Source organism: Rhipicephalus microplus, chromosome 5, assembly GCF_043290135.1.
Source record: "Rhipicephalus microplus isolate Deutch F79 chromosome 5, USDA_Rmic, whole genome shotgun sequence".
Taxonomy (NCBI): domain Eukaryota; kingdom Metazoa; phylum Arthropoda; class Arachnida; order Ixodida; family Ixodidae; genus Rhipicephalus; species Rhipicephalus microplus.
In genome coordinates this window covers 122,017,128-122,089,216 of record NC_134704.1, presented here as the reverse complement: position 1 = coordinate 122,089,216, position 72,089 = coordinate 122,017,128, and the positions used below count along the sequence as shown (strand labels likewise).

Genomic DNA, 72,089 nt, shown 5'->3' with positions numbered 1-72,089 from the left:
TACCGCCGCGCACGGCGTCAGGACACCATGCCTTGAATGTGCTGGAAGAACAAGTCACGATTCCGCCTCGCTCAAGCGTCATTATTTCAGTCGGCGCTCCTAAATCACCTGACTTGGAAGGCGTCGTTGACGGCAGTCAGCATCTGTTGGTCACTCGAAATATTTGCGTCGCAAGAGGAATAGCAGAGCTGCGGGGAGGCAAAGCAATGGTTATGCTCACGCATTTCAGCAATGAGTACAAACATGTGAACAAAGGAACAACGGTCGCATACATCGAAGAAATTGTCGATGCCACCAGTGCTTTCACCCTCGCCGATTCTGCGGAACCTGCTCAGAGGAACCAAGCCCCTCCCATAGCTTTCGACGTCAATCCCAGACTTCCGAACGATAAGCAAGAACAGCTCAAGGCCCTGCTCCTGCAATACGAAGATTGCTTTTCGTCGTCATCGAAAATTCGGCAGACCCCAATCACGAAACATCGAATCATAACCGAAGAAAATGCCAGACCACTCCGTCAGAGTCCGTACAGGGTTTCGACGCGAGAACATGAAGCAATGAAGAGACAAGTTGATGAAATGCTGCGAGATGACATTATCCAGCCGTCCAAGAGTCCGTGGGCATCCCCCGTGGTGTTAGTGAAGAAAAAGGATGGGACCCTACGTTTCTGCGTCGATTATCGCCGCCTGAACAAAATCACAAGAAAGGACGTGTATCCTCTCCCACGAATAGACGACGCACTTGATCGGCTCCATAATGCCAAGTACTTCTCGTCAATGGACCTCAAGACTGGCTATTGGCAAATCGAAGTCGACGAAAGAGACCGAGAGAAGACGGCGTTTATTACACCAGACGGCCTCTTCGAGTTTAAGGTGATGCCCTTCGGCCATTGCTCAGCTCCTGCAACTTTTCAACGCGTTATGGATACAGTACTGGCAGGATTGAAGTGGCAGACTTGCCTTGTGTACTTGGACGACGTCGTCGTGTTTTCCTCGAGTTTCGACGAGCATCTTCGGCGCCTTGAAGCTGTACTTCAAGCCATCAAGACTTCCGGACTCACACTGAAGCCAGAAAAGTGCAGATTTGCGTATGAGGAGCTCTTGTTTCTGGGGCACGTTATCAGCAAGTCTGGAGTTCGTCCCGATCCACGGAAAACAGCCGCCATCGCCGACTTCCCGCCGTCCTCTGACAAAAAGGCCGTGCGCCGATTTCTGGGCCTGTGCGCCTATTATAGGTGGTTCGTGAAAAACTTCGCCCGCATCGCCGATCCTCTCACTAACCTTACCAAGGCCGACGTGGAGTTCAAGTGGGAAACGCCACAGGAACACGCTTTCCAGGAGCTTAAACATCGCCTCCAGACGCCTCCGTTACTTGCCCATTTCGACGAATTCGCCGAGACAGAAATACATACTGACGCAAGCAGCGTAGGTCTTGGCGCCGTTCTTGTGCAGAGGGCTGACGGACTTGAAAGGGTTATTAGTTACGCCAGCCGATCGCTATCCAAAGCAGAAGCAAATTATTCCACAACAGAAAAGGAGTGCCTCGCCATCATCTGGGCTACGTCGAAATTTCGCCCCTACCTCTACGGCAGGCCCTTCAAAGTTGTGAGCGATCACCACGCCTTGTGTTGGCTAGCCACCTTGAAGGACCCTTCAGGTCGCCTCGCACGATGGAGCCTGAGACTTCAAGAATATGACATTACTGTCATTTACAAGTCCGGCAAAAAACACTCCGACGCTGACTGTCTCTCTCGTGCGCCTGTCGACCAACCGCTACCCGACGACTCGGATGACGACTACTTCTTGGGAACGATAACTACCGACGACTTCGCTGAACGACAGCGGGCCGACCCGGAACTTAAAGCCCTAATAGAATACCTCGAAGGCAGGACCGCCGAAGTCCCGAAGGTATTCAAGCGCGCACTTGCGTCGTTCTTTCTACGAAACGGTCTTCTACAAAAGAAAAACTTTTCACCGCTTCGAGCTAAGTACCTCCTTGTGGTGCCTTCAGCTCTGCGACCAGAACTCCTGCAGGCCCTGCACGACGATCCGACGGCAGGGCACCTCGATGTTTCCCGCACGCTCGCGAGGATACAAGAAAGGTACTACTGGTCACGTCTTACCACCGACGTCACTCGTTATGTTAGGACATGCCGGGACTGTCAGCGACGCAAGACACCGCCGACAAGGCCAGCGGGACTTCTGCAGCCAATTGATCCACCTTGCCGACCTTTCCAGCAGATTGGTATGGACCTACTGGGGCCGTTCCCGACGTCGGCTTTCGGAAACAAGTGGATCGTGGTAGCTACCGACTACCTCACCCGCTACGCCGAGACAAAAGCCCTGCCAAAAGGCAGTGCATCCGAGGTAGCTAAGTTCTTCGTCGAAAATATCGTCCTAAGTCACGGCGCCCCGGAGGTCCTTATCACCGATAGAGGAACGGCATTCACTGCCGACTTAACTCAAGCGATCTTGGCATACAGCCAAACAAACCACCGCCGGACGACAGCGTACCACCCACAGACCAACGGCCTCACCGAGCGGCTTAACAAGACGATCGCCGACATGCTGTCAATGTACCTCGATGTCGAACACAAGACGTGGGACGCCATTCTTCCGTATGTGACCTTCGCATACAACACGGCGGTGCAGGAGACGACGCAGATATCTCCATACAAATTGGTCTACGGAAGGAGCCCGGCAACGACGCTCGATGCCATGTTACCCAACGTCACCGACGAAGAAAACCTCGATGTGAGCGAGTACCTTCAACGCGCCGAAGAAGCCCGACAGCTTGCGCGTCTCCGTATCAAGAATCAACAGACGACCGACAGCCACCGTTACAACCTTCGACGACGCTTCGTGGAATACCAGCCCGGTGAACGTGTTTGGGTGTGGACGCCGATACGCCGACGTGGACTAAGTGAAAAGCTTCTGCGACGGTACTTCGGACCGTACAAGGTGGTTCGACGTCTCGGCCCACTTGATTACGAGGTTGTCCCCGACGGCATCACGAACTCTCAACGACGCCGATCGCGACCTGAAGTGGTCCATGTCGCGCGCCTCAAGCCGTTTCATGCAAGTTAACAAACTGAAACAGTGTTTTTTGTATTATTGTTGTATTGTAATTTATTCATTGTACTTTCTTGCATTATTATTTTACCCTCATCTTTAGTTAAAGCATCGGGACGATGCCTTTTTTCAGAGGGGGGCAATGCCACGTTCCATTTCACAAGTTTTTGTTATCGTTCCGAAACACCACACGATTCTCGGCGCAAACCGCGCCTGCAGGTTTCGAGAAGGTTCCGGACTGTAGTAGATCATTTCTATAAGATCACGCCCACTGTGCGAACGGTACAGATTTTTCTGGAACCTACGCCACCGCCAGCGATAACGCTAGAACATTCGACGGCAAGGGTATAAATGCCGACGCGCTTCGCCGCTTGTCAGTTGTTGATCGAAGGCCGACGCTGCGTTCGCCGCTATCAGTCCGAGACTGCTATCTGTGCAAGACTGCTGCTGTAATTAGACTTTCCGTTTACCGGGCACAGGTTCGCCCAAATAAACAGTTAAATCCCAACACGAAGTCTCCTGTCTTCGGCCACGTCACGACCCCGTGACAATATACTCGCAGGCGCGCGCCGTGCTGCGTTGCTTCGGCGTCCCTTCGTCACGAAAAGAGGGAGACGCAGTGTTGCCTGGGTAACGCGTCGGCGCGAAATGCAGCATGTCACATTTCGAGCCGGTTGCCGTCGGGCCGCGCTGACGGATGCTGGTAGCACCTTTCGCACCTGGCGTTAGACTATAAGCACCCAACAGTGGACCAGAGGGTGTGACGAAGGTCTTTGGGCCGCCTCAGCATTGTTGATACCGACTGCCAGGGCTACTAAGAAAATGAAACGCTCGCTGAACAGAGTGACACGCTGAAGTGTCAGTGCCCTTTTTCACACGTTTTCAAAGAACGCTTCCTGGGCGCTTACATAATCAGCCGTGACCACCTTGCTCACAACAAAAAAAGAAAATGATATGCACACGCAAGTTCGGTTTTGCTGCGTCTACTCGCTAGACTACGCATTGAAACACTCGGTTTTGCTCAGCCTGCTCGCTAGGCTGTGTGATCTGGCGCTACCATCAGATCTCGTAAACTGCATTGCCGGGTGCCTATGGAGTGCTCGCGTTTTGCTAACGTATACTGTAGCGTCGCTGTGCCCAGCGTTCACGCGCGGCAGCGCTACATTGGAGTATATTGGATTCTTCATGATGTGCTCGCGGCCGTTTGGCTGGCTCCACATCTACCGAATTTAGTGTTACGTGATGTCAATGGGTGACGAAATATATGACTGGTGCAGGCGTTATGATCCTGAGAGGCGTGTCATGTAAAACATGGTACGATACCACGCTAATAGTGTGTTCGCGGCCGTTTCGCTAGCTTCACATATGCTGAATTTGGTATCACGTGACGTGAACAGATGACGAAAGTAAATGACACATCGAAACATGATAATCATGACACGGAAGTCATGTACAGCATCATTGTAACGTTGTGCTGATTTCAAAGTGATATATTGAACTTTCGTATTCGTGCTTCACATACCATTGATTCCCACTGCACGTGGGATCTGCCAATTTTTCGGCTCGCCATCGAAACACAAGAACAACTCAATGGCACTGCACACTTGCGATGCTAACGAAGTAATGCAAAATAATCTACAAATATTACCAACGAATGAGTTTTGGAGCTCTGAAATGGACTATCCGCCGTGGCTGCTTACAATACCAAACATTCAAATGTCAATCATCAAAAAAGGAAACATGTTCATTCAAGCTCCTCAAGAACTACCGCTTTATCAGTATACAAATGTGATAGCCGGGATATATACATGTTTACACAAATGGCTCAAGTATTTCAACCTCTTCAACATTGGCGTGTATTATACCACAGCTCAATATTCACAAATAATTTGAAATACGTCGCACACTGCCACCTACAACAGCTCAGCTATTCGCTATTTTGTATGCTATGACGTTTACAAACTCGGACAGACGCGACAAAATGGGTACTCTTAAGCGACACACAGGCCTCATTGACATCACTCTCCAGTACAAACACAACAGTAACTAGTGATAGTATAACATACAAGACACTCACAGAGCCCGTAAAACCAAGGCAAGCGCAACGTGAGATCAACTTCTAGAAGATACCTGGACATTGTACACCTCTGGGTACACAGCTGCCGATTAAGCTTCACGACAAGCACATCGTAAATATAAATATTTCACTGCTTCTTTAGTAGTTGTCACAAGCGACTGCAATTTTCGTCTTGCCCAGGCGCCCCGTCGTCCAAGGAAGGGCGCTTTTGTGTTGGGAAGACGACATCTGGCGACTAAAGACGCAGCAGTGGCGCTGCCGCGTCTTTCCTACATCTGTACCGAAAGGAGAGACGTGTTTTCGACGAAAAAGAAAGGACCTGGAGAGGAGACAGGACGTCCCGAAAAACTTTGGACTCCTTTGAAATAGGAAATCAGCAGTTGACGTGCAACCAGCAAGAAGCGTGGTCTGCGGTGTCGCGAGGCTTGCCTAGGCGACGAGCATGGAGTGACCCGCGCAACGTATTGAGACGGCTGCAATAACGGGCTCCCTCGTCGTCTACAAAGCTAACGAGATCTTCAACGGCACCCGTCAACTCCCCTACTTGTACCAAAATCTGGCCTGGTCTTTTATTGTGACTTGTTTTTTAAACTGTTATTTTATTATAACCAGGTTTTAAATAATTATAGTTGTGGGCGTAGCGTCGCACTTAGAAATTCAGAAGCGCGACCATGATCTTTTGCTCCGTAATTATTTGCTTGTATCCGTCGTAGTGTTCTTTTAGAGAATAGTTTGCTTTGTTGTTCTTTTCATCGCGTACTAGTGTTTTCCCTCTGATATTTTATTTTCGTAATCTCCTTGCCATTGCCCTTGTTTTCATTAAATGCTTGTGTTTAAGCAAATGACCGTGTCTGCTTTATGAGTACGTCGGTCAGGCTCATACATCACCACACGTGCATCCCCGCACGGGTCGACCAACCTGCAAATAAATTTGAGATGTGCCACTTCGAGGCCTTTCAGGCGTCGCAGGCCGAAACGTAAAATTGAAGCCTGCGAGTCTGCCGCACGTCGGTGTTAGATCGGCGGGGCGTCGCTCAAAGTGTGTGACAGTAATCTCAAAAAATTACTTGCGTAGTATTATAAAGGCATCAACTTTCCGAATCAGGAACAATGCTTTGTTCGACCAATGTTCAAGGAGCTGTGACTTACATCATATCGAACCATTCATTGAATTCATTGTTACGCCAAATTTAGATAAAAATATGAAAACACTTATTCCCAAGTTCGCACACACAAAACAATTCTTACATAGAACTGGCAGAGCTGAAACTCCTTACTGCGAATGTGGACTTGTAAATGAAGACATATATCACCTTTTCATGCACTGTCCACAGCATGGCACGCTGACACGCTGTCTTGAATTGGAACTGTGGGCATTAAACGGCCGATTATTCAGCATCAAGTAACTTCGTGGCCCGTGACCAACCGGGTTTACGAACGTACGCTATAAAAGCGTTGAAACGAAATATTGCCCTTTACATCATGAAGGACGTGACAAACACTATTTGTCAAGTCCTGCATGATGTAAAGGGCGATATTCGCGAATGGTTCTTGGTTTAGTGATGAAACGCTCCAGCGCATTGCCCTACTCATCATAATTCACTCCGTGGATATGCTGTGATTTTTTTTATCTTCAAATTCGTCATATACTTGTTTCCGATGTCAATTTATCTTCATGCTCTCACATTTGGGTTACATATGCCTGTTTTGTTTTATTATATATATATATATATATATATATATTGTAGGCATCTATTATGTGCTTCATCCTCATCTGAACAGCAGTCAATCATCATCATATGTTCTGGCTGACAATCATCATCTTCTTGGCAAGAGCGCTTTTTTGTCGAGTCCGTTGCGCTTGTTCGTTCCCGAGTTCACGACGAATAAACCTCGTTACAACCGAGTCGTCATACGTGGTGGAGGTGGATTGACGTTCCCAGTACCTCTCCTTACAACGCCTACTCGCTGGAGCTCTGTTCAGGCCGCCGCTCTGACCCTCAGTCCGCCAACATGTCTCAGAGTGAGTGGGTGGATGCCCTTTCTGCTCCCGTCTCAGCGCCGCAAGCCGTCACTGCGCCTCAAGCCACTCCTCTTTACATCGTAAACCACCAGCGTGACCCTCCGATCTTCGCTGGTCTCCGCGGCGAAGATGTGGAGGACTGGCTCAATAACTACGAGCGGGTAAGCGCAACTAATCACTGGGACGACTCTAACAAGCTCCGCCGAGTATCGCTTTATCTCACGGGCGTTGCCAAGACATGGTTCTTGAACCATGAGATCGACCTCACCGACTGGCCTGCCTTCAAGCAGCAGCTTCGCCAAGTATTCGGCACGCCAGCCGTTCGATCCGCTCTAGCGAGGAGGGCCCTAGATACTCGCCAACAACATCCCGGCGAGTCATACACATCTTATATCGAGGATGTCCTTGCGCTTTGCCGGCGCGTCAATTCTTCGATGTCCGAGTTGGACAAACTCCGCCACATCCTGAAGGGCATCGGAAGCATTGCCTACAATGCCCTTGCTGCCCAGAGTCCTTCTACTGTCACTGACGTCGTCTCTACGTGTCAGCGTCTCGACGAACTTGATTCTGTTCGCCTTTAGTCGGGCAATAGTGAACACCGTACCGCAGACCAGGACTTGCGTGACATGATACGGGAGATCATACGAGAAGAACTTCAATCAATGGGCATCTCACAACCTTCTCCATCTGTCACACAGCCTTCAAGCATGGCCCTCCGTGACATCGTAAGGGAGGAACTAACATCATTCACCGGTCCAGCCTACGTCCAGCCACCTCCGTCTAGCCCTCCAACGTACGCGCAAGTTGCGGCCGCGCCTCCTCGCAACGTAAACTCTACTTCACCGCTGCCATCATTCACGCTGGTTGCTGCTGCACCACTGGTCCACTTCCGGGCAATTCCACCCGACCCTCCGTCAGTCCAGTTGAGTGCGCTATCTCCCGGTGTGCCGAACGCCCTCTACTACCCGCCTTGGCGCCCGTCTCGCCCAACGTGCTTTTACTGTGGATATCGTGGCCATATATCGCGCTTCTGCCGCAAGCGCCAGCAGGACGAGCGTCGCGGGTACGACATGCGCGAACGGGACTTTTCCAGAGGGGATTCTTACGCTCGGCGTTATTCATCTGGACAGCAGCGGTCTCCATCTCCGCCCGCGTCGACTGAGACGCGGAACACTTACCATTCAAGCCGACGCCGATCACCTTCGCCGTTCCGTCGCTCCTCCTCTCCTCTTCGGCCAGCCTCGTTTACTACTGACAACCGGTCGGAAAACTAAATGATGCAGTTTTCGGAAAAGAAACTGCATGTAACAGTAGGACTCATATTCCTCCAGCACGCCCGTTCAACATGGTTTCTGTTACGGTGGAAGGAGTTCTCGTGGACGCTTTGGTGGACACCGGTGCTACAGTTTCTGTGATTAGGTATGATTTGTGCAAACGCCTGAAAAAAGTAATGACACCTTATAATGGACCCAATCTAGTCGAAGCCCAGGGGAACGCTATCCACCCTTTTGCTCTTTGTACTGCTCGTGTGTTTATTGATGACATTTTGCATTACATCGAGTTCACTGTGCTTACCCGGTGCTCTCACCAGCTCATTCTAGGGTGGGACTTCCTATCTTCTTCTTCAGCCGCTATATGTTGTGGTGAACGGATTCTGCACCGAACTAATACGGACTCCATGTTCGACGAAGGCGTCTACAAGCCTCTACACCTGTTCGCTCGCGAACATCTCGAACTACCGCCACATCAAGAACGAATTGTGACCCTGATCTCTAAGGACATCGACCACGGTGACGTCTTGGTGTCCCCTTCGTCGACCTGCGTCGCAAAAGGCATAGCCCTTGCATCAGGTGTCGTACGTTTTCACCATGGCTCCGCGCTCGTCATCGCTACGAATGAAACGCCAGAGAAAGTTCTCCTGCCAGAGGGCACTGCGGTAGCCTGTGTTGTGGATGCTGAGCCTGTCAGCGTCACGCCACTTAACCCTGCCTCTACCAACGACCGTTCTATGAGTAAGCCTGCCTCATTCTCTCCCTTCACAGCTCTTATCAGTGATGACTTAACAGCTATGCAGGCGCAGCAGTTGCTTGCGTTATTAACGAAACACGCCGATTCTTTCGACACCTGCTCCTCAACGTTGGGCCGAACTACCACTGCAGCGCATCGCATACAGACGGAGGGAACATCTATTGTACATCGCCGCCTGTACCGCGTGTCTCTCACTGAGCGAAAAATCATCGAGGAAAACGTCGCTGACATGCTCCAACGAGAAATAATTCGTCCATCAACTAGCCCTTGGTCATCCCCTGTTGTTTTGGTACGAAAAAAGATGGCTGCGTGCGCTTTTGCGTTGATTACCGGGCACTTAACAACATCACACGCAAGGACGTATACCCAATACCACGCATCGACGACGCCCTTGATTCACTGCAAGGCGCCGAATACTTTTCAAGCCTTGATTTGCGTTCGGGATATTGGCAAATTCCCATGCACGATGACGACAAAGAAAAAACGGCATTTGCAACCCCCGATGGCCTATACGAATTTAACGTGATGCCTTTCGGGCTCTGCAATGCGCCCGCGATGTTTGAACGCATGATCGACACCGTCCTGCGTGGTCTGAAATGGAAGACGTGTCTCTGCTACCTTGATGACATTATCATCTTTTCATCAACGTTTTCTCAGCACCTGAGCCGCTTGGATGACGTCCTAACATGCCTCGCCGGTGCGGGTCTGCAGCTCAACACTAAGAAGTGCCGTTTCGCCACCAAATCCATCAAGGTTCTTGGTCATGTCGTCAGCAAGGACGGTATTCGCCCTGACCCCGAAAAGATCGCTGCCGTCCTTCGATTTCCATGCCCCACAAGACTTAAGGATTAGCGAAGTTTTCTTGGCCTCGCATCATATTTTCGTCGCTTCATACAAAATTTCGCTTCAATAGCTGCGCCACTTCACAAACTACTTGCATCTAATACACCCTTTGTGTGGTCCGAGGAATGTCAGTCGGCGTTTCACCTATTGAAGAAAGCTTTGACGTCAGAGCCTGTACTCTGCCATTTTGATGACACCGCCCCAACACTCCTGCATACCGACGCCAGCGGCTGCGGTATAGGTGCTGTTCTCCTCCAACGCGATAACTCTGGACGGGAAAGGGTCATCGCATATGCTAGCCGAGTGCTAACTTCTACCGAAAAAAACTATACCATCACTGAGCAGGAGTGCCTCGCTGTGGTTTGGTCCATACAAAAGTTCCGTCCTTATCTGTACGGCCGTCAATTCACCATCGTAACGGACCACCACGCCTTATGCTGGCTTTCTACAATGGAGAACTTGTCCGGACGCTTGGTTCGTTGGATTTTACGCCTACAGGAGTATCAGTTTGAGATTATTTATAAATCGGGTAAAAAACAACAAGACGCCGACGCTCTTTCTCGTTGCCCACTACCTACGGCGTCGTTCGACACTTCAGCTGCCACCTCCAACGACACCAGCGCGGACGTGACTCCCACTTCTGTTGCCTTGCTCGCCTGGCTGTACCAACCGCCAATAGACGATGAACAACCCTTCAGTTCTCGCCAGCAGGCTGACCCGTATTGTCGGCGCGTTATAGACCACCTTTCAGGAGCTACGCGTCCACCCAATGCACGCCTTCGTCGACAACTCGAGCACTTCAAGTTTCAGGACGGTGTGCTGTATCGTCACATATATCATCCTGACGGCCAACGCTGGGTACCTGTTCTGCCACGTGCTCTTCAACATCATGTACTTAACGCCTTTCATGACGATTTGACTGCTGGCCACCTAGGCTTTCACAAAACCTACGACCGCATTCGAAGCCGCTTTTATTGGCCTGGGATTCCTACCAGCGTAGCAAAGTACGTGGGTTCCTGCTCTCCATGCCAACTTCGCAAACTTTCGACATCTCCCCCAGCTGGTCAGTTACAGCCAATGACGTGCCCTACAACACCTTTCGAGGTCGTCGGTGTCGATCTTTATGGACCCCTTCCTGTTACTGGTGCTGGAAATAGATGGATAGTCACCGCCGTAGACCATATGACACGCTACGCCGAGACAACTTCAGTAGCTACTGGTTCAGTATCGGAAGTTGCTGACTTCGTCCTTCAGGCCATAATACTACGTCATGGTGCACCTCGTGTACTTCTGAGTGACCATGGAAAGGTGTTCTTATCACAGCTTTTAGGTGAAGTTCTTCGCGTTTCTGGTACCACACACAAGATGGCGTCTAGCTACCATCCTCAAACAAACGGTCTGACCGAGAGATTTCATCGAACCCTTGCCGACATGAGTGCCGTATACATTCAACCGGATCACAGAAACTGGGATAAACTTCTACCGTTCCTTACTTTCGCCTACAACACCGCTGTTCAGCGCACAACAGGCTACTCACCGTTTTATCTCGTTTACTGACGTTCACCTACTTTCTTTATCGATGTTTCCTTCTTCACCAGCAATGGCCCTACATCACCATCTTCTTGCGAAGAATATATTTCTCGCCTTGCCCAGTGCCGCCAGCGCGCTCGTATGAACACGGAAGCTACGCAACAAGCAAGGAAGGCCGTCTACGACACCTCTCATCGTGTGGTATCATTCCGACCGAGTGAGGAGGTGCTGCTATTGACACCAATTCGCACACCTGGTCTCTGCGACAAGTTCCAGCCTCGATTCATCGGCCCATATGTTGTTTTAGAGCAGACTTCACCTGTCAACTATCATGTGACGCCTCTTGTCGTGCCAACTGACCGCCGTTACCGCAGCAACGAAATTGTACACGTTTCCCGCATGAAGCTTTTCACACGACGTTCCTCGTCACCTTGACTACCCGCCCGCAGCGGCCAGGCTGGCCGCTTCCACGGGGGGGGGGGGGGGGATCAGTGTAGGCATCTATCATGCGCTTCATGCTCATCTGAACAGCAGTCAATCATCATCATATGTTCTGGCTGACAATCATCATCTTCTTGGCACGAGCGCTTCTTTGTCGGGTTCGTTGCGCTTGTTCGTTCCCGAGTTCACGACGAATAAACCTCGTTACAACCGAGTCGTCATAATATATATATATATATATATATATATATATATATATATATATATATATATATATATATATATATATATATATATATATATATATATATATATATATATATATATTGTGGGCATTTGTAACTTACATCGTCCTCATCCCTTCATAATCACAATCACCATCATCCGCTTGTCTCTATGCCCTCATTGCCACTCTGGGTCATCATGATCGTCATCGTCTGTGCGCTGGCTCTGCCCGTTCGTTTTGCGAGGTCTTTCCTCAAATAAACGCTGTCGCAGCCAAGATTACCAAGACTTCATACGTGGTGGAGGTGGATCTTCGGTCCTCTGACCTCCCGCAGCCCGCTATACCCCCTGGAGCTTCGTTCAGGCCGTCGCTTGCGCCCACAGTCAGGCAGCATGTCCCAGACCGAGCCTGCCGGCACTGATGTCATCAACCACGCACCGCCGCAAGCTGCCCCTCCTACTTACATACACGGACATCAGCGGGAACCCCCGCTCTTCACTGGTCTTCGGGGAGAAGACGTAGAAGACTGGCTTGATGACTACGACCGCGTAAGTGCCGCTAATAGGTGGGAAGAGGCCGCAAAACTGCGTTACGTGCCTTTTTATCTGGTCGGAGTCGCAAAGACATGGTATTTTAACCACGTCGTTGACTTACCAGACTGGGCTACCTTCCAGCAGCAGTTGCGGCACGTCTTTGGGACACCAGACATTCGATCCGCCGTCGCGAAGAGGACACTCGATACTCGCCGACAACATCCAGGTGAATCGTATACTTCATACATCGAGGATGTCCTCGCACTCTGCCGGCGTGTCAATAAATCCATGCCGGAATCGGACAAAGTGCGCCACATATTGAAAGGCATTGGGCCTGTTGCCTTTAATGCCCTCGCTGTGCAAAACCCAGCTACCATCGCTGATGTCGTGGCGACATGCCAGCGCCTTGATGCGCTGGACTCCGTTCGCCTTCAACCAGACATCGGTGACCACTACTCCACGTCAGATGGCCATCTGCGTGAACTCATCCGGGACATTATACGCGAACGATTGCGGTCCATGGGTTTCACACCTCCTTCACCGCGACCTACACAGCCTTCGGGAATGCCCTTACGTGACATCATCAGGGAGGAACTTACATCCCTGACTGGCTCTGCGCCCGTACAGCCACCTGCTTCTCACCCTATAGCCACGTACCCTCAAGTTGCTGCCGTGCCTCCCAGCGACGCCCACGCGACATTGTCACATCCATCCTACGCGTCAGTTGCTGCCGCTACCCCGGTGAACTACCATTCCGTGCCCCCTGACCCTTCGGCCCACCTGACCGCGCTATCTCCAGGTGCCCCGAATGCCTTCTATTCCCCACCGTGGCGCTCGTCCCGCCCTGTATGCTACTACTGTGGCTATCGCGGCCACATATCTCGTTTCTGCCGAAAGCGCCAGCAAGATGAGCGTCGGAACGATGTGCGTGAACGGGATTTGTACACCGGGGCGTCTTATCAAGGTCGGCGTTATTCGTCTCCCCCGCACCGGTCTCCATCTCCTCCTGCATCGACTGCACCACGAAACAGCCGAAACACGAGACGCCGCTCGCCTTCGCCCTTCCGCCGTTCCACTTCTCCACTTCGGCCCGCCTCATTCACCTCTGGTATTCATTCGGAAAACTAAGTGATGCATTTTGTGGAGGGAAAACTGCATTCGGAATTAGAACTGAAATTCCTCCATTAGGCCCGTGTAACATGGTTTCTGTGGAAGTGGAAGGAGTGCGAGTCGATGCTTTGGTGGACACAGGTGCGACATTGTCTGTGATACGTGCTGATTTGTGTGAACATTTAAGGAAAGTAATGACGCCTTACGATGGCCCCACGTTAGTTGCTGCCCAGGGGAACGTCATTCGCCCTTCCGCGCTTTGTACTGTGCGTGTTTTCATCGACGGCATCCGCCATCATGTCCAGTTTGCTGTCCTCTCCCACTGCTCTCACCAACTAATTTTAGGGTGGGATTTTCTATCATCTGCTTCCGCGGCGATTTGTTGTGGACAACGCGTCGTTCACCTCGCTGACACCGACTACATGCTTGACGACAATAACCAGAAGCCACGTCGTCTGGTCGCTGCGAAAGACGTCGAACTCCCGCCACTACAAGAGCAAATTGTCAGCATTACGTCCAACGACATCTATCACGGGGATGTATTGGTCTCACCGTCACCACTTTGCGTTCGCAAAGGTATAGTTCTTCCGTCCGGTGTCGTTCGTTTTTGCAATGGCTCGGCACTTGTCACCGCTGTCAACTCCACACCGGAGAAGATCTTACTGCCACAGGGCACTACTGTGGCCCGTGTTGCTGACTTCGAGCTTGTACTTGTCACACCACTTCAGGCCATCGCATCCAAAGAACCTTGCCTCGGTGAGCATGTTTCTTCCTCCGCCTTTACCACCACTATCAGCAGCGAATTGACATATTCACAGAGGCAGCAGCTGCTCGCATTGTGACAGAAACATGCAAATTCTTTCGATATTTGCTCGTCTAAGCTGGGCCGCACTAATACTACAGCACATCGAATTCAAACTGTTGGGACATCTATTGTACACCGCCGACCCTACCGCGTGTCTCTAACTGAAAGAAAAATTATAGAAGAAAAAGTTGCGGACATGCTTAAACGGGAAGTCATCCGTCCCTCATCTAGCCCTTGGTCGTCTCCTATTGTTTTGGTCCATAAGAAGGATGGCTCTGTGCGGTTTTGCGTGGACTACCGGGCGCTCAATAAGATCACACGCAAGGACGTGTACCCTATGCCACGCATTGACGACGCCCTTGATTCCCTACAAGGCGCGGAATTCTTTTCAAGCATCGACTTGCGTTATGGGTACTGGCAGATCCCCATGCATGAAGACGATAAGGAGAAAACGGCATTCGCAACCCCCGACGGGCTATATGAATTCAACGTGATGCCTTTCGGGCTCTGCAACGCACCCGCAACTTTTGAGCGCATGACAGATACCGTGCTGCGCGGCCTGAAATGTAAAAGTTGCCTATGCTACCTGGACGACATTATTATATTTTCTTCAACGTTTCCTGAGCACCTAGAACGATTGGATCAAGTTTTGACGTGCCTTGCGGGCGCCGGGCTTCAAATAAACACGAAGAAATGCTCTTTCGCTAGCAAATCTATCAAGGTCTTAGGACACGTCGTTAGCAAAGATGGCATCCGGCCCGACCCTGACAAGATTTCTGCAGTCCTTCAATTTACGCGCCCCGAAAAACCAAAGGAGCTTCGCAGTTTCCTTGGCCTCGCCTCCTATTTTCGCCGGTTTATCCAGAACTTCGCTTCTATTGCTGCTCCATTACACCAACTACTTGCTTCCAACGTCCCCTTTCTGTGGTCTCAAGAATGTCAAACGGCATTCGACCTGTTGAAGCGGGCACTCACGTCTGAACCTCTACTCTGCCACTTTGACGAAGCCGCACCAACTATCCTCCATACCGACGCTAGCGGCCTTGGTATAGGAGCCGTTTTTTTACAACGCGACAAGTCTTCCCTAGAAAAAGTTGTTGCATATGCCAGTCGCGTACTCACCGCTGCTGAAAAGAACTACACTATAACTGAGCAAGAGTGTTTGGCTGTGGTTTGGTCGGTCCAGAAGTTCCGTCCCTATCTCCACGGCCGTCACTTCACAATCGTTACGGACCACCATGCCTTATGCTGGCTTTCTACACTGAAGAACTTGTCCGGACGCTTGGGTCGGTGGATACTACGCTTACAGGAGTACGACTTTGACATAACCTACAAGTCAGGCAGAAAACATAAAGACGCCTATGCTTTATCTCGTTGCCCGCTTCCAACTACCCATATGAGCGTTGTTGAGAACTCAACCGCCACATCTACCAAAGTTCATACGCTCGCATCAATAACGCAACCCTTTTCGGACGACGAGCGAACATTTATCTCCCGCCAGCGGTCCGATTCATACTGCAGACGCATGATGGACCACCTTTCGGGAGTTTCTCATCCACCAAACGCGTGACTCCGTCGTCAACTCCTGCACTTTAAGCTGGACAATGGGGTTCTCTACCGCCACGTCTACCACCCTGACGGTCAGCGCTGGGTTCCTGTACTGCCACGCTCTCTTCGACTTCAAGTGCTCGAAGCCTTCCACGACGACTTGACTGCTGGTCATCTTGGTTTTAAAAAAACTCTTGACCGCATTCGATGTCGTTATTACTGGCCTGGACTTTCTTCTAGTGTAGCTCGGTACGTCGGTTCCTGCTACCCATGCCAGCGTCGTAAACTCCCCACGTCGGCACCTGCTGGACCTCTACAGCCACTTCCGTGCCCTTCAATGCCGTTCGAGGTTGTAGGTGGTGACCTTTACGGGCCTCTCCACGTCACATCTGCTGGCAAACGATGGATAGTGACTGCCGTGGACCACCTGACATGCTACGCTGAGACTTTCTCTGTTATTACAGGCTCAGCTGTGGAAGTTGCAGACTTTATTCTTCACGCAATAATACTGCGTCATGGGGCTCCTCGTGTACTGCTCAGTGACCGCGGCAAAGTGTTCCTGTCACAAGTTGTAAATGAAGTACTGCGCGCTTCTGGAACTACTCACAAGACAGCTTCAAGCTACCACCCTCAGACAAATGGTCTCACAGAAAGATTTCACCGAACCCTTGCAGACATGATAGCCGTTTACGTCCAACCCGACCACAAAAACTGGGATACTCTTTTACCATTCCTGACATTCGCTTACAACACCACCGTCCAGCGAACAACTTGCTACTCACCGTTTTACCTCGTGTACGGACGCACCCCGACTACCTTTCTCGACATCTCCTTCTTTAGCAGCCATGGGAATTCATGTCAGTCTTCTAGCGAAGAATACATTTCCCGCCTGGCCCAGTCATGCCATCAGGCTCGCATCAATACTGAAGCGAGACAGCACGAGCGGAAGATCATCTATGACGAATCCCACCGCGTTGTGTCTTTCCAACCTGGTGACGAGGTGCTGCTTTTGACACCTATTCGCACTTCTGGTCTCTGTGACAAATTCCAACCACGCTTCATCGGGCCATACATTGTTTTAGAACAGACTTCGCCGGTTAATTATCGTGTGACACCACTCGTCGCCCCAACAGACCGCCGCTACCGCAGCACAGAGATTGTCCACGTTTGTCGCATGAAACCTTTCACGCGACGTTCCCCGTCACTTTGACTTACGGCGGCCAGGGTGTCCGCTTCCAAGTGGGGGGAATTAGTGTGGGCATTTGTAACTTACATCGTCCTCATCCCTTCATAATCACAATCACCATCATCCGCTTGTCTCTTTGCCCTCATTGCCACTCTGGGTCATCATGATCGTCATCGTCTGTGCGCTGGCTCTGCCCGTTCGTTTTGCGAGGTCTTTCCTCAAATAAACGCTGTCGCAGCCAAGACTACCAAGACTTCATAATATATATACATATATATAGGCAGGCATGGTGGTTGACTGGCCGTAGCGTTGTATATAGTCCAGTAGATCCTCCGTGAGCGGTCACAACGTGGTTTATTTCGACGTTTCAGCCTAGAGTCTGGCCTTCATCAGGATTAAAGATACAGTTTGTCGGTGCTCAGCTTCACACAATCTCAAATCAGAGGGCGAGGAAAGAGGGAAAAAAGACAGGAAAGAAAAAAAGAAAAAAAAGAAAAAGGAAAGAAAACGAAGAAAAAGAGAAGAAGAAGAGAAAAATAATATACGGTGGACGCCCCTCGGGTGCCCCCCTTCCACTCTTCCTTCCAATTCCCCCCTACACTCTTCCCTCCACATCACCCTTCATCTCTCTCCCCCTTCTCCCCTTCACCTTTCTGATGTCAGCGGTCTGTGTATGTTTCCGTTCACTAACGCATTCCTCCCGATCAGACGGCCCCTCCTGGCACTGGCGGTTCGGTGGGGGGCAAAAAAGAGCTTTTCAGGAAGTCCTAAGCCTTTAACTACTCGGAGTCCAGCAAACAATTCGTCGTAGTAGGAGGGGTGCCGCGTATTGTGGCAGAGACTGGTAAGCGGGCATTTTAGGAAGTTCTAAGCCTTTAACTACTCCGCACCCTGTCAACATTTCGTCGTAAAAAGAGGGTTGCCCCGTATTGCGGTAGGCTGTGCAAGCGGGTGCAATGCGAATTCCTTGCCCGCTTCTGGATTACGCGTGTAGTGGGGGCCTCCCGGCTGTGCACAGGGTTGCTGTTGGGCATGTCATGCATGGCACAACTGATTGGGTAGTAAAATAAAACAGAAAACAGACGACAGCTGCATTTAGGAAGAGTGGTTACACTTGGAATTGTTTTGGGTTGTCCAGTGCCCTTCGCAGCTGCAGTGCCGTGAACTCAGTTACTATTTTCATTGTTGCCGTTATTGTTTTCTAATGCTTTAATTGCTGCAAGTGTACCAGGATTCTCATTTATTCCTCTATCGAGGGTGTTAAATCGGTGGATAAGGTATGACTCTCGTTGTTCACGTTCTCGATTTGATTTAAATCCCGTCTCTAAGAGCGTTACTGATAGTTTGTCGAATGCATGGTCGGGAAGATTGAGATGTTTTGATAGAGGTAGACTTGGGGCTGATTTCGCATGGGCTCTGTGATTATTGAAGCATATCCTAAATGGTGTTTCTGTTTGTCCGATGTACTGCATACCACACACGTTGCATTCGAGTAGGTATACCACATTAGAGGAATCGCATGTTAGGTTTCCTCGTATGTTAATCGAAAACTTGGATTGCGTGCTGGTTGCTTTGTCTGTTTCTCGCGTCGCCTTACATACAAGGCATCGTGGCTTTAAGCAAGAGCGGTATGAAATATTGGGGGGTGTTGTGTTAATTTGGGAGTGGACAAGGGTGTCTTTGAGGTTACGTGGTCGTCGGTAAACGACGCCTGGAGCGGATGGGAATGCGCGTTTCAGACGTTCACTTTGTTCCAGAATGTTGTAATGTCGTTTAATGATTTTCCCAATGTAAACAAAATCCCAATGTAAACAAAATCCTTAAATGACATTACAACATTCTGGAACAAAGTGAACGTCTGAAACGCGCATTCCCATCCGCTCCAGGCGTCGTTTACCGACGACCACGTAACCTCAAAGACACCCTTGTCCACTCCCAAATTAACACATCACCCCCCAATAATTCATGCCGCCCTTGCTTAAAGCCACGATGTCTTGTATGTAAGGCGATGCGAGAAACAGACAAAGCAACCAGCACGCAATCCAAGTTTTCGATTAACATACGAGGAAACCTAATATGCGATTCCTCTAATGTGGTATACCTACTCGAATGCAACGTGTGTGGTATGCAGTACATCGGACAAACAGAAACACCATTTAGGATCCGCTTCAATAATCAGAGAGCCCATGCGAAATCAGCCCCAAGTCTACCTCTATCAAAACATCTCAATCTTCCCGACCATGCATTCGACAAACTATCAGTAACGCTCTTAGAGACAGGATTTAAATCAAATCGAGAACGTGAACAACGAAAGTCATACCTTATCCACCGATTTAACACCCTCGATAGAGGAATAAATGAGAATCCTGGTACACTTGCAGCAGTTAAAGCATTAGAAAACAATAACGGCAACAATGAAAATAGTAACTGAGTTCACGGCACTGCAGCTGCGAAGGGCACTGGACAACCCAAAACAATTCCAAGTGTAACTACTCTTCCTAAATGCAGCTGTCGTCTGTTTTCTGTTTTATTTTACTACCCAATCAATTGTGCCATGCATGACATGCCCAACAGCAACCCTGTGCACAACCGGGAGGCCCCCACTACACGCGTAATCCAGAAGCGGGCAAGGAATTCGCATTGCACCCGCTTGCACAGCCTACCGCAATACGGGGCAACTATCTTTTTACGACTAAATGTTGACAGGGCGCGGAGTAGTTAAAGGCTTAGAACTTCCTAAAATGCCCGCTTACCAGTCTCTGCCACAATACGCGGCACCCCTCCTACTACGACGAATTGTTTGCTGGACTCCGAGTAGTTAAAGGCTTAGGACTTCCTGAAAAGCTCTTCTTTGCCCCACACCGAACCGCCAGTGCCAGGAGGGGCCGTCTGATCGGGAGGAACGCGTTAGTGAACGGAAACATACACAGACCGCTGACATCAGAAAGGTGAAGGGGAGAAGGGGGAGAGAGATGAAGGGGGAAGTGGAGGGAAGAGTGGAGGGGGGAATTGGAAGGAAGAGTGGAAGGGGGGCACCCGAGGGGCGTCCACCGTATAATATTTTTCTCTTCTTCTCTTTTTCTTCTTTTTCTTTCCTTTTTCTTTTTTTCCCTTTTTTCTTTCCTGTCTTTTTTCCTCTTTCCTTGCCCTCTGATTTGAGATTGTATAAAGCTGAGCACCGACAAACTGTATCTTTAATCTTGATGAAGGCCAGACTCTAGGCCGAAACGTCGAAATAAACCACGTTGTGACCGCTCACGCAGGATCTACTGGAATATATATATATATATATATATATATATATATATATATATATATATATATATATATATATATATATATGGAGATGTAGACGGCGGAGAAGTAAGGCGTCGGCCACCTCTCAGCCCTTGAGTGAATATTGAACATATTTTCAAAAAAAATATAAAGTACAGTGCATGAAAAATAGAACACACGAGCACACATATGTAAAAACACATTCATGCGCGCACATCAGACAACTCAAACACAACCATAAGACAATGTTTGAAAGTCGATAATGTCTCTGATAATATCTCAAGTCATCATTTAATCCAACCGGCACAGAATAGCAGTGAACTGTCCGGACCTTATGGGGATGCATTCGCTCATGTATACATATCAGTACACATGTCATGCACTTCAGCACTCACATTTGATGCGTGTCATATAATACTGCGTATAACAAGTAAGATTTGTGTTATACGAATGGAAGCTGGTTATTTTCAAGTAGTTGCCAGCAATTCCGTTGCCTTCTTAAAAACGTTTCAACGCTTATATAGCGTAGGTTTGTAAACCCAGTTACGGGCCATGAAGTTACTTGATGCTGAATAATTGGCGGTCTAATGCCCGCAGTTCCAACTAAAGACGGCGTCTCGGCGTGTCATGTTGTGGACAGTGCTTGAAAAGGTGATATATGTCTTCATTTACAAGTCCACATTCGCATTAAGGAGTTTAAGCACTGCCAGTTCTAAGTAAGAATTGTTTTGTGTGTGTGAACCCGGGAATAAGTGTTTTCATTTTTTATCTAAATTTGGCGTAATTTTGAATTCAATGAATGGTTCGATATGATGTAAGTCACAGCACCTTGAACATTGGTCTAACAAAGCATTGTTCCTGATTCGGAAAGTTGATGCCTTTATAATACTACGCAAATAATTTTTGAGATTACTGTCACACACTTTGAGCGAGGCCCCACCGATCTAACACCGACGTGCGGCAGACTCGCAGGCTTCCACTTTACATTTCGGCCTGCGACGCCTGAAAGGCCTCGAAGTGGCACATGTCAAATTTATTTGCAGGTTGGTTGACCCGTGCGGGGATGCACGTGTGGTGATGTATGAGCCTGACCAACGTAATAATAGAGCAGACACGGTCATTTGCTTAAACACAAACAAGCATTTAATTAAAACAAGGGCAATGGTAAGGAGATTACAAAAATAAAATAACAGAGGGAAAACACTAATACGTGATGAAAAGAACGACAAAGCAAACTATACTCTAAAAGAACACTACGACAGATACAAGCAAATAATTACGGAGCAAAAGATCATGGTCGCGCTTCTGAATTTCTAAGTGCGACGCTACGCCCACAACTATAATTATTTAAAACCTGGTTATAATAAAATAACAGTTTAAAAAACAAGTCACAATAAAAGACCAGGCCAGATTTTGGTACAAGTAGGGGAGTTGACGGGTGCCGTTGAAGATCTCGTTAGCTTTGTAGACGACGAGGGAGCCCGGTATTGCAGCCGTCTCAATACGTTGCCCGGGTCACTCCATGCTCGTCGCCTAGGCAAGTATCGCGACACCGCAGACCACGCTTCTTGCTGGTTGCACGTCAACTGCTGATTTCCTATTTCAAAGGAGTCCAAAGTTTTTCTGGACGTCCTGTCTCCTCTCCAGGTCCTTTCTTTTTCGTCGAACACACGTCTCTCCTTTCGGTACAGGTGTAGGAAAGACGCGGCGGCGCCGCTGCTGCGTCGTTAGTCGCCAGATGTCGTCTTCCCAACACAAAAGCGCCCTTCCTTGGACGACGGGGCGCCTGGGCAAGACGAAAATTGCAGTCGCTTGTGACAATTACTAAAGAAGCAGTGAAATATTTATATTTACGATGTGCTTGTCGTGCCGCTTAATCGGCAGCTGTGTACCCAGAGGTGTACAATGTCCAGGTATCCTCTAGAAGTTGACCTCATGTTGCGCTTGGCTTGGTGTTATAGGCTCTGTGAGTGTTTCGTATGTTATACTATCACTAGTTACTGTTGTGTTTGTACTGGAGAGTGATGTCAATGAGGCCTGTGTGTCGCTTAAGAGTACCCATTATGTCGCGTCTGTCCGAGCTTGTAAACGTGATAGCATACAAAATAGCGAACAGCTGAGCTGTTGTAGGTGACAGTGTGCGACATATTTCAAATTATTTGTGAATATTGAGCTGTGGTATAATACATGCCAATGTTGAAGACGTTGAAATACTTGAGCCATTTGTGTAAACATGTATATATCCCGGCTATCACATTTGTATACTGATAAAGCGGTAGTTCTCAAGGAGCATGAATGAACATGTTTCCTTTTCTGAGGATTAACATTTGAATGCTTGGTATTGCAAGAAGCCACGGCGGATAGTCCACTTCAGAGCTCCAAAATTCATTCGTTGGTAATATATGTAGATTATTTTGCATTACTTCGTTAGCATCGCAAGTATGCGGTGCCATTGAGTTGTTCTTGTGTTGCGACTGCGAGCCGAAAAATTGGCAGATCCCACGTGCAGTAAGAATCAATGATATGTGAAGCACGAATACGAAAGTTCGATATATCACTTTCAAATCAGCACAACGTTACAAAGTGGAGGTAAGTAATGCCGCACATGACTTCCGTGTCATGATTATCATGTTTCGATGTGTCGTTTAACTTCGTCATCTATTCACGTCACGTGATACCAAATTCAGTATATGTGAAGCTAGCGAAACGGCCGCAAACACACTATTAGCGTGGTATCGTACCATGTTTTTACATGACACGCGTGTCAGGATTATAACGCTCGCACCGGCCATATATTTCGTCATCCATTGACATCACATTACACCTAATTCGGTAGATGTGAAGCTAGAAAAACGGCCGTGAGCGCATCATGAAGAATCCAATATACTCCAATGTAGCGCTGCCGCGCGTGAACGCTGGGCACAGCGACGCTATCGTATACGTTAGCAAAACGTGAGCACTCCATAGGCACCCGGCAACGCAGTTTACGAGATCTGATGGTAGCGCCAGAACACACAGCCTAGCGAGTAGGCTCAGCAAAACCGTGTCTTTCAATGCGTAGTCTATCGAGTAGACGCAGCGAAACCGAACTTGCGTGTGCATATCATTTTCATTTTTTGTTGTGAGCAAGGTGGTCACGGCTGATTATGTAAGCGCCCAGGAAGTGTTCTTTGAAAACGTGTCAAAAAGGGCACTGACACTTCAGCGTGTCACTGTGTTCAGCGAGCGTTCCATTTTCTTAGTAGCCCTGGCAGTCGGTACCAACAATGCTGAGGCGACCCAAACAGCTTCCTCACACCCTCTGGTCCACTGTTGGGTGCCTATAGTCTAACGCCAGGCGCGAAAGGTGCTTCTAGCATCCGTCAGCGCGGCCCGACGGCAACCGGCTCGAAATGTGACATGCTGCATTTCGCGCCGACGCGTTACCCAGGCAACACTGCGTCTCCCTCTTTTCGTGACGAAGGGACGCCGAACGCGCAGAAACGCGGATGCGTCAAAGCAACGCAGCACGGCGCGCGCCTGCAAGTATATCGTAGGACCGGTGCCTGGCCTGGCAACGCCGGCGTGACGCGAGAAAATGAACGCCGGCGAGCACGCGCACCTCGTCAATTCAAAATGTTTTGGCGCCTTGACTTTGGCATGTAGTCATGTCCTCACACAACAAACATTTCATGATTAACATGTTTTCACCAGTCACATACCTTTGTCATCCATTGAAGTCATGTAGTACCGAATTTGGCGTATGTGAAGTTAGCGAAACGGCTGCGAGTGCATCATGTATGTGACATTTAGTCATGTTGTTACATGACACGCATGTCATGAATGTCATATTAAAGTTTTTCGCTTGTGTTCGCCATGCAATCATGTCAAACCATACCAGTTTGCAAAATGTCATGTGAATAAAACCATCGCATGATCTGCAGGACCATGAAATATAAATCATGACATTCATGACAAACATGTCATGATTCTCATGGTATGACTTGTCAAACTTGTTCTTCATACATTCCTGTTATGCCAATGCAAGTTTCGTATTGATACCATTATCGAAACGACCAGGAGGGCTAAAAGTCGTAGGCGGCTAGATAGATAGATAGATAGATAGATAGATAGATAGATAGATAGATAGATAGATAGATAGATAGATAGATAGATAGATAGATAGATAGATAGATAGATAGATAGATAGATAGATAGATAGATAGATGAGCTCAAAGTGGCCGAAGTTCGCTAAGAAATGCTTTGCATTGAAAAGAAAAAGAATTGCAGCATACCTACGGAGTGAATGATGGAGAGTGGAGCGAAGCATCCGTCCGTCCATTCGTTTTTGCTTCCATCCGTCCTTGCGCGCGTCTGTGTGGCCGCCCATGCGTCCTTCCTCCCGTCCGTGCGTGCGTCTGTTCGTGCGTGCGTCTGTTCGTGCGTCCGCACGGCCATCTGTGCGTCCGTCAGTGCGTTCGTCCATGCATCCGCCCCTGCGTCTGTTCATGCGTCCATCCGTGCATCTGTCTGTGTGTCCGTTCGTCCATAGAGTTTCTCAAAATAAACCAGAGGACACTCTGGCGCTGCGATCGTTCAGCGACCATAGGAATGATGGGTAGTACACACAATTGCCTAGTCTTCGTGCTCGCGGGCGGCGAATCGTACTTGCGGCTTTGTTTATTGCTGTGTTTCGATTTTGTTTTAAAAGAAAAATTTAACCCTATTGAACTTCGTTGCCCAATTTGGAAAGGTAATTTGAAAAAAATTGGGTGGTGAAGCGCTATCGCTGAGCATTTGCCGATTCTTGTTTTGTGAGAAACTAGCTCTGAGCCACACGAACACACACGGAGCCAAAAGCAGGCCAGAAGTACGAATATTAGACAATTGTGTGTACTACCCATCATTCCCATGCTCGCTGAAGCGGCGTGCGTTGCAGCTCCCATAGACACTAGCGCCAGGATTCCCTCTATTGTATATTGGGAAACTCTATACGTTCGTCCACCTATTCAACACTCCAAGTACCACCATCTCGCAACTTTTCATCATATATTCCTCATATAGAATCACCGCCATCCAGCGGACATTCCAAGGACTGAACGAGAGGAGGCACACGCACACTTTCTTACGGCTTGCGCTTCGTGTCTACTTCCCACCTATAAGCACCTCGAGCTCATGGTATATACTAGTTCACTGTATTCATGGCACTGCGGCGTAACGCTCGCTAAACCTTTCTAAATCCAAGTATGTTGCGCCCAGCGAGTATAACGTCGCAACCCCTTCTTGTCAGATGGTGCTCAATGTACATGCCAATGACTGCTAAGGGGAATTGAGAGACAGAAGAATTAGGCCTTTAGTTAACGCGCACGCAGCGAATTTTTTATTGTTTACTAAAGAAGAAATATCCCACCGGCACCACCTTGGAGGTCAAAAAGTAAGACTGGTTACACACTAGTACTACGACTACGAGGGATGAACGGGTGCTGCTATAAAGAGCTTCGTTTCTAAAATTGTGGCATGTTTCGATTGTTCTCATGACTGCAAAACCTCTCTCTTAGCTGTTCAGGGATAGCGTCCATCTGCCGTGGCGCACACACACATACCGAGGCCCGTGGTGTATGGGTATGAGCCACACGTGCCTGGAGGAAACGATTTGACGACGTACGCTACAAGTTTTTTGTGTGGCTCATGCTGTGACCAAACAGTCACATCCCCCAAACTCCGGCCCTTATCCAGGCCAATTTTGATATACACCAAATGTACGAGGTGATCACGAAAGCACCCAGACGTAGGCAGCTCGATAGATAGATAGATAGATAGATAGATAGATAGATAGATAGATAGATAGATAGATAGATAGATAGATAGATAGATAGATAGATAGATAGATAGATAGATAGATAGATAGATAGATAGATAGATAGATAGATAGATAGATAGATAGATAGATAGATAGATAGATAGATAGATAGATAGATAGATAGATAGATAGATAGATAGATAGATAGATAGATAGATAGATAGATAGATAGAGAGACAGAGACGTATGGATGAACAAATGGATGGACGGACCGATGGATTGAATTGGAATGGACAGGTAGGTAGGTAGTTAGGTAGGTAGGTAGGTAGGTAGGTAGGTAGGTAGGTAGGTAGGTAGGTAGGTAGGTAGGTAGGTAGGTAGGTAGGTAGGTAGGTAGGTAGGTAGGTAGGTAGGTAGGTAGGTAGGTAGGTAGGTAGGTAGGTAGGTAGGTAGGTAGGTAGGTATGTAGGTAGGTAGGTAGGTGGACAGAGGGACGGACGTATAGAAACGCTGAATGTACACAAATAAATGTTTCGCATTTAAAAGAAGCAGCTGACGGCAGACCACTCCGTCATAGGAATCGATATAAGACGAAAGTGAAATGTGTCGTTACAGAAGTAGCTTATTGTATTCAGTGCATTTATATAAGAGGTATAGTATACTGTATACTGGTGTTTGGCAAGTAGAGTACCACTTGATGTGGATGCTTCAACGTGGTAGCAAAGTCATAAAAGCCTTGGTGGACTCCGGCATTACAGACGTTTGCGGTGAAAAAAAATGTTCATTAAAAAAACCTGTGAGCAAGGAATAAAACAAAATGCATGACCATGCAGAGAGACGCAACAGTGAGCGTGTAGGTGCTTACCGTTTGCCACTTACCCTATATTGGTCGTTTGCCGTTCGCCGAGATACTAGTTGCATGCGTCCACAACCGAGTGCTGTACGGGCAACGAGCAGTCGTTCCCTATCAAGTATAACGTTTGATATTTATTTCACTTTTAGAGTGAAAACCGTGAGCTGTAGGATAATGAGGTGCTGCACTCGCGTGAGTGCTGTGCTCTTGTGTTATTTTTACACCGGCCACCATCGAGCATGGCAGCACTGTTGGATGGCCACCGTTCAGTTGGTCAGTATCCCCTGGACTTGAAATAGTGCTCGTTGACGGTGAAGCAGAGGTGCGCTGCGTGAACTCCGCCTGTCACCATCGCCAATGCCTGTACAACAGAGACAGGGATTACTTCTGCACAAGTCGGCTTAAATAAGGGCCAGATGGTTTGCAAATATGGGTAATTTTGCTCGAGGATAGTCGGCTATTTTTGTGAATTGAATGGAGTCGGAACCACTGCCCATTTGCATCATCCACCATGAAGTGTCTTCTAGAGGGTGATTCCACAGGAGATCGACATGTGTCCAAACGTTGATATTTTAGATTTCGTAGAGTATTTTATATTTCGTGCACATCTCACCAGGTGGCGTGAAAGCGAACTTCGTTTTATGATTAACAGCATAACTAACGAGAAAAAAAATATCAAACTTCACCAACACGGAGGCACCAATTTCGTCACCATTCATTTTCGAAAATTGTAGATGCTATAAAAATACAAATATTTTTGTTTCAAGGAAGATATTTTTTACCTGAAATGCATGTCTAATGAATAATGCATTCATATGGTTTCAAGTTTGTAGACTTTAAGAAAATTGCTTTTAAAAATGTCTAATTTTGTGGCAGTTTAAAATAGGTTACGTATTCTCCATTTTTTTCTCCGAAAGTGATGCAAGCAGCGTTTTCAAACTTGACACGTTTTAAGGATGTAGTGTGTTCATTAGATACATAAATTATGGCTGCCGTATGGCAAATGTAAATTTTTAAATATTGCCTCAAAGTTCTCATATTGGCAAAAGTGTACTCCACTGAAATTTGAATAATAAAAAACCCCATCTTTGACTTTTCTTAAAATCTCATAAATAGACAACCGAAGACCATCATACAGTAATATATAAAGTGACAATATTCGTGGTACAAATCAGAGCTTTTCGAGAATGCGCTGATAAGTTGAGAATTCTAGAAATAGGAGCGCAAAAGCGGCAATGAGCTTCAAACGCGAGTAAACGTGACCGCATTTGGTGAAGAAAGGCTGTTTTTGCAGATAGGAGTAACTATTTTGAACACGATATTCTACAGTATCTGAATTCACTCTTATACGTAGAGCACTGAGACTTCTAATATGTGGTGCCTCTCCATTACTGACACACAGATGGAGCTGCTGTAACGGCCATGTGTTTGCAACGCGTTGGGTATGATAATTGAATGTTGAATGAGTTCATAAACGATTAATAACAATTTTTTATCATTTGGGGCACGAAGACTGCCGCATTAGACTGAAGAACACGCTTTAGGGCAAGTTGTCATCCGTCGTCTGCTGTACAATTGCAGTGCTGTGCGCCGCACCTCAGAGGCAATGCTTCAGATCATATGGTTCAAAGTAGGGACAATGATAACGCCTCCCGTAATTTTATCGACAAAAACATTGTGAAATTTATTTTAACGTACTATACTTCAGTTTTGCATTCGCACTGCGGATACTTGCGCACGCTGTTTTACGTTTGCTCTCGATAAAGGTGAGAGACATAAGAACAGACGAAAGATAGATCACTTTCGTGCTGCTGGCTTCACGCATAGTTGCATTGCCAGTAATTTGAGCCTCAAGGAGCGTGGCGATGGCTGACTACTTAATCCGGGATAGAGCTTTTTGTTCAGATTACCTCATGTTGCATAAAAAGAAAATACGTTATCATAGAAACTTCCGCAAGGTCGAAGACATCGGCCTGTTGGCCCTCCAGAAGCTTTTGCCGAAAGCTGCCCGCCATGCACATAACAACGACCACGTCTGCCAGAACTGCTTCAGACGCCTCGGAGATATGCTGTCTTCGTCTGATGGCTTCCCAGCTGAAACAGTTGATGAGTTTTTGACGGAAGAAGAAAAAGGCAGAATTCAAGAGTGGTGCGTAAACACGCCTGAAGCATTGTCACATATGCGACTGGAGAAGCTGCATGCGCAAAATAGCAAAGTTCATGCAGAGCCAAGGCAACTTAGCAGCAATTCTACAGTAACCGTGAAATGCCACCGTAACATGTGTAACCGCCACTTTCAACCATCAGATCTAAAATGCAGTGTGTGTGCCCAGTGGTTCAAGAACTTCAAGCAAGCCTATGAAGCGTGTTTTCGTATCAAGAGCGCATGCGTTTGTTGACACCTTTGCCGAGCGATATCGAGCGCCGAAAACTCCAAGCGCTTATACCAGACTTGTCAGCTTACATGATATACAGATCCCGACGCTGCCGCGCAAAACACGGGATATGGTTTGCACCAAACGCAGTAAAAAAGACACGGCTGAACCCAATAGACGACCAGGTAGCTATGGCTAACTACTCCAAAGATGAGTATAGCTGCTCTCGGCAGACTCCCAACAAAAAAATGTAGTATCTGTAATCATTGACGGAAAAAAAGAGCTTGTTTCGAAAAGGTTTATGACTCGTTCGGTGCGAGAGGCTTACCGTCTCTTTAGAGAAGCTAATCCAAACACGTCTATTGCGCTCTCAAAGTATTATTCACTGAGGCCGAAGTGGGTTCTTCTTCCACCAAACCAAGAAGCGTGCCTTAGTATATACTGTGCTAATGCCACGGAGTGTGTTTCTGCCCTACAAGACGTCACCGATGGTGCCTACATGGCGGACTTCTTGAAAGAACTATGTCTTTGCAGCTCCCCTGCAAGTGATTGTTTTTTTAGGCCATTTTGACTCTTGTGCTAAGGAGGACGCTCTGACAGCCACATGTTTAGGAATCCCGGAAGATATTGAGGTAGCCTATGCAGTATGGAAAAATGGCGATGTAGTAAAAAAAAAAAAAACAGCCCAGGCGAGTGTGTTTCTGCGAGAGCTAAGTCTATGGTTTGTGAAGTGCATTACCCACGATTACATAAGATACATTCAAGAATCAGCAATACGCCAGGCGAAAGAGAACCAAGAAGAATATTGCAATTTTCGCTTTGATTTCGCCGAAAATTGGACAGCCATTTTACCGAATGAGGTACAGTCGTATCTCTGGCACAAAGGACAGGTGTTTATATTCACGTGTGTCGTCACAAAGAAGCAATCAATTCAACGTTTTGCCGTCATCAGTGATGACACATGCCATGATGCTGCACATGCCTGTTTTGCTCTACAAATAATCCACAACTATATAAAGGAACAACTTAAGCGTGATGTTTCTGATGGTCCATGCAGTCACTTCAAAAACAAGTACCAGTTGTTCGAGTCATGTCAGAAAGATCATATATCAACAAAGTGGATTTTTTCGGCCACAGGACATGGCAAGAACTCTTATGACGGCGTTGGTGGCCTACTAAAGCATCAGGCTACGCTCTACAACCTCAGAGCGGCAAGCTCTGCTGTGATTATGTCAGCATCCCAAATGGTGGCGCAAATGAGCGCGAAGCTCAAGAATGTCAGGCTGCTGTATGCAAATACAGACGAGCTAGAAACATTCCGTCAGTTTAAGGAGAGCCAGTGGAAATCGTTGCCACGTGTTCAAGGCATACGTTCTTGGCATGTTTGGCTAAGCACATCTGAGGGCACTGATCGTGCTCTTTTGTTAGCGTCACGTACTGCTAAATGTGATCTGCAAAAGATGCAGCCATTTTGAGCACATCTCTTGTTTCACGCAGCCACCACCAAAATACCAGTAAGGATACTTCAAGCGCATCTGCTTTTTCTAGCGAGACCCAACACTTGGGTTGGAGCATTTTCGTGTTTGAGTTTATCTGCAAATATATACAGATGTTTCGCAACTGAGTTACAGTGTCGAAAATTTCCTCCATTGGAGCTGTGTTATGAGGAGCATAAATGCGCCTTCATGGGTACGTATTTGTCACAGTGCTAAATCAGCCTTTCTTCACAAAATGCGGTCACGTTCACTCGCGTTTGAAGCTTACGCTGCTTTTCCGTTCCGATTACTAGATTTCTCAACTTATTAGCGCATTCTCGAAAAGCTCTGATTTGTACCACGAATATTGTCGCTAAAGACACAATAATGCAACATGTTTTTTTATATTACTGTATGATGGCCTTCGGTTGTCTATTTTCGAGATTTTAAGAAAAGTTGAAGATAGGGTTTTTTATTATTCAAATTTCAGTGGAGTGCACTTTTGCCAATATGACAACTTGAGGCAATATATAAAAATTTACATTTGCCCTACGACAGCAATAAGGTATGTACCTAATGAACACACTATATCCTTAAAACATGTCAAGTTTGAAAACGCTGCTTGCATTACTTTCAGAGAAACAAAAAATGGGGAATACGTAAACTATTTTAAACTGTCCCAAATTAGACATCTTTAAAAGCTATTGTCTTAAGGTCTGCAAACTAGAAACCCTATGAATTAATCCTTCATTAGACATACATTTCAGGTAAAAAATATCTTCCTTGAAACAAAAATATTTGTTTTTTTATAGCATCTGCAATTTTCGAAAATGACAGGTGACGAAATTGGTGCCTCCGTGTTGGTGAAGTTTGATATCTTTTTTCTCGTAAGTTATGCCGTTGATAGTAAATCGAAGTTGACTTTTCGGACTACCTGGTGAGAGGTGCACAAAATATAAAATACTCAATGAAATCTAAAATATCAACTTTTGGACCCGTGTCGATCTCTCGTGGAATCACCCAGGACTAATATACAGAGTGATATTCAGAATTTCGTGGGGCGTAAGTCCTAGTTACTTCATGCATAAGTGATCCCTTTTCAGCCAGTCGAACAGAATGATACAACCGGTGGCATGTCAGTTTTCTTTCACTTCCCGTAGTTTTATGTAATATTAACTGCGTGGCTACTTTGGGAACCACCCCACCGTGGTGGTCTGGCTGAGGAACTCGGCTGCTGACCCGCACGTCGCGGGATCGAATCCCGGCTGTGACGGCTGCATTTTAGATGAAGGCAAAAATGCCGTAGGCCCGCGTGCTCAGATTTGAGTTACGTCAAAGAAACCCAAGTGATCGAAATTTCCGGAGCCCTTCACTACGGCGTCTGATTATCATATGGTGGTTTTGAAACGCCAAACGCGACAAATAAATCAGTCATCTATTACTTGGGTGGTTGGCATTGCCTTCTAAAGAATAAAATCTCTTCTGTGCGCGCAGAAACGCTTGAAAAGTTTGAAAAATAAACTGGTATATCAATTTATTGTTCGAACTTCTCAAGCGTTCACGGACAGAACGCACATTTATTAAGTGTGCGCCATATTCTGTCTGACACCATTTCTCGAACGCTATGCGCAGAAAGAAAATAATTTTTTATGTTGCTTACAACCGCGCATATATACCAACTCACGCAAGCACATGCATGGTCTCATTTTCGATGGACGCGAAAATCCTAGAGGTCCATGTGCACGATGAAGAAATTTGGGTGGTTGAAGTGTCTGGGGCTCTCCCCTCCGTCATTCCTCATAAGGTGCTGGTGCAGTGGTCATAAGGTGCAGTATCCCAATACAGGAGTATCGCGATAGTATCTCACTGATACTTTTAACTGCATTTGCGCACCGAGGCACAGTTGAAAAATATATTTGTAGGGAATATTATCAGGATATATCATATCCTGATACTGTGCCGGTTGCCGATATCTCATTATTGTTGTTGTTGTTTTTATTGTCAGAATGTCACACACGTGTCTGCGAAAGGGAAAGCAACACCTATTTTGCGCTAAGCAAAACAAAGGTGTCACACCTTTGCTTGACGGCACACCTTTGTTTGGCTCAGCGCAAAATAGGTGTGCCGTAGGTCGACGACATTGGGAGTATGGCGGAGGGTTTCCACGCGCACAGAAAACACCCGACCTCACTAGTGGCATAATTGCGGAGATGGTATTATCGTCCCTGCCGACAAACTTTCTATCTCTTAGAATTGTGCAGCGCTCAGAAACTTCTTTATTTTTGTAGAGGAAGAAAAGGGGGGGGGGGGGTGTAGCCATTTGGTGAATTAGCTCATTTTGTGTTGAAGTCTAACAGACGCTCAGAAGCTGATGTATCCCGATTACTGTTTGCGGAAGAACCGTCTCAACGAAGCAGCTTTTCTATGTCAAATAAATCTACGCCTTCTCCACATTCACTGATTTTCGTTAGAGAATCAGGTGGTAATAATTACTTGAAAGTTGCAATGCACGCTGCAAAGTTATTTCATGTATCACACCACACCTAACAAATGTCTTTCGAGAAAATCATCATCTCCCCCCCTCCACCCAAAAAATGTATCCCACCATTTGCATTGATATTCTTTTATGTGTATTCCTGCATACTTTTTTTTTACCTTTTCGCAAACTTATCTCCTAAACATTTTGTCACGTCGAAGAGAAATGCATCTTAGCATCTGTAACTAAAATATATCTTTGTATCTGCAACATAATCATACCGGGGTTTTGACACGTTTAATCCCAACAATTATAATATACATAAATTTAGTTCACAGATAAGTGACAAAATATTAAATAATGTGTTCATACAGCTACTACATCTTGTGAGCTAAGCGTACTCTTCTTTGTAAAATTCATGGTGTCACGCCGGGCCGGAAAACAGCGTAGAGGCGCCTGCGCTTTAGACGACCTTTATGGCGAGTGCCGTAATAAAATACCGCTGCGTAAGCATCTAAGCTATAGAAGTATTGATTAAAGGATGTTTTCAGACAATTATGATGTTGGAAGTGTAAATACAGCAAGCAGTAGGTCAACGATGAGCCACACCAAATAAAGAATATGTAGACTCGGCGCCTGACCTTTGAAGTGTCCCGCATGTGATTCGGGGTACGTGCACTGGATCATTTACGCACGATCAATGTAACAAAAATAAAAAGAGGTTAGCGGGAAAAAGGGTTCAGCGAGAAATGCAAATTCTAGCTCGGCCCAATGCTGTCTTATAGCCTTCAGGCTGCTTTTCAAATATCGAATCCGTGCCCCCCCCCCCCCTCAAAAAAACACTGCTTTTTCATAATGACGCTTGAGGTCTCACTTTCTGAAACCATGATATGAATATGAGCGGCGCCTTAGTGGAGAGCTACGGAAATTTTAACTAAGGGAAGTTCCTTAATGTGATCGTAAATCTGAACACACAAGTCTCCAGCATTTACCATGCATCTAAACACGACCACCGCTGCTGGCAACCAATGCTCTTTGTAGGTAAGTGTTGTCTGCTGTATGCCATACAACTTAGCTAACAATTCCTAAGCAAACTACTTTGTTTCATACTTAGAAGCTGGTGGGACTATAAATAAGGGGTTATTATAAGCAAAACGTTGTCATGGAGTAAATCTGTTTACGCCATGTACGCAGTTATACTTACACCCGCGTTCTTGTTCACGTGACTATGCAGCAGGTATATGCCACTCGCAAGGTCGAAGAGCGTGGCTGTAACTTGGAACAGCAAGAACTGCGGATGCAAGAGCAGGAGGAAACTTTATTGCAGTATATGCTGCGAAGCAGCATTTATACATATATATAAATTTAGTTCGCAGATAAGTGATTAGTTTCATAAAAATGTTCTGAAAAATTTTCAGGGTGCTGATATAGCTGTTTCAAGCAACGCCAAGGAAGGCATGTCTTTACCTGAAAGTGATTGATAGTCACTGGTCAAATCGGCTATGTGTGTGTGTGCGCTTGTAGTTTCTCTCTCTCTCTCTCTCTCTCTCTCTCTATATATATATATATATATATATATATATATATATATTGTTATGGCGTTTATTAGCGGGCAGACAGCGAGTATACACAATGGCGAAGCGCGAGCGGCGTTCTTGTTGGGAAGCCCCACTACAAGGTACTCAAGAGTTCGACCCATTTCAGAGTTCGGAGGCTTCGCTACAATTACAACCGGGGTCGAAGAGGGAGCCGCCTGGCGACCTAACAGCTTGTTACTATGAGCGGGTCATAATAAGCCTTCAGGCGCTCCACGTTGACGATGTCTCGCCCACGGCGGCGCATGTCCGAAGATTGTTCAACGGGTTCAATCAGATAGTTGACGGGTGAGGTGCGCTCGATGACACGGTAGGGGCCTTCGTATTTGGGACGTAGTTTGGAAGAGAGGCCAGCTGCAGAGGTCGGGATCGAGAGCCATACAAGCGCACCAGGAAGGAACGTGGGCTCAGAAGTGGTGGAGCCATCAGGAATACTCTTCTGCCGCTCTTGCTCTTGCGTCGTAAAAGTCTTGGCAAGCTCGCGACACTCTTCAGCAAGCCTGGCTGTCTCGGAAATAGGTGTACACTGAGATGGATCCGGCGTGTACGGGAGCATTGTGTCCATGGTGTGCGACGGGTGCCTTCCGTACAGCAAACAGAAAGGTGAAAAACCAGTCGTGCTCTGAGGGGCGGTGTTGTAGGCGTAGGTGACGAAGGGCAGTATATTATCCCAATTAGTGTGGTTGGCAGCGACGTACATAGAAAGCATGTCGCCGAGGGTGCGGTTAAAGCGTTCGGTGAGGCCATTCGTCTGTTGGTGGTAAGCAGTAGTTTTGCGGTGGACAGAATGGCACTCCGTCAGAATGGCTTCGACGACTTCCGACAAGAAGACACGGCCTCGATCGCTGAGAAGCTCCTGAGGTGGACCGTGGCGCAGTATAAATCGATGCAGTAGGAAGGACGCAACGTCACGCGCAGTAGCCGAAGGAATAGCGGCGGTTTCGGTGTATCGCGTTAAATGATCTACGGCGACGATGGCCCAGCGGTTACCAGCCGACGTCAGAGGAAGTGGTCCATACAAATCGATACCTATGCGCCCAAATGGACGCTCAGGGCAAGGTAACGGTTGCAGACTGGCTGGCGACATGTGTGCTGACGGTTTGCGGCGTTGGCAAGCCAGGCATGAGCGAACGAACTGCTGCACGTAGCGGTACATCCCGCGCCAGAAGTAGCGTTGTTGAATGCGACGGTAGGTTTTGAATACCCCAGAGTGCGCGCATTGCCGATCAGAATGGAAGGATTCACATATCTCTGACCGCAGACTGCGGGGTATCACGAGTAACCACTGCCGGCCATCGGCGTCGTAATTGCGTCGGTGTAGAAGGCCGTCACGGATGGCGAAATGGCGAGCTTGACGACGCAAGGCACGCGTGGATGGCGTTGCGGATGGATCAGAGAGCAAGTCGATGAGCGGGCTGATCGAATTATCCTTTCGCTGTTCGGTAGCGATGATGTCAACATCAATGGTAGAAACAGCAGCCGAGGATACTGAGCAGAGCACATGACCTTCAGGCAGAGGGGAGCGCGAGAGGGCGTCGGCGTCAGCATGCTGGCGTCCGTTGCGGTACAGCACGCGGATGTCATAGTCTTGTAAGCGAAGAGCCCAACGGGCGAGACGGCCTGAGGGATCCTTCAATGATGAAAGCCAGCATAGTGCATGATGGTCGGTGACGACATCGAATGGGCGACCATACAAATAAGGTCGAAACTTTGTAAGGGCCCAGACGATCGCCAGGCACTCTTTCTCCGTGACGGTGTAGTTTGTCTCGGCTCTCGTGAGCGTACGGCTTGCATATGCTACGACATATTCAGAGAATCCGGGTTTGCGCTGCGCCAGGACAGCGCCAAGGCCTACACCACTGGAGTCTGTGTGCACCTCCGTCGGGGCCGTAGGGTCGTAGTGGCGTAGAATGGGAGGAGACGTCAGCAAATGGTGGAGCTTCGCGAACGCGTCGTCGCACTCAGACGACCACGAATTAAGGGGCCCGTTATTTCCAAGGAGCTTCGTCAGCGGTGATATAATCGTAGCAAAGTTTCGTATGAAGCGTCGGAAGTATGAGCACAGGCCCACGAAACTACGCAGTTCTTTGACGGACGCAGGTTTGGGGAATTCAGCCACGGCCTGAAGCTTGGCTGGGTCAGGAAGAATGCCATCCTTAGACACGACGTACCCTAGGACGGCGAGTTGCCGTGCTACAAAGCGGCACTTCTTCAGATTTAGTTGCAAGCCGGCATTGCTCACACGTGCGAAAACTTCTTTCAGACGTTGGAGATGCGTGGAGAAATCTTGAGCGAACACAACAACGTCATCGAGGTAACACAAGCACGTGTGCCATTTCTAGTTGCGCAGAACGGTGTCCATCATGCGCTCAAAGGTCGCAGGTGCATTACATAGACCAAACGGCATGACGTTGAATTCGTACAAGCCGTCGGGTGTGATGAACGCAGTCTTCGGTCGAGCGTCATCAGCCATGGGTACTTGCCAGTACCCCGAGCGCAGATCGAGAGAACAAAAAAATTCGGCTCCGTGAAGGCTGTCAATTGCGTCATCGATGCGCGGCAGTGGGTAAACATCCTTGCGAGTGATCTGATTGAGCCGTCTGTAGTCCACACAGAACCGCACAGAACCATCTTTCTTCGCGACAAGAACAACAGGAGACGCCCATGGACTGTCCGAGGGCCGAATAACGTCGCGTCTGAGCATATCATCAACCTGCTCGTTAATTTCCCGACGTTCAGCAGGCGACACGCGGTAGGGACGTTGCCGTAATGGTGGATGGGCACCAGTGTCGATACGATGTGTAACAGCGGACGTGCGACCGAGAGAACTTCGCCCGACATCGAAAGAAAAATGATATTCTCGCAGCAGGTCCAGAAGCTGGGAACGTTGTACCGACGTAAGATTGTCATCAATGTAAGGGCCAAATACATCAGGAGATGATGAATCATAAGTGGAAACAGCACTGACGGTACACGAACTAGGACAACGCGAGTCATCAGGTACGTCCAGGACTTGTGCGTTATCCACTGGTTCCACTCTGCCGAGACATTCCCCTCGAACCAAGGTAACAGTGTACGGGGATGGGTTGGTCACAAAAATAGCGGCGTTGCTCTGGGTTATTTGCACGGTCGCGAAATGTACTAGCAACCCTTTCCTTCGGCAAGCACGGTCGGATGGCGAAACGAGTGCAATTGTGTCGGAGAGTCCAGCGCAGTAGACAGATACACCCATTGTCGAACTTGGAGGCACTATGGTATCGTCTTTCACGAGAATCTTACTCAGTGTCGAGGGACTGTCTTCCGGCGTCAAATGCGAGAAGGGTGAGAGTTAAATTTCGGCAGCGGCACAATGGATGACGGCGTCGTTGCGGAAAAGAAAATCCCACCCCAGGATGACGTCATGAGAGCATGCAGGAATGATGATGAATTGGCCGACATACAGAACGTCCTGAACGACAACGCGAGCTGTGCACTCTGCTGAAGGATGGATACGATGTGAACCGGCCGTACGAAGGGACAACCCAGAAATTGGCGTCGTCACTTTTCGAAGCAAGCGGCAGAAGTTTTCGTCCATAACGGATACTGCAGCTCCAGTGTCAATAAGAGCAGATGCATGAACACCGTCCACAAGCACGTCTATGACATTAGATGGGCGGCTCTGAGGGCTTTCACATCGTAATAGCATCGCGGTCCTTGCCTCGGGGACTGCGACGACTAGTTTTCCCGCTCATGAGTAGCCGAACTTGGCCTCATGGGGGACAGGGAACGACGTCGTGGAGACGGCGACCTTCGAGGAGATGGACCTGGGCGAGACGGCGGTGGCATAGACGGTGGTTCGTCGTGATAGGGACGGCTGAGGTGGCCAGCAATAGGCGAAGAAATTGGAGCCGGCTGTACACAATGGCAATAACGGGCTACGTGACCAGCGTAACCGCAGGCAAAGCAGATGGGCCGGTTGTCGGGTGTGCGCCATCGGTTCACTGGGGTAGGTCTTGTCCATGACGTAAGAGCCGATGGACGGAACTGTGGCTGGAAAGGCTGCAGGGGGTGCTGGAGCTGAGTCTGAGAGGTCACGTCAACATACGTAGCCGGCATAGCCGCTGTAAAGGATGGAGGTCGTGCGGCAGCTTCGGCGTAAGTCAGTGGGGCGGGCGGTTGAACGACTGGAGGCGGCCTGGCGACCACTTGGGCGTAACTTGGGGGCGCAGGGGCCGGAAGCTGTTGTGGTTGGTACGCCGGCATGACCTCCGCTATTTTCTGCTCAATTGCTCGGCGGATGGGTGGAAGAATGGTAGTGGCCGATTGTTGAGCAGCCGGTGGGTGGGCAAAGGGCAGGAGAGAGAACTGCCGTGCGATTTCCTCACGTATGAAGGACTTGAGGTCTGCCAGCAGTGCCACCTGATCACAGCTCGCCTCCAAGCCTGCAAGCCCTACATCTCGTGGTGTAGAGCGACGGGTCATCGAACGCTGCCGGCGGAGCTCCTCGTAGTTCTGGCACAGCGTGATGACCTCAGCTACTGTGCCTGGGTTTTTGGCAAGCAGCATCGTGAAGGCATCATCGTCAATGCCCTTCATGACGTTCCGGATTTTGTCTGATTCGGACATGCTGTCGTTGGATTTCTTGCAAAGGTCCAGGACATCTTCTATGTAACTGGTGAATGATTCACCAGCCTGCTGAGCGCGTTCGCGTAAGCGCTGCTCGGCTTGCAGCTTACGAACGGCAGGGCAGCCAAAAACGTTGGTAATAGCGGTCTTGAAATTGGACCAGGTTGCGAAATCGGACGCGTGGTTGTTGTACCACAAGCTTGCAACGCCCGCAAGGTAGAACACCAAGTTTGTCAACTTGCCGTCCTCGTCCCATTTGTTGGGGACGCTCACGCGCTCGTAAATAGCGAGCCAGTCCTCCACGTCAGTGCCATCGGCGCCCGTGAAGATGGGTGGATCTCGGATCCTGGGGACACCGGGACAAGGGGGTGGCATGGGAGGAGGCGTTTGCTGAGAGGCGTCGTGGGACATTGTAGATTGCAGGGTACGTGAACGCAGTTCCCAGGGCATCAAAGGGGATCGTAGCACTCTCCACCAATTTGTTATGGCGTTTATTAGCGGGCAGACAGCGAGTATACACAATGGCGACAGTAACAGCCAAGCACGGACTCTCAGCGCGAGCGGCGTTCTTGTTGGATAGCCCCACTAGAAGGTACTCAAGAGTTCGACCCATTTCAGAGTTCGGAGGCTTCGCTACAATATATATATTTATATAGTGGGAGTAATAATTCAATGGGCCAGTTAGTCTTCGTGAAGGTATGGGATATGGCACAACGGGAGCGTTGTCAACAGGGATAAATATATTTATTTCCCAACAGTTTCGGGAGGGGTCCTCCCTTCATCAGGGGATGAGTTATACTGACATGAGTTTCCAAACTTCGTTGCTGCCGCGTCCCTCTCGCCTTGAAACATGTTTGCGAGAGTGAGAGGGAACTAAAAAAGGAAAGAAAAACAAAAAAACAAAAAGGGGGAGAAAAAAGAAAAAGAAAGAAAAGAAAGAAAGTAAACAAAAGGAAGAACCACTGTCAACACTGAGAACGAAACCAACTGTCCGTGTACGTCCACATACGTTTCTTATCATGCGCTGTTCAGTTCTTGACGTGTGTCGGGCCACCCAAGATTGTCGCCGCGGTGCCGGGAGGGTCCGTGACGGCGTGCGTAAAGAAAGGGGTTTCCCCGTAATGGGTCGGTCGGCGGGCGGCGGGCGGCTTGCGTAAAGGAAGGGGTTCGCGTTAATGGGTCGGTCCGCTCGTTTTACCTTCAATCTTCGTCCGTTTCCCTTCAATGGTCATCAAGTGGTAGGCGGACGAAAACACTTTGTATGTGCATGTGGGAAAAAAAGGAAAAAGGAAGAAAAGAAAAAAGGAAGAAAAAAAACGAAAAACAAAAAACAAGAAAGGACAGTGTACACGTACGAGTCAGTCAGAAAAAAGCATGGTCTCCAGCTATCAATCTTTGTCACCAATTTCCTCCTGGCTTACTTCTCGGAGGCAGTTGAGTTTTCCGGGGTCCTCGTTGATGCCGGATACTAATGTTCGAAATTTGAAAATAAAATATGCCTCACGCTGTTCGCGCTCGCGTCTGTTTGAGAAACCGGACTGCAAAAGAGTTACGCTGATATTTTCAAAACTGTAGTTTGGCAGGCGCAGATGTCTAGATAAAGGTAGCTTCGGCAGTGAAGTGGCGTGATACCGGTGATTATTGAACCGCAGCCGAAATGGCGTGTCTGTTTGGCCGATATATTCTTGTCCGCAGATGTTGCAATGTAGCATGTATATTACGTTACTGGAGTCACAATTAAGGCTTTCAGTTATGCAGACTTTGCAATCCGAGAAGTTCGCTTTGGATTCACGTGTTGTGACCATCTGTGTACATACCTTGCATCAAGCTTTTCCGCAGGAATGGCACCCTGATTGAAATTTGGGGGTGGTTGTTTTTGCTCTGACAAGAACGTCCTTCAGATTTTTATCCCGGCGGTACACCACGTGAGGTGGCTTCGCGAAGATAGAAGTTAGTCGTTTGCTTTGGCTGATTAGGTTGAAATGGCGGGACAGTATGTTGTTGATTCGTGGCGCTGATGAGGAGTAAGTTAGTACAAGGTTCGTTTGGGAAGTCGTTTTAGATACTCCGTGTGGTCCCTTAATAATATCATTCCTGTTCACGTTGCGAGCACGTAGTATGGCATCGTCAATAATGTCTTCCGGATAATTTTGTTTCAATAAGGAATGTTTTAGGTGTTCCGCGTGTCTGTCCGATTCCCGCATATCGGTAGATTCGGGTATCCGGGGCATTTCCCGCATATCGTTATATTCGGGCATATTTGTATATTCGGGGCCAAATTGAGTTAACTTCAGCAGCTTCGATCATCCCCAATCTGCCCGGGTCACAATCGAGAATCGCTCACGAAAACAAAAATTCTGTTTGGTTTAGTAGTGTCATGCACTGTAAAGGAGTGTCAGCACTGTGTATTCCGCCCGAGATTCGTTGCTCGTGATGCTAATTGTTAGTCCCGCGTAATCTCGAGGAAACATTTGGTTCCTGCTGGTCTGGCGATTTGATCAGCATTTGGAGGGTGCTTGCTTTGGCCAGAGTGGTTCGGCTTTGTGTTCGACTCCGTCGTCCCAGTGAACCTCTGCAGGCCTATGGAAGTCGCAACGGGCGGAGAGAGCGGAACGGCTACCGACGGTCAACCAGCATCCCTCCTTCCGAGCCGCGCTGACGGCTCAAAACTCCGGATGCATTGTCTGGCGGCGGGGGTGCTCTTGTGCCACAGACATGTTCCTCGCTAGGGAGCACGTCTCACGAGATCGAGCGCTGTTCCTACGAACTGACTCCCCCTCTCCCAGCGCCGCCTTCCGCGCAGAAGAACCGTGCAGTTCCGGGGATAACGTCGCTTCCTCCGCCGAACCACCTCGCAGTTCCGGGTATGGCTGCGTCTCCTCAGCCGAGCTACTGTGCCGTTCCGGGGAACTGGTCTCGCAGAAGAGCCCCAAAACGCTATTTAAGGCCGTGCCGGCCCCATGTTAGAGGATTTTTGCCCCAGCCCACGTTGTCGTGCTGGCCAGCTCTGTACAAACGACAACCTGCTTCAGTAAACGCTCCTTTTGTTGCTGTTTTCAAAACGGATTGCCTCCCTGTTTCGCCTTCGGGCTAATGCTTCAGCGAAGTCCGCTCGACGGCTCGCCGCTCTTCACCACCGCTACCATCGCGACAGAGCCAAACTCCAGTAACGTAATATACATGCTACATTGCAACATCTGCGGGCAAGAATTTATCGGCCAAACAGACACGCCATTTCGGCTGTGGTTCAATAATCACCGGTACCACGCCACTTCACTTCCGAAGCTACCTTCATCTAGACATCTGTGCCTGCCAAACCACAGTTTTGAAAATATCAGCGTAACTCTTTTGCAGTCCGGTTTCTCAAACAGACGCGAGCGCGAACAGCGTGAGAAAAATTTTATTTTCAAATTTCGAACATTAGTAGCCGGCATCAACGAGGACCCCGGAAAACTCAACTACCTACGAGAAGTAAGCCAGGAGGAAATTGGTGACAAAGATTGATAGCTGGAGACCATGCTTTTTTCTGACTGACTCGTACGTGTACACTGTCCTTTCTTGTTTTTTGTTTTTCGTTTTTTTCTTCTTTTTTTCTTTTCTTCCTTTTTTTTTCCACATGCACATACAAAGTGTTTTCGTCCGCCTACCACTTGATGACCATTGAAGGGAAACGGACGAAGATTAAAGGTAAAAAGCGCCGACCGACCCATTAACGGGAACCCCTTCCTTTACGCACGCCGCACGCCAACCGACCCATTACGGGGAAACCCTTTCTTTACGCACGCCGTCACGGACCCTCCCGGCACCGCGGCGACAATCTTGGGTGGCCCGACACACGTCGAGAACTGAGCAGCACGTGATAAGAAACGTATGTGGACGTACACGGACAGTTGGTTTCGTTCTCAGTGTGGACAGTGGTTCTTCCTCTTGTTTACTTTCTTTCTTTTCTTTCTTTTTCTTTTGTTCTCCCCCTTTTTTTGTTTTTTTTTGTTTTTCTTTCCTTTTTTTAGTTCCCTCTCACTCTCGCAAACATGTTTCAAGGCGAGAGGGACGCGGCAGCAACGAAGTTTGGAAACTCATGTCAGTATAACTCATCCCCTGATGAAGGGAGGACCCCTCCCGAAACTGTTGGGAAATAAATATATTTATCCTTTTTGACAACGCTCCCGTTGTGCCATATCCCATACCTATATATATATATATATATAGAGAGAGAGAGAGAGAGAGAGAGAGAGAGAGAGAGATGAACATCAAGCGCGCACACACACAAACACATACATAGCTGATTTGACCAGTGACTATCAATCACTTTCAGGTAAAGTCATGCCTTCCTTGGCGTTGCTTGAAACAGCTATACCAGCACCCTGAAAATTTTCCAGAACATTTTTATGAAACTAATAAAAGAGCTAGTATAAGCCTGCTATCCCCCATTGAGGCTTCGTACACGTACAGCAGCCCATTTTCTGTTTTCAATGAACAAATCGTTCTTCGAATATCTTACTACTGCGCTCTGCATGGAATCCGATCGATGTTTTGAATTCATAGCTCATTTTCCGTGGGGAAAGTGAAAGGCAGCTGGTGTACTCACGTAGAAAGTTGCGTGCAGCAGGAAGTAGGTGCTGTCGGAGAGCGCGGCCGAGAGGAGCATCTGGGCGCAGTAGAGGCCACCCTGCAGTGAAGCACACTGCACCAGCCACACGGGCCACGACTCCGGCGAGAGAGCCGACGACAGCGAGGTGTACAGCAGCGACAGCAGTGACATGTTGCCCGCCTGCGGACGCGCGAAAAACACCGAATTCCTATTCAGCTGAACTATTTGATACTACATTCGATGAGGTTCTGAGAGGAACGACACAACCAGGCACGGCTGGCGACGAGGCACGCTTCCGTATTCTAAGCAGTGCAGTAGTTGGCATTTTCGGCCACCGCCAAACGCAGGAGAGTCCCGTCACCTGAGCAGAAACGTGACACGTGATGGCACAGGTAGAGGTGCGCGTCACATGGACTCTGGTTCTGATAGTAGAACATCTAGCAAAATAGCGAGGACCGCGAAGCGGCATGGCGTATCGTAAGATTTGGAGGAAGCGCCGGCCTCCATCTTTTTTTTTCTCGAGAAATTTCAAATCAGCGCTACCGTCTCCCCTTCCGCCATTTTCATTGTTTCATTCACTGTTACATTTAGAGGGTTGCTAATGCAGTGAATGCATGCGTATTCATTAAAGTGTTTTGTTAGAAACATTTGCTGTTTTCTTTATTCGTAATGACTCTTGAGTCACTATATCTTGAACTTTAGTCCGCAATCGAGCAATCGAGCATGAACCTTTTCTCCTAAAGATCTTTAAGGATTACCTATAATTCTAGAGCGGGAGGGGGTACTTGCTCAGAATTTTACAGTAGGTCACTGGCCTTCAAGTGACACAGGTCAATCACAGACACTGGCAAAATAGATATGCTTATGCAAACGCCCGGTAAAAAGTTTTCTTGTATTTAAAGTTTGGCGCTAATATGATGACACACGTGACCTTGCTGCTCAGGTGTGCTGCATGTGGTGGTAGCTGGAAGTTCTGTTGCGGTGCTTTTGAGAGTGTACAAATACGCGCTGGCAAACGATAATGCGTGAAAGAGCTAGTCAGTGAAACGAAGTCACCGTTAAAGAATGATTATATTATGGACCATCTCCTTGAAGAAAACCCTGATGGAATGCGAAACAGCAGCGGTGCGCACGGCGTTGCCCCCGGTTGAAATGGGTGTCGACGTGGGTGCTGGAAGAACGGTTTGAAGCGAAACTTGGTGTAGTGTGTAACGTGGTGAAGCGAGAGAGAGCTGGCGCGCGGCGAGCACGCGGCAGACGAAAGAGAGAAACATCCCCGCGCACTGCTAGGAGAACATGAGCTATTTGGCACCGCTCCAACACCTGCGGCGAGGGGAGCGGTGTGGATGGAGGGACAGCGTTACACAGACTAGTGAAAGTATAGTGCCGAAAATATACTAGAGACCATTGTCAAAGAGTTGCTTCGCGTCTAAAAAGGCTGTGGCTTAACTCAGTTATGCCTGGGTCTGCTCGCTAGGTACGGTTAATCTTATTGGACAGAGTTGGTTGGGCGTCCGCCGAGAGCTTTGCGGACGCTGCCTACCATAGGAAATGGCTGGTGGTCTGTGTCCACAGAGGGGCGGCGGGCGCCAAAATAAATTTGTCCTTCATTGTATAGCTTGGTTTTCCGTATGGTTACGCTGCTCGAGGTGTGTGGCACGTTCTTCCGTCTCCCCGGCTAGCTGCCTAAATTGGTGAAGCGAGAGAGAGCTGGCGCGCGGCGAGCACGCGGCAGACGAAAGAGAGAAACATCCACGCGCACTGCTAGGAGAACATGAGCTACTTGGCACCGCTCCAACACCTGCGGCGAGGGGAGTGGTGCGGATGGAGGGACAGCGTTACACAGACTAGTGAAAGTATAGTGCCGAAGATATACTAGGGACCATTGTCAAAGAGTTGCTTCGCATCTAAAAAGGCTGTGGCTTAACTCAGTTATGCCTGGGTGTGCTCGCTAGGTACGGTTAATCTTATTGGACAGAGTTATTTGAGCGTCCGCCGAGATCTTTACGGACGCTGCCTGCCATAGGAAATGGCTGGTGGTCTGTGTCCACAGAGGGGCGGCGGGCGCCAAAATAAATCTGTCCTCCATTGTATAGTTTGGTTTTCCGTATGGTTACACTGCTCGAGGTGTGTGGCCCGTTCTTCCGTCTCCCCCGGCTGGCTGCCTCATCTTGTCATTGTTACGTCAATCGACGTTTCTAAAATTTGCTAGAGGTAACTCTGGCACTGTGATCATTCAGCCACCATAGAAATGATGGGTAGTACACGGATTTACGCGGGCTTCAAACGCACTTCTGTTTTTGTTTATTGTTATGCTTTGGATTTGTTTTGTATGAAAGAACAGATCGTTGTGAAGTTCATGAGCCCATTTGAATTCATGAGCCTGAAAAGGTCACGGTGGTGAAGCGTAACTGCTGAGCCTTTGCCGAGTTTCACCTTGCGATAAAGCGGATTCATGCCATACGGAGCCGAACGAAGCCGAAAAACGAAGATTGGACAGGTTTGTGTACTGCCCATCTTGCCCGTGCTATAGGTCACTCTCACCGTGCTGGCTGAAGCGCCACTCGTCGCAGCTCCCCTATAGACACTAGCGTTACTCTCCCCTCTAGGATAATAATATGAAGCTCTTTGGGTCCGATAACAAAGCCGGGCTTCTTTCAGTCTCTACCACTCAAGCGCGTAGCCAGAAATTCCTTTCGGGGGGTGGGGGACACCACCTTGGTTTCGAGAGGGGCACCCTCTTCGAATGGCCATTTTTCGCTTTCTACGCCAAGGCAAAAAAAAATTCGGGGGTAGGGGGCACGTGCTCGGTGTGCCACTCTCTGGTTACGCCCCTCCTCATCCCCCCCATATACATATGCAGCGCTGACTTTCTACTGGAAACATGGTTGCAGTGCTGTTTTACTGGATCCTCCTATAAAACGGGGGGGATACCTTCAAGACCCCAATAAAAGTTTTTCATCCATCCTCTGAGGTCATGCCTGATGACGCACCGAGCAGTGTATAGCCAACACCACCTAGGTGGTGTTGGTATAGCCACCTGCCACGGCGATAATACGGCCCATGTAACTCTCGCTACAAAAAATAAAGCGAGCACCACGTGTCCACGCACCTGCGGTGAACGCATCGCGCAAGATCTCTGTTTGAATCATCAGGGTGTGTATGCATGCGCTCACCATCTCGATGCATAGCAACCAGTTGTGCGTCTTCGGCGCGCTGTTTCCGAACAAAGAGCGCTCCACTTCGGTCACGACTGTCGACACGTTTTTGACTGCAAACATCAGAAAAAGCGTGGTCGTGTAAATATCTGTTACGTCTCTTGATTAAAAAAGCGAGTTGAACATGAGCGCTGTAGCGTGCCAGCATTGATGTGGCACCCTTTTTGCATGTATACATCACAGAATATTCATGATTGCAATATCAATGATTAGAGAATGTCTGTGCATTGGTTATGTTCAGAAAAAGGCAACAAACTTGAGAAATCGAGCTTGTAGGACAACGAGCTGATTGAGACTGATTAGCTTTTATTATTTTCTTAGCACACCGTTGAATTAAAAACTTCACTTAGCTACCATTCAATTGCACAGTTTAATACACCAGGTAAATCTACTTCTTAGGCTAGATATTAGCTTGATCGATTGATTGATTGATTGATGATTGGCGATTGAGAGACAACTGCCTGGCTGAATGTATTTTGTTTGTTTGACAATGACATTGCTGAAGCGCTATTCAGTAGGTATCGTACACGGGGTATAGTCATATTGACAGGACTGCATAGAATGAACTATGTAGGCCTACTCACGGACATCGTATCTTGCCAATGAAGGGAAAGCTACGGGGTTGGAGCTTCTGCGTTTGCACTCCTACGTGACGTATTTCTGCATAACGCGCGTTTTGTACCGTAACGGTTGTGCGCCCTCACCATCGCACAAGACGCAGGCGACGTCTAGCGTTAGAGGCATATGCAAGATGCGCAACTTCCCCACGCGTGAAAAAACACAGGGTAAGAAAGCATAAAGCTAAACATACAAATATAGCATTACTGTGTGTGGTGTTCTGTCTCAAACAGCTACGTACAGAAAGCGAGCATTCCGCAGTCTCGTGCACTGGATTTCAGGGGCGAAGCTCTTTCGGCCGTGGGTCGTTCCCTTCTCCGTATGAGTTCTTGTACACTCTAAAATGAGGTTTGTATGTAGCCTCTTTTAATTTATGACTTGCTCAATAGATGGCGCTGCGTGTATATGTCTTTGGAAATTTTTTAACTATTTATTGATTTATTTATTTAAAATTCCTTACAGGCCCTTTACAGGGCATTGAGTAAGGGGGGTAATTGGTGAAGTTTTACAGATCACACAAAATTAATTCACGCGTTACAAAGCGTATCAGCACAATGGATATATGACGCGGATTGCAATATAAGTTGAAGGTAACAGGCGATAACAAGAAAAAAGAAAAGGCGATTTCATAGTGCACACATGACAGTGGGAACCGAATACAGTCATTATAGCATATGAAGGCGACATCAACCAAAGATAGCCAGCTGGCTTTACCTCAACGACGTGCCGTAATTTGTTTATAAGTTGCAGAACATACAATATAAAAAGCACCAAAAAACGCAGAACCTATGCCCACATACAGAAAACATTTCCAGTGTGCAACAAACATAATCGGGCACAAAATCCGACACGTGCAGAACAGTGGCAAGTCTATTGTGAGAAGAGAGTAAGCAGCAACTGACGGAAAAAATTATTGTCTGATACAGATGCGATGTTATCTGGAAGACCATTCCACAAACGTATGGCGCGAGGAAGAGCAGATGAGTTGAATGAATCAGTTGCCCTGTATAATCGCTTGAAACTAAAGTGATTATGCAACCTACGTGAAGTAATGGAAGGAACATCGAGGTGGAGTGGGAAGGGTCTGTTGGTGTACACGTATTTGTGAAAGAGGCAAAGAAGGGAAATGTCGCGACGAGTGCTCAGGGGTTGAAGAGAAAGATTGTTTTTAATTTGCGTTATGCTGCTGTGATAGTCATGATTGCGTGAAATGAAACGGGCCGCCCTATTCTGAATAGCTTCAAGCATGTTAATTAAGTAGTTGTGATAAGGGGACCAGATAGGAGCGGCAAATTCAAGCTGGGGACGGACAAAGGTTTGATAGGCTAGTTGACGGACGTGAGCGGGACAGCTATGTAAATTACGGCGTAGATATCCTAAGGACTTGGAGGCTTTCGCGCTAATGGTGGTGATGTGGTGAGACCAGGAGAGATTGGGTGTGAAATGGACACCAAGATACTTATAGGATGATGCCTGTGATAGTGCAGAATTATTGATAGTGTAGTGGAAAGTGCGAACGTTTTGTTTGCGCATAAACGAGATTATTTTACATTTTTCCGTGTTCAGGGACATAACTCATTTGTTACACCAGTCATTAATGCGGTGAAGGTCGCTTTGTAGAGTTAAATGGTCGTCGGGGGATGATATAGGACGGTAAATTATGCAATCATCTGCGAAAACACGCATGCAGGAAGATATGTTATTTGGCAGATCATTTATATAGATTAAAAACAGTAGGGGGCCGAGGACGCACCCCTGTGGAACGCCAGAAGTTACGTGGGAAAGAGGGGAAGGGGAATTGTTAATTATAGTAAACTGCTGACGAAGTGAAAGAAAGTTGCGAAGCCAAGATAGGGTAAGAGAGTCTAATCGGAGGGCAGATAATTTAGAAATCAGACGGCAATGGGCTACGCGATCGAAGGCTTTAGAAAAATCGAGGAATATACAATCAGTCTGAATGTTACTGTTCATATTGGAATGCAGCTCGGTTGTTAGTTCTAGCAGCTGTGTTTCGCAAGAAAAACCCTTTCTGAATGCGTGTTGGTTCAGAAAGAAGAAATTATTTGATTCTAAGTGTCGGAAAACATGGGAAGCGATTATGTGTTCAAGAAGTTTGCAGCATATACATGTAAGAAAAATTGGACGGTAACTTTCGGGTAAATGCGTATTACCGGTTTTAAACACAGGCACTATTTTACCAATTTTCCAATCAGAAGGGAGTTGACCTGTCGCTAAAGATTGCCTGAAAAGGTGATACAAAATGTTAACCGAAACGGAGGCGGTGTTTTTGAGAATTTTAGAATTAATGTCGTCGATGCCGGCTGAAGTGGAAAGCTTGAGGTTATTAACTAGTAGAGCAATACCCTCGGCAGTTATTTCTATAGGTTCCATGTATGCAATGTCAAGTTCGGGAACGTATGGTACGTCGGAATGGTCTTCCATGGTGAAAACGGATGAAAAAAATGCGTTAAATGCTGATGTGCAATGACTATCTGAAAGAGGGACATGGTCGTCATCTAGCAAAGATATTTGTTGGCCATGTTTTTGAGGAGAAACAAGTGACCAGAACTTCTTGGAATTTGATTTCAAGAGGGAAGGTAGATTGACAGAATAATATTTAAGTTTAGCAGATTGTACTGCCGCGCAGTAGCTTTTCATAAAATTCTTTTATGTCTGCCACGCGGAGGGCGTGTCATGGCGTTTAGCTATGCGGCATAAACGTTTCTTTTTATTTCTGAGTGCCTGAGAGATTTCGTAAACCATGGGTTTGTTTTATCGTTTTTCACTTCTACGAGGGGGACATACTGATTAGTTAGTGTACATAGTTTATCTCGGTACAGGCATCACTTTAGATGGCGCTAGTGGCTTTTACAGCATATCCACATGGTGAATGACGATGAGTGGGGCGAAGCGTCCTTCCATCCGTCCGTGTGACCAACCGTCCATGCGTCCGTCCGCTGACCTGTGCGTCCGTCCGTTCACCTGTGCATTGACGCTTCTGTCCGTCCGTGAGTCCGTCCATGCGTTCATCCACCTGTCGCTCCGTGCGTGCTTCTGTCCGTCCGTTCGTGCATCTGTCATTCTGTCCGTCTGTCCCTCTGTCCATCCATGCTTCCGTTCACGCTTCCGTCACTCCATCTGTCTGTCAGTTGATGCTTCTTTCCGTCCTTTCATGCTTCTGTCCACCCGTCTGTCTGTCTGTCCATGATTCCGGCCATCCGTCCTTCCATGCTTCTGTCCTTCCGTCTGTCTGCCCGTCTATGCTTCCGTCCGTCCGACCTTCCATGCCTCTGTCCGTCCGTCTGTCTGCCCACCCGTGCTTCCAGCTGTCTGTCAGTCCATGCGCCCGTCGGTAGGTCTTCTCGTTCGTGCTTCGTCCATCCATGCTTCCATCCGTCCGTGCGCGAGTCAACCCGTCCGTCGGTCTGTGTTTTCGTCAGTGCGTTCGTGCATCTGTCCATGCATCCATCAGTCCGTTCGTCCGGACAGACAGATGGATGAATGCATCACCACATACGTCATCACTCACACCGTAGATATGCTGTAATTTTTTTTGTTTTCAGGCAGCGGGGGGGGGGGGGGACTTGTTGAAGGCCTCTAAAGAAACTTATTTTCACTATATGTCCTCCATAAAACACTATCCACCGACCGAATTTCGTGCATGAAAGGGGGCTTGGGCGCTCACTTCCTTTGTTTCTGGATCGGTATTTTTATATCTCATGTCGAAAATACGGACGCTATTGTAGGACTGCAATGGGTACTTTTAGCTGACGGATTTCACGCTGCGTTTCCCGTTCTCCTCGAACGCTCAATGTTACGGGAGTGCAACGTGCATTTAAGGCTTAAGCTGAGCCTCCTTCGGTCAACGCAATCAGGACGACATCGGTGCATGAAAGTTGTAAAGAAAAAAAATTGGCAGATCCCTTGTACTGTGGGAATCACTGATATGCGAAGCACGAATAATAAACGTGCAAATGTCACTTTAAAAGCAGCACAACGCTACCAGGTGGAGGTAAGTGATGCCACATATGACTTCCGTGTCATTATTATCATGTTTAGATGTGTCGTTTACATTCGTCATCTATTCACGCCACGTAATACCGAGTTTAGTATATGTAGAACTAGCGAAACGGCCACGACCACGCTATCCGTGTGGTATTTTGTAATGTTCTTACATGAGACGTGTGTCAGGATTCTCATGTTTGCCCCAGTCATACATTTTGTCATCTATTGACATCACGTAACACCAAAGTTGGTGTATGTGTAGCTAGCCAAATAGCCAGGAGTGCATCATGAAGTGCCCAATATACTCCATTGTAGCGTTGACACGTGCGCATTCTGGGCACAGTGACGCTACGTTAGATAACGCGAGCACTATATAGTCGGACACCAGGCGAGACCGGTGCCACCAGCGTCCGTCGGTGTGGCCCGACGGCATCCGGCGCGAAATTCGCACCAATGCATTATCCAGACAACACTGCGTCTCCCTCTCTTCGTGACGGAGAGACGCTGGACGCGCTGAAACGCGCATGCGTCAAAGAAACCTAGCGCAGCGCACGCATGCGAGTATATCGCAAAACCGGCGCCTGGCGTCGCAACGCCGGCGAGCACGCGCACGGCTTCACGTCAAAATGTATTGGCGCCTTGACTGGGGCATAATGACATGTTCTCACATGACACGCATCTTATGATTATTTTGTTTGAACCAGTCACTTACCTTCGTCATCCATTGACGTCGCGCATTACCAAATTTGGCATATGTGAAGCTAGCGAAACGGCGGCGAGCGTATGATGAGTGCGGCATGTAGTCATGTTGTTACATCACACTTATGTCATGATTATCATCATTAGATGTGTCATTTACCTATGTCGTTCATTCGCGTTACGTGATACCGAGTTTATACATGTGAAGCTAGCGAAACGGCGGTGAGCGCATCATGAGCGTAGCAAGTGGTCATGTTGTTACATGACACGCATCTCGTGTTTGTCGTGCTTGCACCAGAATCATGCCTTCGTCATACATTCACGTGCCGTGATATCAAATTTGGTATAAGTGAAGCTACTGAAACGGCCGCCAGCGCATCATGAGTGTGGCATGTAGTTATGTTGTTACATGACACGTATCTAATGACTGTCATGTTTGCACGAGTCACATACTTTCTTCATTCATTCACGTACCGTAATACCAAATCAGGTACATGTGACGCTAGCGAAACGGCTGCGTGCGCATCATGAGCGTAGCATGTAGTCATGTTGTTACATGACACCACACAAGAAACCACCACAAGAGCTGCAGGACTATGAAATTTAAATCATGACATTCACGACACACATGTCACGATTTTCATGTCATAATTAGTCAGATATGTTCATCATACAGTCATGTTATGTCACGCCAAGTTTGGTGTTGATATCATTCTCGAAACGGCCAGGAGAGCTAAAAGTCGTAGGCGGCTAGATAGATAGATAGATACGCTCAAAGTCGCCGAAGTTCGCTAGGAAATTCTTAGCATTAAAAAAATTGCCCGCAGCTTCCCTCGGGGGAACACTGAGGAGGATGCGGAGCATATAATTGGTTAACGGGGTGTTAAAGTGCGACTTACTTGGGTGGATGGCTAAATTGGTTAACGTGGCTGTGAAATGGGGTGTTAAATTGCGACTTACTTGGGTCGATGGCTAAATTGGTTAACGTGGTTGTAGGAGGGGGTGTTAAATGAGTGAACACGTACACACGTATGCGAAAGGGCGGCGCTGGTCGAAGGGACGTCGATCATTGTGTTTGTGGATTCGTTGGAATTCATTTCACCGCGACCTTGGACGTCGACGCGCCGTACAAACCAACCGACGAGCGGCAACTGAGCGAGCGAGCGCCGACCTTGAGTATATATACAGCGCGACGGCGCATGCACTGTCAGCTGTCGAATGTTCGAGAAGGGGGAGAAGCGCAACGGCGCATGCGCGCGCGTCAGCTGCCGATGTTCTCGAAGCGCGACGGCGCATGCGCGCGCGTCAGCTGCCGATGATCTCGAAGCGTGACGGCGCATGCGCGCTACATTATACAGCTAGCCAATGTTCGTGAAGAGAAGCGCACGCGGTGTGTAGAGGAGGAAGGGTGCACAGATGGTGGAGGAGTGAAGCGCGCGCGGTGTGTAGAGGAGGAAGGGATGCACAGATGGTGGAAGAAGGAGGAGGAAGCTTGCGGACGGCGCCGCACTACAAGCCTCGAGTATTAGATGCTCCGCATCTAAAAAATGGCAGATCCCGCATACAGTGGGACTCGACGATATGCGAAGCACCAATAAGGAAGCTTGATATGTCACTTTAAAATCAGCACAAGGTTACTAGGTGGAGGTAAATGATGCCATACATGACTTCTGTGTCATGATTATCATGTTTGCATGTGTCGTTTACCTTCATCATGTATTCACGTCACTCGATACCAAGTTTGGTAAATGTAGAGCTAGCGAAATGGCCGTGAGCATGCTATTCGTGTGGTATGATGTCATGTTCTTACATGACACGCCTGTCAGTAGTATCATGTTTGCATCAGTCATATATTTCGTCCTCCATTGACGTCACGTAACGCCAAATTTGGTATATGCGGAACTAGCAAAACGGCCGTGAGCACAGCATGAAGGGTCCAATATACTCTAATGTAGCATTGACGCGCGCGCATGCTGGGCACAGCGATGCTACGTTAACAAAACGGCAGCACTCTATAGTCTGACGTCAGGCGCGACCGACGCGACCAGCGTCCATCGGCTCGGCCCGACAGCAATCAGCGTGAAATGCGACATGGTGCGATTCACGCCGATGCGTTATCCATACAACGCTGCGTCTCCCTTTTTTTGTGACGCAGGGACACCGGACGCGCTGAAACGCGCATGCGTCAAAGCAACGCAGCGTAGCGAGCGCCTGCGGCTACATAACAGGACTGGTGCCTCGCGTGGCAACGCCGGCGTGACGCGACAAAATGAACGCCGGCGAGCATGCGAACCGCGTCAAGTCGAATTGTATTGGTGCCTTCACGGTGGCATATAGTCATGTTCTCACGTGACACACATCTCATTATTATCATGTTTGCACCAGTCGCATACCTTCCTTATCCATTGACGTCACGTAATACCGAACTTGCATATGTAAAGCCAGCGACGTGGCCGCGAACACATCATGGGTGTGACGTGCAGTCATGTTGTTACATGACAAGCATGTCGTGATTATCAGGTTCGGATGCATCATTTACCTATGTCGTCCGTTCGCGTCGCGTAGTTTGGTAGATGTGAAGCTAGCGAAATGGCCGCAATCGCATCATGAGCGTAGCATGTTGTCATGTCGTTACAGGTCACGCATCTCATGTTTATCATGTTTGCACCAGTATCACACCTTCGTGATCCATTCAAGTACCGTAATACCAAATTTGGTATAAGTGAAGCTAGCGAGATGGCCGCCAGTGCATCATGAGCGTGGCATGTAGGAATGTTGTTACATGACACGCATCTCATGATTTCTATGTTTGCCCCTGTCGCATACCTTCATAATCCATTCATGTACTGTGATACCAAATTAGGCATATGTGACGCTAGCGAAACGGCCAGGAGCGCATGACGAGCGTGGCATGTAGTCATGTTGTTACATGACACACATGCCATGATTTTCATGTTAGGGTCTGTCGCTTGTGTTCGCCATGCAATCATGTCATACCATACCAGTTTTGTAACGTGCCATGTGAACGAAACCACCGCAAGAGCTGCAGGACTATGAAATGTAAATCATGACATTCATGACATACATTCCATGATTTTTATGTCATGACTAGTCAAATGAGTTCTTCTTACAGTCATGTTATGCCATACGAAGTTTGGTATCGATGCCATTATCTAAACGGCCAGGATAGCTAACAGTCGTAGGCGGCTAGATAGATAGATATATAGATACGCCTAATGTCACCGAAGTTCGCTAAAAAAAAGGCAGTATATCCACGGAGTGAATGATGGAGAGTGGAACGACGAATTCGTCCGTTCATTCGTTCTTCCTTCCGTCCGTCCCTGCGTCCGTCAGTGTGACCGTCGATGCGTCCATCAGCCCGTCCGCCCGTGCGTCTGTTCGTGCGCCCGTCCCTGCGTTCGTTCATGCATCCGCCCCTGCGTCCGTTCATGCGTCCATCCATGCATCTGTCTATGTGTCCGTTCGTCCATCTATTCAACACTTCAAGTACCACCATCTCGCATCTTTTCATCATATATTCCCCATATAGAAGCACCGCCATCCAGCGGACATTCCAAGGACTAAACGAGGGGTGGCACACGCACACTTTCCCACGGCTGGCGCTTCGGATCTACTTCCCACCTTTAACCACCTCGAGTTCATGGTATGTACTAGTTCTTTGTATTCATGGCACTGCGGCCGAACGCTCGCAAAACTTTTCGAAAAACAAGGAGGTCACGCCCAGCGAGTATGACATAGCAAACTTTTTCAGTCAGATAGTGCTCAATGTACATGCCAATGGCTGCTAATGGGAAATGAGAGACAGGAGAATTCAGCTTTTACTTTCTTACGGCTTGCGCTTCGTATTTACTTCCCATTTTAACCACCTCGAGTTCATTCAGGGTATATACAAGTTCATTGTATTCATGGCACTGCGGCTCAATGCTCGCTAAACCTTTCTAAAGCTAAGGAGGTTACACCCAGCGAGTATAACGTAGCAACCCTTTATTGTCAAATAGTGCTCAATGTACATGCCAGTGGCTGCTAAGGATGATCGCAGCTTGCGCGTTAACTAAAAGCCGAATGATCCTGTCTTTCATTCCCCATTAGCAGCCATTGACATGTACATTAAGCACTATTTTTATTGTTCAATAACGCACAGAAGAAGTCTTTCACCAGTACCACCTTGGAGGTCAAAATGTTATACATGTTACATACCACGGGGGACGAACGGGTGCCGCTATAAGAAGTTTCGCCCCTAAAATGCTTCGCATTTCTGTCAGTCAAAAGTGCCTATTACCAAGCGGTAGCAGACGGGTAACTTGGATTTGTAGCCTTAGCTTCATAGCCAAAAAAATAGTCGGTAGCAAGATTAGTTGCTTACAGCCTAAAAATAAATACCAAGCGTCACCCCCAATACTGCGGCTCACCTGCCATTCATATGGGCGAGAGAGTCGTGCTACGTGGTTTTCGTTGCAAATACGAGTATTTTTTGGTGATAACACAAACACTATGCAGAGTATTATTTAAAGGTTCATCACTTCTGTTTCAAACATTACGTTTCGCAGAGACTGATGTCGAAATCTTTGCGTAAATTGCACAAGAAATCAAGGCTTTTTGACGGAAAAGCAGGTGCACCAACATGTATCTGTATAGAGAAACCACTGATCTAATATATGCGAAAAATCATGCGCCTTAGTCTCTAAAAGTTATAAGATCTTGGATTCCTCGCGATTCCAATCGCGTAGATCGGTGCAGTCTCATCAAGTGTGAGGCCCAAGGGACGGCTTTGTGCTCTCCCATTGTAGAGTACTAAGTGCTCTAAATCGTTAAATACTTTCTCTAAAGAAACGTTTGCTGCTGGTTTGTGGGACGGTTCCTGTAGTTGAGTACGAAGTACTCGAAAGCGTTACACACTTTTGCTAAACACACTTGTCGCTATTACACGAGAGACCGATGCCCCCCGGAACAGGTTTGGCCGATTAGTGATCGCCGTTGGCGAGTTTATTTTTTGGGGTAATCGCTACAGGGCGGTCGCTTGACGGCAATGCCTGCAGCTACAGTAGCCGCTATCATCCCAGTTTAGAGAGACACTTATATGGTTTTTTTTTGCAGTCTTAGCTAGCAACTCACGTACTGACTTCCTGAGATACTGGTCTTGCGCTTTCTTGGAAAGGACAAAGTCAAACTCTCCGTCACATTCCCAACTGTGAAGTATATTGATGTGTTCAATGTAGATGAGACTGGCCGTACGTGTAGGCCAATAACAACAGGTGGAAAGTTTCCCCGTAAACTTTTTTTGCAGTTATGACTGTTGAGTTGTACAGAAAGCTCTTCTGTTTTATGGGTTAGAGTGTCATAGATTATCAACATGTTTATTCAGTTAGTATGTGCTAAATCGTCCGCAGTCACATGTATGCGCGATCCCAGCAACCAGTAGTGAATTTGTTGACTCATGCATGTTTGAAGGAAATATATTTTCTCAATATGTTTATAATGTTTTAGTTTTTGTTGTTGTTTTTTGTTCCTCTTCATGAAGTGTGCGTACCCCTGTGCGTGGTTTTCATTGTGCACATTAGAATTTCTGTTTTTAGGTACAAACAGTTCCCACTGAGCATTTGAATGTATATGAATATATATTAGGAATGTCTTGAGAACATAAAGTGCAACAGATGAATGTCTTCTGTGTATGTATGTTTCTTTCGGAAATAAAACTCTCTGAAGCACACCTGACATGCCTTTGTTGTATGTCGTATGTTTCTTTCGGAAATAAAACTCTCTCAAGCACACACGACATGCCTTTGTTGTATGTCCAAGTGCTTAACGCCCCATCAAATGTGAGGCCCACGGGACGGCCTTGTGCTATCTCATAGTAGAGTACCGACTTTCTAGTAATCTAAATCATTTACCACTTTTAAATGCGGAGCATATTTCTTGGCGAATTTCGACGACATTGAGCGTATCTATCTATCTATCTATCTATCTATCTATCTATCTATCTATCTATCTATCTATCTATCTATCTATCTATCTATCTATCTATCTATTTATCTATCTATCTATCTATCTATCTATCTATTTACGACATTTAGCTCTCCTTGCCACTTGGATAATGGTATCGACACCAAACTTGGTTTGGCATGACAAGACTGTATTACGACCATAAGTGACTAGTCATAACATGAAATATATGATATGTATGTCATGAATGTCGTGATTTACATTTCATGGTCTTGCTGCTCTTGCAGTGAGTTCGTCCACATGACATGTTGAAAAACTGGTATGATTTAACATGATTGCATCGCGAACACAAGCGACAGACCCTAACATAAAAATTACGACATGCGTGTTATGTAACATGACCACATGCCACGCTCATGATGCTCTCACGGCCGTTTCGCAGGAGTCACATATACCAAATTTGGTATTACAATACCTGAATGGATGACAAAGGTATGAGACTGGTGCAAACATGATAATCACGATATGCGTGTCATGTAACAACATGACTACATGCTACGCTCATGATGTGTTAGCGGCAATTTCGCTAGCTTCACATGTACCAAATTCGGTATTACGTGACGCCAATGGACGACATAGGTAAATGATACATTCAAACATGATAATCACAACATGCGTGTCTTGTAACAACATGGCTACATGCCACACTCATGATGCGCTCGCGGCCGTTTCGCTAGCTTCACATATGCCAAATTTAGTATTACGCGACGTCAGAGGATGACGAAGGTTTGTGACTGGTAAAACATGATAATCATGATGTGCGTGTCATGTGAGAACGTGACTACATGCCGCAGTCAAGGCGGCAATACAATTCGACGTGACCCGGCGTGCGTGCACGCCGGTGTTCGTTTCGTCGCGTTACGTCGGCGTTGCTACGCTCGGCGCCGGTCGTGCCGCATACTCGCATGCACATCCCGAACTGCGTTGCTTTGATGTATGCGCGTTTCAGCGCATCCGGCGTCCCTCCGTCACGAAAAGAGACAAACGCAATGCTGTCTGGGTAATGCACTGGCGTGAAATGCAGCATGTCGCATTTAGCACCGCTTGCCGTCGGGCTGTGCCGACGGACGCCGGCCGCGCCTGGCGTCAGATTATAGAGTGCACGCGTTTTGCTAACGTAGCGTCACTGTGCTCATTGTTCACGTGAGTCAACGTTACGCTGTAGTATATTGGGCCCTTTATTATGCGCTCGCAGCCATTTCGCTAGCTTCATATATATCAAATTTGGTGTTACGTAACGTCCATGGACGACCAAGTAGGTCCACATATACTAAATTTTGTATCACGTGGTTTGAATAGATGACGAAAGTAAACGACACATCCAAACATGATAATCATGACATTGGAAGTCTTGTACGGCATAATTTATTTCCACCTCGTAAAGTTGTGCTGATATTGAAGTGACATATCAACCTTCCTCATTTGTGCTTCGGATATCATCGATTCCCACTGTACGTGGGATCTGCCCATTTTTTCTAAACACGCCTTGCTTCGGCGTCGTGTGTGCACAGGAAAAGCTTGCTGCTCTCTCATAGTGTACGCAGGGAGGCAATAACACCCTGAATCGTTAACAATTTGTTTTAAACACACGGGCATCCACACAAATGTTTTCAGGCTGGGAGAGAAGTAGTTGTAAGCAGATCTTACATTTATTCGTAGATTGTAAACGACTGTAAGAATTAAGCATACAGACATAGAGATAAGAGTTGCCTAAAACTGCGATCCTCGAAATTGGGAGTTTAGAATATATTGTGAATGTTTTGAAGCCCCATATACTTACGCACTCCAGGCTGAGATGGGATACTCAGAATGATAAGATAACAATCACTGCCCTAAAATATTGTTTTTACTAAAAAGACAATTGAACAATGCACCACTAATAGCGAATACTAATCTAGTACTTTATGCTACCCTCATCAGATCTGTACCAGAATATGCTGGCCCTGTCTGGTTCCCGTTTACCCACCCACAGAATAATAAAATAGAAGCGGTTGAAAGGAAAGCAATAACATTTATTTTTGACATGTATAGACTTACTGACGGGCTGACCGACACACCTCCTTAACAACGCTAGAATTTTGACGCAAAAAAACAAAGAAAACTAACAAGGTCAAACGTAATGTTTCAACTACTTCGTGACAGAATAAAAATGATTACTTCAAGGTATATATCTTTTTTTCATGGCAGACCAACTCGTCATAATCATTGCCATACTCTTGCTGAATATTCGTTCACCACTTATTGTTTCAGATATTCATTTTTTTTTCTCAAACCACGGAAGATTGAAAGTGACTGAGACCTATCCTAACCAGTGACTAATCCATAAGCTTATTTAGAGCTGGAATTGAAAGCGAACTGATAACTTCACAAATCGCAATAACGGCATTACCGCATCAATAAACCAAATAAGCAATGATTCTGTATTATGTTATTATAGAGTTGTTGTTTGATATGATCGCATATTTTGGTGACATGTTCTTTGATCAGCCTATTGTTAAAATAATTTGCTCAATAATATTGCGTAACTGTTGACCTATGCCATCTTACAAATGCATACCTTATCCTTTTTTCATTTGCTTTTAGTAGAACTCTAGTCCATGTTCTCGTTGTTGCTAAACTTGTTTGAAAGTCAGTTTTTATTATGACATTGAATAATTATTAATTATATGCCTTTTTGTAATTCTCATTTTTGTAATTTTAACGAGTATATTTCGTGTAAACAAATATGTTTTCATATGCCCTCCCTGCTAAGTTCTCTGTTGAGATTGGCAGTATTGTTTAATGAATAAATAAGTGAATAGTTATATAGGAGAGCCATAATACGTCCCGGTGAGGACGCTCAGGAAAACTGTTAACGATTTAGAGCACTTCGTATCTCTACTATGGGAGAGAGCCTCAAGCCGTCTCAGACTTCTGTCGGCATGCCATCATGTGTGTTTAGAAAAAGTGTTTAACAATCTAGCGTACTGGGCACTCTATTGTGTTTAGTAAACGTGGTGAAGGTTTAGAGTACGAGGTATCATGGGAGAACGTAAAGCCGTCCCGGCGTTTTTTGGTGTCTAACCTGTGTGTAGGAAAAGTGATTAATGATTTCGAGAACGTCGTACGCAACCGGGACTGGGTGAGAGCAGTGAGCCGTCCCTAAAGCTGAAAACATCAGCAACAGAAGAGAATAGCGTACGTGTTTTGAAAAAAGTGGTTAACGATTTTGAGTACTTGATACTATACTATGGGAGAGCACAAAGCTGTCCCGTACGCTGTGTGTTGAAAAAAAAAGTTGTTAACGATGTTGAGTACTAGGTACGCTTCTATTGGATGTGTGTTTAGAAAACGGGTTTGATGATTCAATGTAATTGGCATTCTATTATGGGAGAGCATAGAGCCGTCCTATTCATGTGTGTGTTTAGAAAAAGTGGTGAACGATTTAGAGTACTCGGTACCCTAATATGGGAGAACTGAGAGCCGTCCCTTGGTCGTTTCAGGACCCGTGTGTTTAGAGAAAGTGGTTAACGATTTAGATAACTTCAATTTGTATACGCGGCGTCACAAATATGCCTGTTTAATGTCTGGTTAATGATTAGGAGTACTTTGTACTCTACTATGAAAGAGCTGAAAGCAGTCCCGTGGACCTCTTTACCACAGCATCAGCTGGAGAACGGGGAAAACTACCTCCTACATGTACCCCTGAACTTGTTTGGTTATTTTCTTTTTGTTTTAAAGTATCAAAACCTGTTTGAATAATCTGTACAATCAGTGTGTTACCTGAATTCGCTGTGGGCTTGCGTTCTGCATACTTTATTTATTGTAATGACTCATTCTTCTATTCAATTTTGCCCTCAATTTATCATAAATAAATAAACAATATATATTAGGAAAAGAAATAAATCATAAACAAATGTGCTAACTGGAAAAATAAATAAATGTAACATACAAAAAGACGTCTATAGTGCATACTGAACGCTCGTGTGTGTAGTTAAGTTTCTAATATAGTTACAGTGAACACAAAATGAATGAATAATTTGCCTGAATAGAGCTAGTACACTGGGTTAAAACTTCTAAGGCCGTAGATGATGCGAAGTTATGACAAGCTTGACATGTAAAATTTATTCAACCTCTCTTTCTATGCATGTAGAAGCAATCCTATTTGGGGCTGATGTGCACAACACAAGAGACTGATTCTTTGCTTTCGCATAATCGTTGCACGTAATGATGTAGAGTGACGTAGAAGACACAGGTACTCGTTGCGACACTTCGCTGATCAACTGCTCCGATGAAAATGTATAAAATAATCAAACCTGGAAAAATGGCGTCCATGGCGCTGGTCGCTCCCTTGTTTAACGGCCATTCTTGATGGCTTATACCCACTGTGTTGAACTGCCCGAGTTTTTGGGTGAACTAAAGAAATTAATTTTGTAGTGGTTTTGATGAAGGATGCTAGTAACTACAAAATCAACAATTTTCTTCGAAGATATGAATAGCAAAGAAAAGCAAAAAAACAAAAAAACGTTCAGTTTCAAGTGATAACGAATTCTTCAGCGTTTGTTTGTTTATGTTCTGTTTACTGCGGCACATACCTATAGGTATGTGCCGGTCCCTTCAGTATATATAACGAAGAGACCGATCAAGAAAGCGTCATGTAACTTTTAGACGAGAACTTCACTAGTGCCTAATAAAAATTATTGAAAGCTTAAAATACAATAAATACAAACATTCAGACAGAAATAGAGGAAAGGAAACTTGCAAGTGTGCACAGGATTACAGCAAGCTTAGTTTAGCAATATTCAAGGCTGACGTCGGCGGGTTACCCCGACCACGTGCAAGTTTGCGTTGCCGAAGGCCTTCTGCGTGAACTTAAGGTCAAAGGAACTGATAATGCAGTCCCACCTGTCATAGGTTGTTAGGCTTTCGCCGTGGTTCCGTATATGCACAAGATAGCGCACAATCTCAAGAAAGTGGCACAGCAAGTTAATGTGAAAGCGGTCTTTACGGCCCCTCGAAAATTGAGTCGCCTGTGCAAGCTGTCCGTTCCTCCGTCCAGACCCACCCTCGGTTGCACTAAAAAATATGCAAATAAATTCAGAGATTTCACCTGTAATGCGGTGTATCAGCTGCTGTTATCGTGTGGAAGGTATTACGTCGGTCAAACAGGTCGCTGTATAAATGAGAGGCTGAGGGAACATGTGCACAATGTGGATCACTATAAACAAGAATGGCTGTCCGCTCACTACAGCACGTGTGGCTGCCGGCCAATATTTTCAGAGTGTACTATTGTTGCTAGATGCACGGATCGCACCACACGCGAGATCATAGAGGCAGAAAAGATTTGCTGATTTGAAGATGCTTGTGTTAGCACGCCTTCTGTCGCGCTCACCAATAAGGAAATGTTGTTCCTTTGCTTGTCGGTGTGATGTACTTATGCAATGTCATTGTGTTTCACGCATGACTATTGCGACTGGTAACTGTATAAAAGGGGAGACCTTTGCAAGAAATAAATTGTTGGCAGTCCAGCGCTCTGTCTCGTCTCTTCTCCAGAGCTCTTCTGCCCTGTTGTTTGCCCTGTTAAGTACTTTTTATCGAGCTTTAGCACATTTTTCGCAGTAAATTTAATACCTACATTCGAAAACAGAATAATATGAAGTCCTTTTCTAAGTGTAGAGTATATGCGACATAATAAAAATAATTTTAGTAGTCCTCGGTTTCTTTTTTTTGTTTTAGAGAGCATTGTGAAAACCGCAATTTTATGGGAACGTAAAACTTGCAATAAATAAAAATAAAAACAATAATACAGCCCATGGATCAATCACATTTCTTTTAGGCTCCATGATTTTACATAAATATTATTAAGGAAATCATTTTTGCCACACCTGCCCATTGGTAATTCTATGAAGGCACCAGAGTACTTAAGTAATACAGTCTCTTCCCACGCGTTTAGATTTTCTATCATCATTTACAACCATTCTCTGTTGAAATACTTTGACATTTTACAGGATATATTTCGTCAAAGTTAGACCACGCAACCAATGTTATTCCTTGAGCCGGTCACAGTTTTCAAGCACGCAAACGCCCACTTGCCTCGAACACAAAGCCTGGACTGAATGTTTACGATTTTAAATATTCTCAAATGTGATATCTCTCGAAGCCGTTTGGTAATTATGAATGCTTGAAAAGCTTTCACGTACTCAATTGTGGCAATTATTTTTTATAATTGTTAACGCTACAGTTGAAATTACTCAGTAATAAGGTCAGTTTCTAGTTCAACGCACATACGTGCAGCATCATTTTGCGAGAAACCCGACTAGAGAAGGAAAGCGCAAGACACAGAAACAACTGCTTTCGAGTAGCGTTTATTTGGTGTCACGGGATTGGATCAACGTTGTTCTCTAATAATGCACGCAGGTCAAAGTCATAAGGGCAATGTTCGTACGCGAAAGATATTTTAAGCTTCTCAATGTATCTGACCTTCAAATTATTAAGTGGATTTCAGGAAGCAAAGCTTGGAACAGAAGACAGGCGTTCGGGCAAGTGCTATAGCAAAATAGTCTCGCAGTTCTGTTAGTTGCGAATGGATTTTGGTCAATAATATGAAATCACTATTGGGCACTTTCGCGTTCGATACATGGCTCAGAGCACGTGAGCCCCGTTTTTTTGACAGGCCAATTGTTAGCGGAAGCAGAACAGTTCCGCCAACCCGGGGCACTAATAAAACAAAAGAGACATCAGTTATCATTTCGTGGTAGAAATTCAGCACACTGCGTACTTCGCACTGCGCAGAGTAGCTGGGACAGCCGTGCCTCTAGCCCGCAAACGTAGCGTCCTGTAGAATCTGTACATGGTTTTGGTTTTGCCGTCTTGGTACAATGTTTCCTGGCTCATCATGGGGTTGGTGCAGAAAGGATGGCTTGCTAGTCTTCATTTTCCGCAACATGACCTTCAATGCTGCGCTTGTAGTGGACTCTGCACTGGCAGACTCCCCAAAGACACCTGCCTGAAGAGGCACCGTGGCTGATGCATTTTGAGTAGCAGGCCGAGGGGTCACATCCGTACGCGTCCGCACTGCTTGACAAAGCAAGCAAAAGTAAGGTCGACATGGCCATGGCCGCTATGCTTGTTTTCAGAACCATGGTATAGCGATGTTCCGAGTGCTGCATAAAAGCGAAAAAAAGAAATAAGGGCGGTGAGAATAAACTTTTTGAGGCTGGATGGTCATCGGCTGCGTTAGATTTGGCAAATTGGCAGCTCAACCTTGTCCAATAAAGATCGCTGAACTGGCGCTGTTTGTGCCCCGTGTTACAAAACATGCATAGTCAAAGACATTGTAATGTAATTTGCGAGTGCTTTAAAGACTGTGCGGAACAAAATAAAGACAACAGGTCAGCGCGGATGGGAGAACGAGTCAATTACGGCTGCGAATTTCATTACTTTCATGTTTTTACAATTTCATGTTTTTTACACGCCAGATGTAAGCAAAATATACATTCTGAGCTAATTAGCAGGTTACCTTTATTAAACGAACGTGCACTGTTAGTTTTCTCGTATTTGTACATAAAATGTCCGTATATCAAACAGACCTAAGCGTTAGGGGACTGTTAGTTGAAATCGTATTTTCTAACGTTTTTGTGCATATATATTAGTCCCGGGCTATACTAGCCAAGCTTTTTCTTTTTAAGCACTCGTTTGTATTGATTAAATGCATTTTATAATGATATCTCTAGCTTCACAATTAGCTGAAGCTTTCTATTACGGCCGATTCAATCAAAACACGTTTTCGTACGTGCAAGCCACGTTTTGTGCTCGTAAGTGAACATGAAACGTAATGATTGAGATAGGTTGTTCAGTGTGAAGAAACTTTTTTTTGAAATTCTTAGAGTGAATCATATTCCACAAATAGTAAAACCAGCTTTAAAAATTCAACTTTTTTTGTTACGTTGAGATTCGAAGAAAACTACGTGCGATGCGGTTGTTACATATGCGTAAGAAATATTACTGGATGTCTGCAACCACTGTTCTGGGATAACATTTATGACGGCTAAATTTTGCGTCGAAAACGTAACACGTGCTTTTATAGGCTGTCAAACTTTCGCTGCCACCTGTGGTGGACTACCCGGCCTTGAAGCATCGCGATAGAGAACCAAGAGCGAAAGGGCGTGATATGCGAAAGTCGCTATTGTGCAAGCCTGAATTTTTCGCCATGCTGACTGTAGCTTCGGGAGAAACTGTGTTTACGACAGCGCTGTTTGAGAAGTCAAAACAGGCTCTGTTTGTGGCAACCTTGATTCTGCTTCCGTATGCTCCGCGACTGTCGCCTTTCCTTCTTTAGACGCAATATATATGGGAAGCACATCACTTACCGTCTAGCCTCTGTTAAGGACACAACCACTGAGAATGGTAGCACCCTATACACTGCAGGAAACTGACGCGCGTGTCCCTCTTATAGTCTTTTCCCCGTCGACTGCCCACGCACGCGGGGCACTGCACCACGCAAAAGCACCAGCAACACTGAGAGGCTCACAAACAGTTCCAAGGGCGTTGACTGACTGGATCTTCGCTTTATATAAGCAGTACACTGATCTTTTAGACGCCTCTGGGTAGTTTCAGCATTATGCGTTTGCCAAACTGCGGCTAACCTACACGACGAAGAGGGGGCCTTTCCGCAGACGAGGAATGCGTTTACGTTTCGCACGAGGCAGTGCAGGCTCGTGTGGACACACCATACCATATCTTAAGCGGTCGGCGGCTATCGAAAAGAAGCCTAGCGTCAGACATACGTGACTGTGGGCCCCGAGAGCAGCTGACCAGAAATACCAGGGATTCATCGATGCCTTACAGAAAGTAAACAACACACTCGCCTACGCTCATGCTCTGTGGACGTGTTCGGAATCGGGAACGAGACTCGCCGACAACTTTCTGTGGGAGCACAGCCAAGGTTACGAAGCGTAGGCACGCCCTTTTTTTTACGCTTCAGCATGTAGTCTGCGAACGCAAATTTTCGTGTACTGCGTAGCATAGCCGAAAGTATAAATTAAAAGATATAAATATTATGTTCAAGACTGTTTGCATTCTAATTAAGAAGCCTATACTCCCTGCACAATTTTCGTTCTTTGCTGTTTCCGAATCCTGGCTTTTCTGGTGTCATTTCCCCTTTTTCCTGCCCCGGTAAACATTCATGACGTCACTCAGTTGGAGCCAGTTCACATCGGAGCTTGTGAGCGAGCATGAGTGCGTGCTCGTTAAGTTTTCTGTATTTACCGAACAGGTAGAAACGAAGCGAGTGGTGTTTCGTATGAAATATTTTGTTTCCCGCACATGTAATCACCGAGAAGCTGTGTGCGAGTGATACCATCAGCGAAAGCGGTATACTCTTATCGCGATAGCCGCCTTGAAAGTACCAGTCTTGAGCAAGAGCAAAATTGTGACGGGAAGTTGTACGCAAAAGGAACGACCTTCCTCCTAAATTGCGTTGCATACGTGATCGGTACTGCGGCTGCCTGATACGATCACGCTAAAAATAGCGTACTGTAACACCGTACCCGTCGGCGTCTACGGGTAGAAGGGTTCATTGCGCTTTGCGGTGACAGAAATTTATGAGGATGAAATTACCAGTGCAAAGCTTTGCCTGGGCAACAGACACGTTCCTGTTCACTGTGTAAAAACAGCGTTCTTGGCCGTGTAAAGGTTGCGTTTCACCCACTTGGATTTACACCGTGCGTTGACGCATTCATGCTCCATAAAAAAAAATAACATGAACGTATCTGGAAAGTTTTTGCGCCCGAAAAAGAAGAAAAACAACGATGGCAACCCAGTATGCACCGATTTTAAGAAATGCTTTCGTGCTTTTGCACTGTTTTTGTAATCGCCCAATTTCTGCTCGAACGTGCCTTTGTTTTCCGGAATAAATCTGAATGCTTCAATAAAGCGCCTTGTTCTATTGTATACTCTAAAAAAGTAACATTTTACCGATTTCCTTCGAAGATATGTAACATTTATTGATCGGTGCTCGTGCGAACCAAAATCGCATGCCAACCGACTACTTGGCGTAGTAACACATGTGCAGAGGCTCCACCCACGTAGCTTTGTCTGAAGTGTTTGATGAGGTTTGCGCACTTCGTTATATACATTAGTGGCTCACTGACAATAACAAAGATGTGCGCAGACAGACAGGAAAGTACGGTGGGTGGCTCTTGTTCTTGTCTGCTTTGACGTACAGGAATAGAGATGGTTGGGGCAGAAGGTGAAAATATGGCCTCAGTGCTTCGACGTAGGGTAGTAGCGATACTGCAGTATGACGTAGAGGACGCCGAGAAATCGTAAGCGGTGAGACGGCGTGGCCCACTCATGTGAAGGCACCAACAATATATAGGGGCCCAGAGCAGCAGCGCGATTCAATCGGCGAATGTGGGGTCTTGGTATAGGCACACAATGCTGTCATGTACCTCATTGATGCATGCATAGTGACGGTGATTGTTCCCTAAGTAATGGCTACTGTGATTTAGCTGACTTGTGTCAGCTAAATCACCGATAAGCTGGCTACAGCATTGGATAAGATAAGGTGGGTTACTGTGTTGCTAAGTGCTAAGGTGACTCGCCGTGGTAAAGACAGCCACCTCTATAGCAACTGTACCATGGTGGCAGGGCAACATTTAACCTGCACGTGCGGGTTACCAACTGAATGGCGGCGAGAAGTATTTCAGGCTTTAGTTGTCTGCGAACGCCCCCTGAGCTCCCGTAATTCAGAACGTCCCTTCACTCAACGCTTCACCTTCACTTTAGAAAGCCGATGGGAGTGCCGTCTATAGGCACGGAAGGTCACTGCATATCAGCGATAATCTGCTGGGATTCTTGAGTAGCGCAGCATCATTTTCAGCCGAGCAGTGGCGCAATGCACAGCTCTGTCAAATGAAGGGTGAAAGTCGAGTCGAGGAGCATTTCTGAATATATGGAATTCTTTTCGGCCACCGTGCACGTGTGTACATGATGGCTGTCGTTCATTCCCTCATTCGTATGACTACCGGAGCTACTTTAATTGTACCTGCCTTTTGTTGGTGATCCATTTCAATTCAACAGATAACCTGCACCTCTTAAGCGAAAGCTGTTATGAGAACAAAACTCTGGTCACGCACAGCGCCGTATTTTTCCGCCGCCGCCGCCGCCGGTGTCCGTACCGTAACCAAATCGCACGAAGTTAGAAAAAACAATTACCACCAATTACACAGTGGGGCTCGAACAGGGGTCCACTGGGTGCCAGCTTAGTATTCTACCACTGAGCCACGCCGGTGTTTGGGACTCGTTCGCAAACTTGCCTTAGGTAGGCTTGATGTCGGGAAAGCAATTGCGTTATTACGACTTATAAAGCGTTTTAAAATCGGCGAAAGAAGAACCAGTCGTCACACTATGCGAATAGCGTAATGAGTGGGTCGTTCAAAGCTCCAACCTATTAGAAACGGTTGTTCTTGTTCACCTATTAACTGTTGCGCATACCCACTTCAGACAATATTCCTTATTGTCGTCAGCCACTGCAGGAACATTTGGTACTGAATTCCTTGCAAGGATTTAGCGGAAAGCATGCTTCTCAGAAGAATGACGAAAAATAGCCTAGCGCACATGCTGGCCTACTAACCAAAGTTTTTATTCTTAATGCTGTAGTGAATATCGAGAAAGTGTGCTTCCCGCATTCACCAAGTGAGTATGTAGAAAAGGCATCAAAAGGCCGCTCTTATAGCCTTCGCCGTAACTACATGTACTGCGCCTTCCGCGCAGGCCTTGCGTTTTATTAGGGGCGAAGCTCCTTAAACCTTGGGTCGCACGTCCCCAGTGTATGTAGTAGTAGTAGTAATAGTAGTAGTAGTAGTAGTAGTAGTAGTAGTAGTAGTAGTAGTAGTAGATAGCCACCTCCCGTTTAGTACTTGGAATGTCCGCTGGATGGTGGTACTTGTATTCGATAAATATATTATGAAAAGAAGCGAGATTGTGGGATTAGTGTGTTCATTAGATGGACGGATGGACACACGCTCGGACAGATGCATGAACGTGTCTATTTTCGAACGCATGCACGCACGGACAGACGGAGGCACGAACGGAAGTATGGATGAACGCAAGCAAGAACGAATGGATGGACTGATGGACATTTCGCCCCACTCATCATCATCCAGTCCGTGGATATGCTGTGATTTTTTTTCGCCTTTAAAATATCTTCCAATTGTTCGATCAAAGCAGCGGTCGGCAACCTTCGCAAGCGAAGGGCCATTTAGCACGAGGCCGACACAGTGATAGCCGCACGGAGAACCGAAAGGGAGGAGGGGGCTGCGTTGACAGCCAAGAAAAATCGGTTTATTGGCAATACAGTACGAAATTGCAATAAAAATCATGTTTATTTGGTCCACGCATGTCACGAAGTGATACTTTCGAAACGTAGGTTTCTAGTGAAAACTCAATTCGAGATCAAAGATGTCATGTGGGCCTTCAGATATTTCAGGGGTCTCAAAGAAATCTGTGGGCCTAAGTCACGCAATTTAGACCTACAAAGAAGTAGGGGGGAGCAATTTTTTTATTTTACTTTAGGTAAAACGGAAAGGTTACAAAATATGGTGTGTAGTGCAAGATAGCTCTGTTTCATGCGAAGACATCTCGACCGGTACGCTCTCAGGGAAATGGGATTGAAATGGGAGGGAAGAAAAGAAAGTAAGGCAGAATGGAAGGAAAATATGACAGGGTAAAAAAAGGAAGCGGGAGATAAAGAAAATGGGGTAGGGAAGCGAAATAGCAGAAAAAATGGAAGGAAAAAATTAATAATGTCATGGCATATATTCAGGAAGGGAATATTGATGAATGGGGGAAGCAGTTTGATCGTTTGGTGTTACTGTAAATTAACCTGTGGCATTGACGGCTGACGCATGCAAATGAGTCAGCCGTCAGCACATTGAAGCTGCTTAAGTGCACAGCTGTTTAAGGTCGAACTATCATGACCAGTAGAATATATTTTCACCTATTTATTGAATTTTTCTTGCGTTCAATTGGTTGAAGTTCTAGAAATAGATAACTTCAAACACGGCGTGACGATGCCATTTTTCAAGATCTTTCACTGACTGAAA

At 46.9% G+C, this 72,089-nt stretch overlaps 1 protein-coding gene and 1 long non-coding RNA gene across 2 annotated transcripts; both read right to left on the bottom strand.

Annotated features, from left to right (window-relative positions):
• Nucleotides 1-27,493: 27,493 nt before the first annotated feature.
• Nucleotides 27,494-63,387, bottom strand: LOC142817365 (uncharacterized). Its single transcript, XM_075894392.1, has 5 exons — nucleotides 63,300-63,387; nucleotides 47,620-47,714; nucleotides 44,441-44,623; nucleotides 34,857-34,943; nucleotides 27,494-27,687 (listed from the first exon to the last, which is right to left on the bottom strand). Exons 1-5 carry the CDS (start codon nucleotides 63,316-63,318, stop codon nucleotides 27,601-27,603), a joined length of 471 nt encoding a protein of 156 aa, XP_075750507.1. The 5' UTR covers nucleotides 63,319-63,387; the 3' UTR covers nucleotides 27,494-27,600.
• Nucleotides 63,388-65,332: 1,945 nt separating this feature from the next.
• Nucleotides 65,333-67,792, bottom strand: LOC142817366 (uncharacterized). The gene is made up of 2 exons (XR_012895194.1): nucleotides 67,353-67,792; nucleotides 65,333-66,146 (listed from the first exon to the last, which is right to left on the bottom strand). It is a non-coding gene; the product is annotated as an uncharacterized LOC142817366 (long non-coding RNA).
• Between the last annotated feature and the right edge of the window lie 4,297 nt (nucleotides 67,793-72,089).

Excerpts from the sequence above, each read along its gene's own strand:
- LOC142817365 (XM_075894392.1), bottom strand. Across the intron at positions 44,624-47,619 it reads GGTTGCTATGCATCGAGATG|GCGGGCAACATGTCACTGCT; the intron begins GTGAGCGCATGC and ends GCGCGTCCGCAG. Across the intron at positions 34,944-44,440 it reads TGCTGCACGCAACTTTCTAC|TTCTTGCTGTTCCAAGTTAC; the intron begins GTGAGTACACCA and ends TTGCATCCGCAG.